Source organism: Scyliorhinus canicula, chromosome 18, assembly GCF_902713615.1.
Source record: "Scyliorhinus canicula chromosome 18, sScyCan1.1, whole genome shotgun sequence".
NCBI lineage: Eukaryota > Metazoa > Chordata > Chondrichthyes > Carcharhiniformes > Scyliorhinidae > Scyliorhinus > Scyliorhinus canicula.
In genome coordinates, this window is record NC_052163.1 from 79,445,139 (window position 1) to 79,517,227 (window position 72,089).

Genomic DNA, 72,089 nt, shown 5'->3' on the forward strand with positions numbered 1-72,089 from the left:
ATGTGGCTTTTCACAGTAACTTAATTGCAGTGTTAATGTAAACCTACTTGTGACAATAAAGATTACTTTACTTTACTTTTACTTTAATAAACTTTAATAAAAGATACAGGTACATTAATGAAAAAAGTAAACTTACAAATTACAAAACATTTTTTACAATGAAATACAAATTCACAGAAATATCAAAAAGCTATTTCAGCAGGTACAATTGGTACAAACAGTGCAAAAATACATGAGACCCAAAGATTCTTAAGTTGGTGGCATCAGAGGAGCCCGTGCTGCAAGCATGGGGCCCATAATCCTGATCTTCAGTGACTTTCGCTTGCCATCAGCGGAGATGCACTATCAATTACGACGAGACGAGAGTAGAGTAATCGAGGTTTTATTAAGCAGAGATGTGTTGCCTCCTGCAGCTGCTACCAGAAATGGGAGCAGCTCGGTGTGCACACACATTTATACTCCGCCTACTGGGTGGAACCAGCAGGCAGGGATCTACCCCCGTACCTGTAGTACAGGAGCCTTACCGTATTACCTCTAATACAAGTATTATACAAACAGTGGTGACTACCACACTCACCCTCTGTTAAAAAAAGAGTCCAGCGGGGATGGTGGAAAACTATTTACAGGTATGTGAGCTTTTAATGTTTACAGTCTGATGAAAATTTACAAATTTAGCCGGTCGGGTGCCTTGGTCCTCCGCTGTGAGCGCCTCGGTCCCAGTGGTGATGCAGGCACTGACTTGGTCGCCTGTGACTCCGGGAGCGTGTTGTCCTCATCTTCATCCCCAGGTGGAACCAATGGGAGGACGGATTATCCTGGGGCGGGGGCTGTAGTGAGGTGCGCTGGGGGGAGGGTGGGTGGCACCGGGGCAATCGGAGGGGGGGCCTCGGGTGGTGTGGGGCCGTGGGTGGGGATCCAGCTGGTGCCAGGTCCCTGAGGGACACTGTGTCCTGGCGGCCATCGGGGTACGCCATGTAGGTGTACTGCGGGTTCGCATGCAGCAGCTGTACCCTTTCGACCAACAGGGTCCGCCTCGTGGAGCCGCATGTGTTTGTGGAGGACGGGTCCTGGAGCTGCCAGCCACGTTGGGAGCGAAACCCCGGTGGTGGACTTCCGTACAGGGGTGGATGAAACTTTCCGTGCTCCCGGAGCCAAGAAGGCAGGGTGTCTTGTGCCTATCGACTTTAACCGTCGTTGTCGCCGTTGCGAGGTTGTGCGGCCGAGACTGGTCGAGCGTGATGTAGGCAAGTTGCGGCTGGTGTTGGTAGGCCTCGGGCTGGTCAGCGGTGGTGACAGGCGATGAGCGGCCAGATAAGGTGCCCGGCGAGCCGAGGTCCTGAGGCGCCATCCTAAATGGCGCCGGAAATGTTCGTGCCCACATGGCACACGTTGCGGGTGGCACTAAAGATGGCGGCACCCACGGGCCGCACGTGTCTGATGGGAGGAAGATGGCGGCGCCCAAGGGCCGCACGTGGGCTGCGGGGCCGAAAATGGCGGCGCCCATGGGGCGCACGTAGGGGGTGCAGGAACAATGGGCCTGGATACAGCGGCGATCGACCGGGTCCGGCACACCGCAGCAAAATGTCCCTTCTTCCCGCAGGCCTTGCAGATTATGCTCCATGCTGGGCAGCGCTGCCGGGGGTGCTTTGTCTGCCCACAGAAATAGCATTTGGGCCCCCCCCGGGTTTGGCTGGCTGCCGCGCGCCGTAGGCTTGGGGTTGGCTGGGGCGGCTGCTGGTGGGGCCCACGATGTCCATGAGGGCGCCGTGCGGTCGGGGGCGTATGACTGTACGTTATGGGAGGCAACAGTCAGTGAGTTTGCGAGCTGCCTGTTTGCCATAAGGTCAAGGGTACCTCCATTTAACAGGCGCTGGCAGATGTACGCTGACCCCATGCCTGTAGTAAAAGGATCCCTGATTAAAAGTTCAGTATGTTCGACTGCCGAAACTGCCTGGCAATCACAGTTCCTCGCCAGGATGTGCAGGGCACGCCAGAAATCGTTTAAAGGCTCACCAGGGAGTTGCTGTCTCGTGGACAGGAGGTGCCTGGCGTACAGTTTGTTGATTGGGCGAATATAATGTCCCTTCAGGAGCTCCATTGCTTCCATCCCGGATAAGAGGAAAACTATCGGAGCTCACCCGTGAGTAAAGGACCTGGAGTTTCTGTTCTTCCAAGGGTTGGTCCATCGCGGATCGGAGGTAGCTCTCGAAACAAGCGAGCCAGTGGTCGAAGGCCGACGCAGCATTGGCTGCTTGCGGGTACAGCTGTAGGACTTGGTGCGTAGTTCCATCGCTGTAATATCTCTGCTTAATAAATTGATGCACTATCAATTACGGTGAGACGAGAGTAGAGAGTAATCGAAGCTTTATTAAGCAGAGATGTGTTGCCTCCTGCAGCTGCTACCAGAAATGGTGCAGTTCAGACTGGTGTCCGTTCGGAAGCCACGTAATGCCTGCTCATTACTGGGTACGGACATGCAATAATTTCATCAGTTTGCTGACATCTGTCCACAGTGGTCCCTTTGAGCCTCCCTTCCTTTTTTACTGCATACGGCAAAGCTCCATCATGTCCTAACCAGATGTCCTCCTGTATGGTCCCTACATTGTCTACCTCGCAATCTCTGAGCCTTACTTGGTCACTGGCGATGATGAGCTGCCCTAAGATCATTCCTAGAGCTTTCCCTGTGGTTCCTCTGCAGTGATCATTGAACCAGACTTCAGTCAACTGTCTCATTTGGCAGCCAGATAACTTTGGATGTTTGTTCCCAGTGAATAGATGCTCCATCTGCTGATCCATGATGGGACCTATCTTCTATGTTCCAAATTTTCCCTCAGCTGTTCTATCATTCACTGCCCATATACACTACACACGGTCCTATTTTGCTGTTAATCATTGTCTTCCAATTTTTCCTTAATAATTTGATTTCTGGTCCTGGTGTAGCCACCCGGGGTGGCCACTGCCCAACACAAAATGGAAGATTACAAAAAATGCAGGGGAAATGGACATGTTGCAAAAGCAAGCAGCTTGCAAAAGCACTTGTGTATTCTGACTACTGCAGAAACCAGACAGCACAGTGAAAGAAAACAAGTTAGCATACTAATGAGGCGATACCGGGTGATTCCCAGGTGCAATGGAAACAAGTTAACTCAAATCGATACATTGAATGGAAGGCCAGACTTCTCGGAGCCAAGAGAAGTCCAAAGCAATAAGTCCCAAGAACCGCCCAGTGATCGAGGGACTGCCCCGTTATTGGGGAATTTAAATCAATCGATTGGGAAGAGACCCAATCGATTGTGAGTGTATAGAGGGTCCGCCAAGGTGGGCGCGAGACTCTGAGAGAGGTATAAGACAGAGACCGCGACCCCAGCTCTCTCTCTCTGCCACCTCTCCTTGACCAGCCAGCCCTCCCAGCAGAACACCGTTGCAGCAGAAGAACCTTGAGGAGGAGAGGTCTGGGCAGTAGCCACCATCACATAAGTGTCATACAATGCACGCAACGAGAGTAGACATTCCTGACCCCCTTTAGTCCATAACTACTGGAAGCCTGCGGACCCAGGACAAAGCTAGAGGCCGTTGTTCCCTGATCCGGCAGTCCCCTTATCCAGATAAGTATTTGGCCTATTAGTGGTAGGATTAGCCTAGTCTTATAGTTTTATATGCATGATTAGTAGATAACTGTATTATAATAAACGTGTCTTGTTTGAACTTACTAACTGGTGTATGGAGTTATTGGTTTGAACTTGAACTTGAAACTTGTGGCGGTATCTTAATGATACCTGGCGACTCCACAGCTAAGGACGAAACAGAGCCAAATTGAGTGTAAAGCACACTCACCCAGAACGAGCAACAGTGGGCGGGGCGTGGTGTGCTGCTTCAAGCATTACGTGGTGCGTGTGGTTGGACTGCGAGGTGTAGGCCTTTAGCTGGTTAATGTGGAACCACGCAGTCTTTCCGTTAAGGTATTTGATTTTGTAGACTGAGGGGCTGACTTTATCCGCAATGGCATACGGACCTGAATACCTTGGGGACAGAAATGGGCTGGGATTGTAGACAGACATCATCACCTGCTGTCCGACCTGAAACTCAGTCACATGTACTCTCCCGTCAAAAAAAGCCTTGCCCTGTTTCTTTTTCGTTCCCAATTTAACGGCCGCTGCTAACTGAGCCGATCTTACGTTTTCTACTAATTGTTTGACCGCTGTCTCGTGTGTGAGGGCTGTCACTTGAGGGCTGGTTAAGTCAAGTCCTAAAAGGAATTCAGAACCTTTCATGGGGTGTCCGGTCATGAGTGTGTGTGGGGTGAAACCTGTTGAAGCTGAAACAGTGTTTCTTAAAAACATAAGCACGAATGGGAGTACCGAATCCCAAGTCGTGTTGTTTTGCTGGACCATCTTTCTCAGGGATGATTTTAGAGTCCGATTCATGCGCTCCACGATACCACTCGACTGAGGGTGGTACACGATGTGGAGGTTTTGTGAAATGCCGAATATGGTTAGGACGTTCTTCATGACCCGTCCTGTGAAATGAGATCCTTGGTCCGACTCAATACTTCTGGGGAGTCCCCATCTAGTAAAGATGTGGTGTGTCATGGTCTTTGCTGTCGTTTTAGCAGTATTAGTTCGAGATGGGAATGCCTCGACCCATTTTGTGAATGTATCAATTAAAACCAAAACGTATTTATAGCCATTCCTGCACGGGGGCAATGGACGTATAAAATCGATCCAGAGGTTAGTCCAGGGGCCATTAAGTGTGGCTGAGCTGTGCCTTCTTTGAATACCTCTCCGGGTTATTCTGAGCACAAATTAGACAATTTTCATTGTAATGCGTTACATCTTCTTTTAAATTTGGCCACCAACAAAGCTATCTCAGGTGGGCTGTGGTGGGGTCTATACCTTGGTGTCCATGACTGTCATGGAATAAGCAAATCATTTGATCCCTGTCCTGTTCAGGAACCACAGAAAAGGTTATCTTTAAGAACCACACCATTATGCGTGGTCAGAGCGTGTTTAAACTTGTCGTACGGGGCCGCAAACTTTCCTTTCAAAATCTCCCTGAGATTGTTGTCCTGTTTTTGGGCATGTACTAAATCCTCAATGTTGGTCTGTGAGACCTGAACTGAACTCACAGAGGCGCTAGCGGGGATGTCCAAAAAATTTTATTTTTTTTTTAATTTAGTGTACCCAATCATTTTTCCAATTAAGGGGCAATTTAGAGTGGCCAATCCACCTAGCTGGCACGTTTTTGGGTTGTGGGGGTGAAACTCACGCAAACACGGGGAGAATGTGCAAACTCCACACGGACAGTGACCCAGAGCCGGGATCGAACCTGGGACCTCAGCGCCGTGAGGCCGCAGTGCTAACCCACTGCGCCACCGTGCTGCCCGGGGATGTCCAAAAATGTCCGTGCGTGGAACCTGCTTTTGCCAGCGCGTCGGCTTTCACATTTCCAGGGGGGATGACCATTGATGACTTCTAACTTTAATGATTCCAAAATTCCTATCCTTTGCTTTCTCTAGGATATGGCGGAGCAATGGGGCTGATGGAAGGGCTTCCCATCTGCAGAAACAAAATCTCTTGTCTTCCACAGGGGTATAAAATCTGTCAAACTGTTGCAGACGTAAAGTCTATCGGAATAGATGTCTGCCGGGCTGGGGAAGGAATCTGGGTGCTCTACAATGTACGCTATGGCCGCAAGCTCTGCTGCCTGCGCGCCTAAGTGTCCTGGTAATTTTAAAGCTATCTCTTCTAGTGCGCATCCCTGCGTGTCCTCTACATAGATACTGCATCCTGTAATGCGCTCACCATTTAAAACAGTAGATGAACCATCCACATAAATCCTCAGGGGTGCACACATGTCTGTGTGCGGGGGGCTTTGGGTTGAATTTCCTATCTTCCTGGGGGGGCGTCTTTGCAACAAAGGGTCCTGTATTGTGGAGTGGGGATATGATCTCTCATTCATGGGGCTTTCCTGGGTATTGGAGGTTATCTGCTAAAAAGGTGTGTGTCTTTGCCCGTTTCACTATGATGTCCCGTCCTTGCAACAGAAGTGTCCATCTAGCTGCTCTGATTTGACTAACTGAACCGTCCTTCAGTCGTCTGTCTAATAGAAGCTCTGTGGGGGGGGGGGGGGGGGGGGGGGGGGGGGGGGGTCGGTCAGAATTGTTATGGGGTCGAGTCCGGTAATGTACGAAAAGTACTGTACTGCCCAGAATACTGCAAGTAGGTGCCTTTCGCAGGCTGAAAATCCTTGCTCGACTGGGTCTAAAAGTCTGGAGGCATAAGCCACTGGTCGTAGCTACTCGTGCCGTTCCTGAAGGAGCACGGCCGAGAGGGTCAGATCTGTGCTTGCTACCTCAATTGCATAGGGGGAAAGCAGGTCTGGAACTTGGAGTGCGGGTGCTGTGCTAAGGGCTGCTTTTAAATTGTCCAAAGTATCTGTATGCTGCGGAAGCCATTCCCAGGGGGCTCCTTTCTTAAGGAGGTCTGAGAGTGGGGCTGCCTTTGTCGTGAAACCGTCAATATGGTTCCGACAATACCCAACCAGTCCTAAAAACGACCGGAGGGCTGAAACATTTTGGGGATGGGGCAATTTGATGATCCAGTCAATTCTTTTGTACTCGATCTCGTGTTTGCCGTGTGTGATGATCGTACCCAAATACATCACTTTACTCTCCAATATTTGGGCCTTTCTGGGGTTCACTTTACATCCAATTGTTTGCAGTAGTTCCAGGAGTTCAGACAGAAGCGTGATGTGCTCTGCCTTGGTGTCTGTCTGCAGTAATCGGCCGTCCACATACTGTACCAGACATTCAGGGCAGGAGAATTTAGACAATCCATTTGCCAGCTGTCGGTGGAAAATGGAGGGGGCGTTGTGGAATCCTTGTGGAAGGCATGTCCACGTGTACTGCTGTCCTTTAAAAGTGAATGCAAATTTGTACTGGCACGCCTTCGCCAATGGGATGGACCAGAAACCGTTGCTAATGTCCACAACCGTAAAGAATTGTGAATTGAGTCCCTGCTTGAGCATGGTCGCGGGACTTGTTGGTACCGTGGGGGCTACTGCGGGGGTGACTTTATTGAGTTCTCGATAATCGATGGTCAGTCGCCATGATCCATCGGGCTTCCTCACTGGCCAAATCGTGACATTATTAGTTGACGCTACTGATCGGAATACGCCCTGCTCTAATAAGCTCTCTATTACTTTCGCGATTTCTCCCTCTGCTTCCTGGGGAAATCTGTATTGTCATTGTGGTCTAGGGTCAGGTCCTGTAATTTGAACTGATCCAGTCATTCTGCCACCGTCGTGCCTGTGACTGGCAAATGCTGATCTGTTGTCTTTCAAAACTGCCCTAACCTGCTGGTCGCTGCGACCACGAATTCCTGGGGTGCATGAGGCGTCCCATTGCCTGCATGGTCATCTCTCCTATCTTAATGCTCTCTCTTCAATTTAGAACAAGGGATGCTAAAGCGGTGTTATAAAATACGGGTACGGCTTTCGCTAATTTCCGAAGTATAAACTCCCAACAGTTTTTTGCAACAAATCTCTCGGTTTTACCTTATAACCCTGTTAGTTACGCATGCAAAAACACACTTCCGAACTATGAGGATTGATGTGAACTACTTGAACGCTTGTGGTTTTTCCTTTTCCCAATTAGCTTTCTGATTGAAATTGCTGGGTTCTCTCGGAGTGGGGGTGCCACTTCTAGTCGAGTCCCGTCAGAGTTCGCCACTAAATGTTGCTTGTTCTGGTGAGTGTGCTTTACACTTAATTGGCTCTGTTTTATTACTTATCTCTAGTCGCCAGGTATCCTTATGGTGCCACCACGAGGTTCAAGTTCAAGTTCAGATCAATGACTCAATACACCAGTTAGTAAGATTCAATCAAACACATTTATTATTTACACAATAAATCGATACTCATGCAACTAATACTAGTGGACTAAACTATTCCTACCACTATGAGCCAATACTTATCTTCGATAAGGGAACCCACTGGATCAGGGAACAATGGCCTCTTGTTCTGTCCTGAGACTGCAGGTTTCCCAGTTGGTACGGGCTAAGGGGTCAGGAGTGTCTATTCTCGTAGCGTGCGTTGGTTGACACTTACTTGTCGGTGTAGCTGTTGGCTAGGCCTCTCCTTCTCACGGTCAAGTTCTTAGAGAGCTGCTGCAAAGGTGTTCTGCTGGGAGGGCCGGATAAGAGAGGGAGCTAAACTTGGGACTTGACTTTTATTGGTCCCAGGGGCTTCGCGCCCTTTTGGGCGGACCCCGATCCTACTGTCCATTGATTGGGTCTCATCCCAATCGATTGGTATGAATCCCCCAATACTGAGGCTGTCCCTCGATCACGGGGCGGTTCTTCCTAACTGGTTTGTTTCCTTTTGTTTCAGACCCCGTTGGCGCCGGGAAGTCTGACCTGCCATAGAATGTCCCAATTGTAGCTAATCGTTGTATCCATTGTTCCCGGGGATCGCTTCATTAATATGCAAACTGCTGGTTTCAGTGCTGTCTGCTTTCTTTGCAGCCAGAATGCACATGAACTTCTGCAAACTGCTTGTCTCTTTCTAATTGTCTAGTTTTCTCTGAAACCTTTGCGTTCTTCCATTTTGTGTGGGGAAGTGGTCAACCCAGGTGGCTACAGCTTCAACAAGGTCAAGGCTGTGCTGTACAAGCAGCAGGTCAGGTTTGGGGTGCACTACTGGCAAAATTACAGGTGACTTTCAGATGCCGGGAGTTTTATTTGGGGACCCCAGAAGCAGCCGAAGACTTCATTGAGGAGCATAAACTGTGGGAGAAGTGAGCGGACAATGCTTGGGAACTAGGGTGCTGGTACCTTGTCATGGTTGGGAGAATGTTGGAAGTGGGGGTAGGGATTGGGAGATGCTTGTCTTTTTTTGGGGAGGGGGTTCGCTGTTTACTGTTAGGATTGTAAGGGGTGAAAACGTTATGTGGAGATGGATGTTCACGTCCTCCCCGCCGCCTCCCAGTTCTATGTTTGTGTTTAACATTTGTTTATTTGCTTTTGGAGAAGCTGCCGGGAGTTCAGGAGAAGTCTTTGTTTGGGTGGGGGAGGGAAGGTCAACAGGGAGCCTTCCTCCTTGAGCTGAGGTGGGGGGGGGGGGGGGAAGGGTAATTGGGAGGTGTCTTTTGGCAGGGGCTGTGCCATCCTAGCACCCAATGCTGGTGAACGGAAGAGAGGTGGTGAGGGAGAAGGCCGAGAGGCGTGGCAGGGGCTGGGGGGGAGGGGGAGGGGGGTTGCGCGGCAGGGGTGGAGAGATGACAAGGTCAGTGCTGGAGAAAGGGGCAATCTGGGATGGGCTCAGAACAGGGTGGAATTAAGGGGGCGGCAGTTAAATGGGGAAGATGACAGATGGTAGAGGGGATTGGAGGCATAAGCCTCCAGTACGGCTGGTAACGTGGAACATCTGGGGACTGAATGGGCCGGTTAAAAGGTTGCAGGTGTTTGTACACCTCAGGAGCTTGAAAGCAGAGGTGGTCTTTCTGCAGGAGACGCACCTCCATGTGAAGGTCCCGGTTAGGTTAAGGAAGCGGTGGGTCGGGCAGGTTTGTTACCCAGGGTTTGGTTCAAAATTAACGTGAGTGGTGATTTTAATGAGCAAAAACATGGGATTTGTGAGTGCGAAGAAGGTGAGGATCCGGGTGGGAGATATTGATTGTGAGTGGGGTATTAGAAGGGGCACTGGTGGTGTTGGTAAATATGTGTGCTCCAAATTGGGATGATTTGGATTGATGAGGGGTTGTTGGCAGCGATCCTGGATTTGGCCATGCACCAGTTGATTATGGGAGGCGATTTTAACTGTGTCCTAGATGGATAGGTCGAGCCTCGGGTCGATGGATAGGGTATGAATGGCAAGGAATACGTGGAGTTGAACCAGAATGTGGAGGTGTCAGCGGCCAGTCTTTGGGAAGCACTGAAGGCAGTGCTCGGGTGGAAATTATTTTTTTTAAGGCTCATGCGGATAGGGAAAGGAGGGAGGAACATGACCGTCTCATGAGAGAGATAGTGGAGGTGGACAGGGAATATTCAAAAGTTGCAGAGGCAGTTTGACAGGCTGACAATGGGAAGGGCGGTAGGGCAACTGCTTGGGCAAGAGGGGTGCAATATGAGTATGGGGAGAAAGTGAGCAGAGGGATGTTGCGTTCATGGAAATATTAAAGATACTGACTGGGGCTGGGGATGTGGGGTTGGAGCCAGGGAAAATAAACAAGGCATTTAGTGAGTACGACCAGGGACTTTACGGGGAAAATCCGGGGGGAGAGGAGGGGGACATGGGGCAGTTTCTGGATGAGCTAGAATTTCCGCAGGTGGAGGAAGCAAAGAGTCAGGCGAAGAGGAGTCTCTGGGGCTGAGGGAGGTGCTGGATAGTATCAGGGGTATGAAGTTGCGGAAGGCCCCTGGTCCGGATGGGTACCTGGCAGAATTTTATAAGAAGTTTGCGGTGGACCTGGCACCACATCTGTTGGCGGTATTTAATCGAGCATTGGAGAAGGGGGAGTTGCCAGAGACAATGATGCAGGCAATATTCACAGTAATCCCAAAAAAGGGGACGAACCCGGTGGAATGTGGGTCCTATCGGCCCATATCACTATTGAACACAGATGTGAAAGTATTGGCTAAATTGTTAGTGGGGGGATGGAGGATTATGTCTCAGGGGTGGTTGCAGAAGATCAAACAGGTTTCATTAAGGGCAGGCAGCTTGTGAGTAATATAAGATGGCTGTTGAATGTGGTGATGAATCCGTCGGGGGCTCTGGTGGTGGTGTCCATGGACACGGAGAAGACATTTGATCGGGTGGAGTGGCGATACTTGTACAATGTTTTGGGAAGGATTGGGTTTGAGCCGTGATTTGTGGCATGGATGTGGTTGCTGCATGTGGCACCAAGGGCAAGTGTGGGGATGAATGATATGAGCTCATGAAGCTTTGACTTAAAGAGGGGTATGAGGCAGGGTGCCCGCTGTCGCCACTGCTGTTTGCGCTGGATATAGAGGCACTCAAGTAGCGAGGGAATGGATGGGACTCCATAATTGGAACTTAACGAAGCTGGTGGAGGGAGCCAGGGAGGATCTTAGAGGTGGGACACAGTGCACTTAATGCTGGCGCAGAGGGTCCAAGTGGTGGAAACAAATATTCTGCCGAGGTATTTGTTTATCTTTCAGGCTCTCCCGTTCTTTATACCAAAGGCCTTTTTTCAGAAAGTGGACACGATCATTTCGAACTTTGTATGGGCGGGGAAGGTGCCGAGGGTGGGGAGGATCCTGCTCCAGAGGCAAAGGCAGCAGGGGGTTGGCGTTGCCGAACTTGCTTCATTATTATTAGGCGGCAAATGTGGGCAAGGTGCAGTGATTGTGGGAAGGAGAGGGGGTAGAGTGCATTAGGATGGAAGAGGAATCTTGTAAGGGGTCTAGTTTGAGGGCTATGGTGACAGCAGCATTGCCAATGGCTCCAAATAAGTATTTAGTAAGCCCGGTGGTGCAGTCCACGGTGAAGATATAGAAACAGTTGAGGAGGCATTTTATGGTGGAAGGGATGTCGGTGCTAATGGCGCTGTGGAGAATCATGTGTTTGAGCCAGGGGTTGGGGGCGGGGTTGGATACTGCATACAGAGGTGGAGGAAAGTGGGCTGCTCAAGGTGAGGGAACTGTATTTGGAGGAAGGGTTCATCAGCATGGAGGAGCTAAGGGAGAGGGTAGAGCTGTCGAGGTGGAGTGAGTTCCGGGATTTGCAGGTTAGGGACTTTGTGCGAAAGGTCTGGAAGGGCATTCCCTCGATTGTTGGGATACACCCTGCTGGAGCATCTGCTGCTTCCATATGTGAAAGAGGAGGGAAGAATTATGGATATATACAAGTGGCTGGGGGAGCAGGGAGGCGAGCGGGTGGTGAAGATCAAGGAGAAATGGGAAGCCGGGTTGGAAGGGGAGATCAATTGGGGAGTATGGAGTGAGGCACTGTGTAGGGTAAACAGGCTGAGCCTGATACAGTTTAAGGTGGTGTACAAGGTGCATATGACTCCGGCGAGAATGAGTTGGTTCTTTCAAGGAGTAGCAGATGAGTGTGAGAGGTGTGGGAGTAGGCCAGTGAATTACGCGGACATGTTTTGGGGGTGCGGAAAAATGGGAAGATTCTGGGCGTGTGTGTTTACGGTCTTAGGCAGGATAGTGGAGGGGGAGGTGGACCCGGACCCTTTGGTGGCGATATTTGGGGTTTCAGAGAAGCCAGAGCACATGGAGAGGAGGAAGGCCGATGTCCTGGCCTCTCTGATTGCACGCCGGCAGATTTTGCTGGAGCGAAGTTCGGCATCGCCACCAGGGGCAGTGGCGACGTTGGGTGACCTGTGCGACTTTCTGTGGTTAGAGAAGATCAAGTGTGAGGTAAGGGGCTCTTCAGTGGGGTTCGAGGAAAGGTGGGGGATGCTACCAAAGCTGCCCCATTGTCAGGACCTTTAAAGAAAAACGCCCCAAGGAATTGGATCCAGCAGCTCACTGCCGTAATGACTGAATTAAAACGTACCTTAGGGTCCGCACTGACTCTGTTTGTCCCTGACCCTGATTTACCTAATGCTACAGAGGCACCTGCCAATACTTTCAACTGCACAATTACAGGAACGACACGGCAGGCTAGGCCCGTGGCATATGCCTCCCGAGTGTTAAATCCCGTGGAGCAAGACTTCTCCGGCTGCCAGCGGCATTTGCTAGCTGTATTCCCGGCCGTACAATATTTTGGATATATTGCTGGACTCAATCCAGTTACCATTCTTACAGAGGACGCTCCAACCCAACTCCTCTTAGACAACAGACTGAAAGAGAGGTCAGTAAGTCAGGTCCGTGTTGCACAATTGGACATTATTACTGCAGGGTAGGGATATTGCGGTAAAACGATCCCCACCTTTCTGGCCGACAATTTGTCGTCCAAGGGAGCGCCACATGAGTGCCAGATCGGAGCGACCGAAACCCCGATAGGTCCGTTTGTTCCCAAACCTCTAGACAAACAGGTGGCCACCCCACACAGCGACCATGCCCTATGAATTTATGTGGATGATTCATCCTCAATAGAGGACTGTACTAAAATAACAGGTTGTGGGGTTTATGTCGGGAACGCACAGGGACGCCCGTTCGAGGAAATAGCCCTCAAACTACGTGGACACCTTGGAGCACAAGCAGCCGAGCTGGCTGCAGTCGCTTATGTTGTTAGCCACCCCGACTCGTTTCCCACTCCAGCCAACATACATTCTGGGAGCATGTATGCCTGTAACAGCCTTAACGAGTTCCTTCCCCTATGGCAATTCCGAGGTTTCACCTCTGCGGACGGCAAACCTCTACCATCAGCCCCATTGTTAAACTATATTTAGCAAGAAGCTGCTGATCGCACAGATGGCATTGTTAAAATCAAGAATCACCACCGTACCACCCCAGCCTGTAACTGCGAGGCTGGTGCCTTCGCCAAAGCAGGTGCCTGCCCCGCACAGTCATCGCCACTGGCACTCTCGCTACATCGCAACAATAATATCGCAACAGTAATATCGAAACACTTCAGCTCGTTCAGGTGTTTTGCAGTTTTCAGCACTGGTGTCTCCTTCCTTATCAGGGCTGAGATCTCTGCGCACCCCACACTCGTATCCGCTACTACAGTAGTACAGCAAATGAGGTGTTCTCCTGTGTCTGCAGTCAGCCCTCAAACCGATCCTGTATTTATTCCTGTACCTGTTGTTCGCACAGCATCGCACGCTGCTCCTATATTTGTTCCTATATTTGTTGGCGACACAGATCCTGTAAATGTTCCTATATTTTCTGTTAACATGGTACCGTCGATTCCACTACCCCGGCACTGAACAGGGGGTGGGTCGGCCCCTGTCCCTCTATTTGCAGGTTACTCGAAACCGGTCCACATTGGTGAACATCTGCATAGTTATTCGAACGTCAGTTGGCCTCGGTTCACAGCCAACCCGATGGAGTTGAGTTCTTGTTTTTGCCAGCGCTACCCTCATGTTCTTGTCCTTGCCGGCTCTATGTAGCTTCTGTCGTCTTTTTGGAGACGTTCCCCACGCTCCTGCAGAGCTACCTTTTGCTGGTTGGCCTGCTTTTTTATGCGGTACCTCATAGCTACCCCACCCAATGGTTTGGTTGTGGCATGAAGACTGTATTTATCCACGGCGCCTTAGGTTTTATTTTCTTTCCCTTCCCCCCCCCCCCCCCCCCTCTTTCCCTGTCTTTTCAGACCAACTCCTATTTCTATTTACTTTCCAAACCGTGTGTGTGCTGCTTAATCACACTGCCCTGTATTTGGCCTGATACAAACCTCCTTGCTCCCAGGACGAAACATAGAAAACTGACCGCCCTAAAATTTGGCCAGTTAAGAAGCTCGCACGCTGATCGCTCCAAGCCTCAACCGCGATCGGTTGTGTTTAAAGATATAAGTGCCTTGTCTCTTTTGTTTTATGAAAAGAAAACAGAGAGGGGGGGGGGGGGGGGGGTTGACGTCCAGTGACAATATAAATGCAGCTATTAAGCATGCGATAACAACAGAAACTATGCTTCATTTCCTCAGCAAGCCACCAGAACCACGACCAGATGTAACCTTACACCTACATCGGTCTACTTTTCATCGGATTCACCGGACACAGCACTCAGGACAGTACAAATCAGATGAACTTTTTATATCCGGGTTATTTATGGTTTGCTCCACCTGACGCGGGGGAATGTGAGGATGGTGTATTATGGATATACGCCAATAAAGCATTATGTTTGGGTCGAATAATCAGAGGCTTAGTTACAAAAAGCCAAACGGAAGCTCAGTCGAATGCTACCTGAGCATTACTATAAAAGGGGATTGGTGGGTCTTACAAATAATGGGTGTGCCACAATTGGATGTTTGGCTAATAGCCCCGAGAAAGGATTGGAACTTGGGCAGAGTTGCCCTGGGACATTGATAGAGGGTAATTTCCCCCTATACGAGATCAGGACAGGACCAAAGCCAACACCAGACACACCACACTCTACTTGTCCTGAAGCCACTCCCGGACCACAACATTGATTAGTCTAAAACACACAGGGAAAATGCTGTATGATAACATCCATGAATTGGTAGTGGACATAGCTACAACCCAACTGCCAGAGTGGTGCTCTCCCCAACTTAAAAGACTTTATCTCCACCCGACCTGCCGGCTGTTAGGAAGGAAGGTAGGAATGGACGAGAGGCAGGACCGAGTTAAAAAGGGGATTAGTGATGATGTAGCACCAGCATACGGAGCAGGAGTATCTACTATTAATCTCCTTGATCTGGCTAATTTGGACAATAAACTTAGACTCCTGACCCAGCAGGTTAAACAGGCTCCAAATTCCATCAGTGAGGACAGCCGACAGGACGCAGAGAGAGAATTAACTGGAAATGCAGCTAACAGACATATAGTAGCTGTGTTAGAAGGATTTGCCAGTGTTGCTCGTTCTGGGTGAGTGTGCTTCACACTCAATTTGGCTCTGTTTCGTTCCTTAGCTGTGGAGTCGCCAGGTATCATTAAGATACCGCCACAAGTTTCAAGTTCAAGTTCAAACCAATAACTCCATACACCAGTTAGTAAATTCAAACAAGACACGTTTATTATAAACAATTATCTACTAATCATGCATATAAAACTATAAGACTAGGCTAATCCTACCACTAATAGGCCAAATACTTATATGGATAAGGGGACTGCCGGATCAGGGAACAACGGCCTCTAGCCTTGTCCTGGGTCCGCAGGCTTCCAGTAGTTATGGACTAAAGGGGTCCAGGAGTGTCTACTCTCGTAGCGTGCATTGTATGACACTTATGTGATGGTGGCTACTGCCCAGACCTCTCCTTCTCAAGGTTCTTCTGCTGCAATGGTGTTCTGCTGGGAGGGCTGGCTGGTCAAGGAGAGACTGGCAGAGAGAGAGAGCTGGGGTCGCGGTCTCTGTCTTATACCTCTCTCAGGGTCTCGCGCCCACCTGGGCGGACCCTCCATACACTTGCAATCGATTGGGTCTCTTCCCAATCGATTGATTTGAATTCCCCAATAACGGGGCAGTCCCTCGATCACTGGGCGGTTCTTGGGACTAATTGATTTGGACTTCTCTTGGCGTCGAGAAGTCTGGCCTTCCATTCAATGTATCAATTTGAGCTAGCTTGTTCCCATTGTACCTGGGAATCACCCGGTATCGCCTCATTAGTATGCTAACTTGTTTTCTTTCACAGTGCTGTCTGGTTTCTGTAGTAGTCAGAATACACAAGTGCTTTTGCAAGCTGCTTGCTTTTGCAACATGTCCATTTTCCCTGCATTCTTTGTAATCTTCCATTTTGTGTTGGGCAGTGGCAGTCCAACCACACACACCACGTCATGCTTGACGCAGCACACCACGCCCCTCCCACAAGAGATGCATTTCCACCCTCCCCCTCACAGACCAGCACCTCCACGGACTCAACCTCGACTCCGCCCATTACCTTTAGACTCCACCCCGACACGCCCACAAGCTGCCACAGCAGAGACAGCAACAGTGACTCTGATGACAGCCACAGGACTCCTCTCTACTGCCCCGAAACCACAGACCACACACACAGCGACTACGACCCCGACTCCAGTGATCTCCTGGAGATCACCTACATTAAAACACCAAACCCACACCCAGACCCACGGCCCAACTATGACGACCCCGACAACGTTCATACCAACTTAGATACCACCATTTGGCACCGAGACAACTCATACAGACTCATCCGGAATGACGAGCTGGACCCACGGTCACACAGTGCAGCCTTATCGAGCCTGATCCATACAAGGGTATGGGAACCGGGAGAAAGAGGATGACATTACGTCTGACTCCCGACACGGCAAACCCTTTGCGACCCTGTTCGCGGAAGATGATGATTGAGGTGTCCAGATGATGTAAAAAGAGGAACCGCTTGAGAGATAAACGGTGTCCTTTTCTGATGGAACCTGCAAGTTTTGTGTTGCATGTTTGTTTGTTTGTGTGTGTTTGTTTGTTTTTTTCATGAACAACAGCTCTGCGGCCAGACACCAAGTTTGTCCGCAGAAACCTAGGAGAATTTCCCAGATGCCTTATCAGCTGAAATGTCTAAGGCCCAGCCAACAGGCATATCCGCCAAAACCTCGGAGAGCTTGCTAGCTCCAGTTTCGTAACTGCTCTTCTGTTTGAAGGATGGAAGAGGCAAACCCCATGATGACTACATTCTTGCCCGTTCGTTTCAGGTCGCTCAGGCAGTGGAGAAACGGCATTGAGGACCCGCCCTGTCTGAGGACCCCCCCCCCCCCCCCTCTGGTCAGCTAAGCTTGGGTACAGCACAGCATGCCCTACCCGGGGATTCCACCCAAATCTTACCCGTCGCGGCCTATACGCAACTCATTTCGAAAGTCTTGGGTCTAAAAGTTTGTTTTGTTTGTTTTATTTTAGGTATCCCTTTGGTTGCCAATTCCACATGCTATTTACATCCAGGAACATTGGGATGGTAAATTGCAAAGCATGCGAGACGGCTCGCAGTGGTACAGTATTTAAGTATATGTCTGTAATCTCATAACGCAACCTACTGCACATCTTTTGGGAGACAAGGGGCAATTTAGCATGGCTAATCCACGTAACCTGCACATCTTTGGACTGTGGGAGGAATCTGGAGCACCCGGAGGAAACCCACACAGAGATGGGGAGAATGAGCAGATTCCACACTAGTCTCCCAAAGCCAGAATTAAATCCGGGTCTCTGGCTCTGTGAAGAAAACACTACTGTGCCATTGTGGGGTCTGTTGTGTTAGTTGTGAAGGCGTGTGGCTGAGTATTTGGGTGTGAAGATAATTTAATGTAGCTTGGGACAGCGTGCCTTCAGGGTTGAAGAATTTAAGGGGGTCTAGTTGTGAAAGGCAGGCAATTGGAGTAAATATAACCAAGTTTGAATCTTCTTTAAGTGAATAAAACAGGAGTAGAAATTAGCATCAGGAGATAAAGAAGATTTGCTTTGTTCAGTTGTTGAATTACAAAGGGGGCAGTGGGGTTTACAGCTTGGAGAATGGCATAAATAAAGAAGGCAAAGTTATTAACGTTTATTTTCCCTAACGTCGTGGCAATCTGGAAAACAAAAGTATTTTATATTCTGGGAAAGGTATATTTCAAGGAAGGGGAAGGACAATGGAATCAAAATGAAAGAAGTTGGAAAGTAATGAAGGAGAGTGACTTCGAGTTTATAGGGCTGGCATGTAGGATGTCCTGGGGTGTGATCAGTGCTTGAAGAGAACTGTGAGAAAGCAAAATGAAGCAGCTTCAGCCAACTCCGAGAAACGTTTGCTATTTCAGAAAGTAAGGATTTGTTTTAAAGTGTCTTAAACTGCCACAGCAGGAATGGAGGGAGATAGAAGCCCTGTGACATACCTCCCCGAGGGGAATCAATGTTTGACTTGTGTTAATATTTCTGAAAGGGGCTGTTGCCTCAAGTGATATTGATATGTGTGTCTAAATAGTTAAGAAATTATTTTGGGGGATGTTCTGCAATGGGCAGAGTCATAGCACAGTGGTTACCACAGTGGCAGGGACACCAGTACATTTCCAGCCTTGGGTGACTATCTCTTCAGATTGCACATTCTCCTCGTGTCTGTGTGGGTTTCCTCTGCATTCCTTGGTTTCTTCCCACAGTCCAAAGATGTGGAGGTTAGATGGGTTTGCATGCTACGACTGCTCCTCAGTGTCGAGGGATTTGCAGGTTAGTTGCAGTTGCGGGGATAGGGTGGGGGACTGGGTCAATTTAGAGTGCTCTTTCAGAGGGTCATTGCAGACTCAATGGGCTGAATGGGTTCCTTCTGCAGTGGAGGGATGCTATGGTCTTAATACTAATATGAACTGTAAATGTAATCTTGTATGTTTAACATTTCTTTTCTTGATAAATGTTTTAGTTCAATATTTACAGTCTCCAAATGGTTGCTACAATATGTGGGTTCCAACTTTATTACACACAACTTCTCGGAGTCAGTATACAAAGGGAAAGTGTTGTGATAGCTTGCCGGGTGTTTGAGACTTGGTTTGCCTGGTATTAATACAGGCAGTGAAATGATCTGAAATAAATACTGTTTTCATTGTTTTATTCGATTGATTAATGAAATATTTTCATATAAATGATGGAGTAAATGATAGTTTAGTTATGTCAACACCAAGAATCATGGTGATTAATTAAAATAAATTCAAGTTTATATTGAGATACACATATTCAGCTTGTCCACACAGTAGGAGATTTTAATGGATATTTTCTCAAAAAATTTCCTGCAGATCTGCAGCACCCCTCGGGGTATCACATCGTGGTTTCGAGGCTGACTTTTACCTGAAAAGAAAATAACTTAATCTTGAGTTGGATAGGCATATGGAGGGCACTAGAATGATTGGGAGTAGGTTGATTTGATCTTAGTTTCAGACTAGTTCGTCACAACATCGTGGGCCGAAGGGCCTGACTGTACTGTGCTGTACAGTTCTATGTTCTATGTGAGTGTGAGGGAAATGTCCGCTGTGGCTCAGATTGCAGCACAATCACCTCTCATTATCCAGGTGCATCTCCCAGCCCAAGGACTGAGTAAAATGATTAAGACTGGCACGCCAGTGTAGTACTGATGAACTGCTACATTGCCAAAAGTGCAGACTCTCACTGCTCCACTGTAAATTTACCGATGGAACTATTTAAACAAACAAATAAGTTCTCAGAGAGATCTCCCCGGTGTTTTAGACGGGAGAGCGATTATACTTAAACAGCCTTCACTCAAGCATCCTGTAAACTACACGGTGGCACAATGGTTAGCGCGACTGCCTCCCAGCACCAGGGATTCGGGACAATTGCGGCCGTGGGTGACTGTGTGCAGTTCGTACGCTCTCCCCATGTCGGCTGGGCTTTCCTCCAGGGTTCCGCTTTCCTCCCATAGTCCAAAAATGTGCCGATCAGGCGGGGTCATGGGGATAGGGTGGGCGAGTGGTCCTAAGTAGGCTGCTTTTTCAGAAGGTCGCTACAGGCTCGATGGACCGAATGGTCTCCTTCTGCACTATAGGAATCCTATGGTTAAGCGAAATTATTCAATTAGCACCTCCCTGTTCGGGGGTTTGCTCTGAAAATATCGGTTGCCTCGTGTCCTGAATGGAAACAGTGACCTCATTGCAAACAGTAAGTTAATGTTTACAAGGTGTCTTCAGGCGTTAGATTGTCGGAAATTGTTGCAAAAGTCACGTCTGTGCCGTGTTTCCTTTTTGTAAAATAATTCTGATAGGCACACAGACAAATCAAAGGGAATCCTATTTCCATTATCCATAATGTTCCCATCTCAAATAACCATTTAACTCACTGGTTAAAAGCACATGTTTTCTGTGTTAAACTTCAGAAACTGAAAACACGCGTACTGTTCACTCTACTCCCCGCATCACAAACATTGCAAAGGTGAATAAAACCTTGCTCTTACCGGGTTGCCGTGAATATTGTCAGAGTTTGAGCCACAATCACTGCCCATCGGTAGCAGAAGCTCAGAGGCTGTGAATGTGTCTCGGTGAACATCCTCATTGTTCCCCGGCTCGGAAGGTAAAGGTAAACTGGGATGCGAGTCTGGGAGCTGGATTCTGCCGGGGGTAACAGATTATAGTTTAATGTTGGGAATGAAATAATAACAACATTTGCATTTCCTTAGCTTTTGTAAGTAATAAAAATGTTCCAAGTTTTGACGAGAGAGTTTTGCACCAAACTTTGACATGGAGCCATATGAGGTGATATTCGGGCAGCTCACCAGCAGCTTGGTCAAAAAGACAAGTTTGAAACCACGTGATAAAGGTGGAAAGGGAGATGGAGAGGCTGAGAGGATTAGGGAAGGAATTCCAGAGTTAGGACCTTAAAAGCTGAAGTTACAGCCGCCAATCATGGAGCGATAAAACTCAGGATGTTGAATAGGGCAGAATTAGAGAGAGAATGTGGGACTGGGAAAGATTACAGAGTTGGCGGGGGATCTGAAAACTATAAGGATTTTAAATCGTGAAGGTGTTTAACTGGGATGCAATGTAGGTCAGGGCAGCTGGGTGAAAGGGACTGGGAAACAGAGCTTTGTTCGACTTCCATTCCTGAAGGTGACAATGTGATTGACCAGCCGGTTGCAGGTTGGAAAAATCACATTTCCACCTTTCAGAGGAACAGCTGAGTTCCAGCAGCGGGTGAGCTGAGCCAGCCGGGGAGACGGATAATGTTACAGGAAAGTCCCCAATGATCCACTGAACTGTTCATCGTCTTCCCAGCAAGCAACAAAACCTCAACAGCTCAAACTTCTGGTCCTTAGACATCAGGTCCGTTATTCTCGCTCTGGGAAGTGTGTGATCCTGTGAAACAGAAGATTGGCAAATCCGCTGTTCACCGATTTTATTTGCTTCCTAAAATGTCGATAAATCGTTCCAATTGCTGATGTCTTTCGTTTAAATAAGTGACGAGAGTCAAGGTGCAATGGACATGAGTGTCGATAAATCGTTCCAATTGCTGATGTCTTTCGTTTAAATAAGTGACGAGAGTCAAGGTGCAATGGACATGAGTGTGTTTCGAATCAAACTTCTTTCTCCAAACTCTTGGAATGAAACTCCTGCCGTGCAGATCCTGCGCAGTGTGGATTTTGTGCCGGAAAAACTATATTTGATCGTGCCGTTCGATTTTCAGTGAATGCGCCATTAACCAGCAATCGACATAGAATTCAGAACTGCTCCAGTACACAGAGGGCTGGTAACTGCGGGAGGGAGTGTCAGTAATTCAACTCACCCAGACTGGACAGATCACCGGAACTTGTCCATGTGAAGGGATCATCAGAACTACTGCCCAGCAGCCAGTGACCACCCTGATTCTCAACGGCTTCAGTCTCAACATCATCATAATCGCCCAGAACCGGACCTGGGAACAAATCGAAATTTTCACAAAAAGCAAATTCTAACACCGAACGCTTAGAAATGATATAATTAATCAATGTTCCTGGATGTTGTCGGTCGGAACACAGATGTATTTTGATGTTTAGGTATAGTGAGATGAGAGGGCGGTTACTGATTGGAGCGTCCCGTGTCCCTGGTAGGTCACCCTCAGTTTTATAATCACAAGCATCTCAGTGAATCTCCCTCCCAAACTGCACCCATATTTCCATTATCCCTGCCATACAGCCCACAGGCATTTCATTGTTTTAGACAACTGGTTGATTATAATAATCGTTATTATTGTTACAAGTAGTCTTACATTAACACTGCAATCAAGTTAGTATGAAAAGCCCCCAGTCGCCACATTCCAGCGCCTGTTGGGATACACCGAGGTAGAATTCAGAATGTCCAATTCACCTAACCCAGGCAGAACGTACAAACGCCGCACAGACAGTAACCCAATCCGGGAATCGACCATGGGATCTTGGCGGTGTTAAACAACAGTGCCAACTAATAATAATCACTTATTGTCACTAGTAGGCTTCAATGAAGTTACTGTGAAAAGCCCCCAGCAGGCAGGGCGTTCCACACCCCTACTACTCTGAGTAAAGAAACTGCCTCTAACATCTGTTCTATATCTACCACCCCTCAATTTAAAGCTATGTCCCCTCGTGTTGGTCATCACCATCCGAGGAAAAAGACTCTCACTGTCCACCCTATCTAACCCTCTGACTATCTTATATGTCTCTATTAAGTCACCTCTCAGCCTTCTCCTCTCTAATGAAAACAACCTCAAGTCCCTGAGCCTTTCCTCGTAAGACCTTCACTCCATACCAGGCTACATCCTAGTAAATCTCCTCTGAACCCTTTCCAAAGCTTCCACATCCTTCCTATAATGTGGTGACCAGAACTGCACGCAGTACTCCAGGTGCGGCCGCACCAGAGTTTTGTACAGCTGCAGCATGACCCGGAGGAAGTAACAGGTGGTCTGATTAGCAAGCTTGCAGATGACACTAAGATGGGCAGAGTAGCAGATAGTGAAGAGTATTGTCAGAGAATACAGCAAAATATAGATAGATTGGAGAGTTGGGCGGAAAAAAGGCAGATGGCGTTCAATCCGGGCAAATGCGAAATCATACATTTTGGAAGATCCAATTCAAGAGCGAACTATACGGTAAATGAGAAAGCCCTGGGGAAAATTGATGAACAGAGAGATCTGGGTGTTGAGGTCCATTGTACCCTGAAGGTGGCTGCGCAGGTCGATAGAGTGGTCTAGAAGGCATACTGGATGTTTTCCTTCATCAGAAGGGTATGGAGTACAAAACTTGGTAGGTCATGTTACGGTTGTATAAGACTTTGGCTCGGCCACATTTGGAATACTGCGTACAGTTCTGATCGCCACATTACAAAAAGGATGTGGATGCTTTGGACAGGGCGCAGAGGAGGTTCACCAGGATGTTCTCTGGTATGGAAGGTGCTAACTATGAGGAGAGATTGAGTAGATTAAGATTATTTTCATTAGAAAGACTGAGGTTGAGGAGGGGGGGGGGGGGGGACCTCATTGCATCTACAAAATCATGAGAGGTATAGACAGGGCGGATAGCAAGACACTTTTTCCCAGAGTAGGGGACTCAATTACTAGGAGTCACGAGTTCAAGGTGAGAGGGGAAAAGTTTAATGCAGATATATGTGGAAGTTCTTTACGCAGAGGGTGGTGGGTGCCTGGAACGCATTGTTCCAGCCACCACACCTTCGGTGAAGGTGGTCGAGACGGGCACGATAGTGTCATTTAAGATAGATCTAGACAGATACATGAATGGGCAGGGAGCAGAGGGATACAGATCCTTAGAAAATAGGCAACAGTTTTAGATAGAGGATCTGGATCGGCGCAGGCTTGGAGGGCCAAAGGGCCAGTTCCTGTGCTGTAATTTTTCTTTGTTCTTTGTTATTGGCTTTACTCTGCATTACAAAACAGCTGTCCAGTCAACTGAGCTGTTTACTGATTCTATCATTGCTGTATATATAAAATGGTCAAACATGATTTGCAGATTAAAATTAAATAACAGATTACAGACTATTCGAATATCCAGTTGGGGATGACCAATCACAGGTCAAGAGTTTTGGAAGGGCTAAACGGCAATCAAATCGCCAGGAGAAATACCATTTGGGATAATGCAGCTGTCGCCTCAGGATAGTTTCATTGGATGAAACAAAATGTTATTGACAGAAATCCACAGGTCACCAAACAAAAAGTAATACAATGGAAGTTAGACAATTATAGAATTGAAGATCATTTCAACTGATTTATTATTCGGTTGAGGCTTGAATGAATATTGGAATTAATTTGGAATGCGCAATACATTGGTTGCTTTCCTTTGCTTCAATTTTTCCTGATTTGATTTTCCATTCTGCTGTTTTATTCTCTTATTTGCCATAATGTTTATTTCCTGAGCTCAGCTAAACATTTCCACCTTTCTAATTATTGATATACATCATTCTTTGCCAATATTGTTGTGTTTTCCAAGTTGTATTCTCAGTCGAAAAAATGTTCTTCTTCACTTTAATCTATTTCCATGGTGCCTAGTCTTCTTCATTCCTATTTTAAAATCTATTATTATATTGAGCTCACTATGTTCCAGATAATGTTATATTTTTGCTCTTGTTCATTCACCATTACTTAATCCAGCAGGGAATCCCGCCGATTAGGATTCTGTCATCCTGGTTAGAAAGGATTCCAGAACACAGTAAGTCTTCATTCCCCTCCGCTCTTTCCCTTCCTCATTAGCCAATTGTTTTCCCGGTTTGCGAAATTCTCGCCTGATTATTTTTCAATGCATTACTCTAAATTATTTATGTATTTATTGCTCAATCTGGCCTCAACTGGTGTATATTCTGTAGGCTCCACCATCAGTGTAATTACATTATTTTACAGTCAATCAATCGATGTCTTTATTATTTACAGGCTGAGATATCTGAAGGAGTCGGTGTGCAGCCGGTGGGAAATGAAACTGGAAACAACCAAACGGTACAAAGAACATTATTTTGGCAACATAGAGCTGTGGGAATGTTCCCAAACCCATCGTTCCTCTCACTACATAGAGACAGACAAATTCAGTGCAACAGGAATCATCTCCATGTGGACAATGAGGGCGATCTGATCCTGTCCATTCAGTTCACAATGATCAATAACACCATCAAACGTAAAACATATACCTGAGCCAAGTGTCTGAGCGGAATCTTGGCCAGGTGGAATATTATCAATCTCTTCATAAATTGCTTGGTACAAACCAGCAAGTGAACCGCTACCGCCCGTGACAGCAGCTATTGAAGCAAGGACGGAGAAATTAACATTTTGTTGCTATCACAGTGAGGCTGTGTGTATTTGAGCCGCAGCATTAAGGAGCACTTCCTGTACCTGCCCACATACAGTGTCAGTGTCAGCCTGTGAATCATTGAAGTGAGAGATGTTTTTGAGCAGCTCTGCTTTCTGTCTCTGAATGATGCTTTTTATGCATCTAACATCTGACAACTCTCTCCCGTACAATTAAGATGGATATTTTTTGCAGCTCGATTTACGATGGAGAATTTAATCCGAGGAAAAGTCTGCAAATTATGAAGTAACTCAATTGAGTTTTCAAAGTTATTCCGGGTTTGAATAAAATATGCCTGATAGTGGCATGTAGATATAGCTTCCCGGTAACCTGCGAAAAACAAATAGTTCAGAAAGAAAACATCACCCAAAGTGGGGCTGAGACTCACTATCCACAAACTGACACAGGCGGCCTTCGGAGGAACTGTGTATCTCTGTGTGTGTGAGTTTGTGTGTGTATGTGTGTGTGTGCACATATACCTGTATATGTGTGTATCTCTATGTGTGCTCATCTCCATTTGACGGAATACTATTGAAATAATGTTGAAAAATCTGGAATGATGTGAAATCAGGAGAAATTAATTCCAAATGATTTTCTGGTTACACGGACAGACGGGGAATTGAGTTGAGGAGAAGCTGGGCTCAGGGACTGATCTCTCTGGACAGCAGCAGTTTGGGAGCTCCGGGACGGGAGGGTCTTTATCGAATCTGGTCAGACTGAGAAGTGACGTAATGGATACATAAACCATGCTTGTTGGGATATGAACGGAAAAGCTGTGTTCAAAAATAGATTAATTCATTAGGACCAAGAGAGTGAACGAGGGTAACGATATCCAGGGGATAAAGGAAGAGGAACTGATCAATAAATCAGTGAATCCAGAGGCCAAATAGTTCAATGACATTTTCTGACCTATTGTGATAACCAATAACTTATCCGGGCGCCTCGTGGGCCGGTTGAACAGGGAATGTGATTGTGGACATTCTAAATAACTCTCCATTTCAAATGGCACCTTTCACTAATTCAAGAAGAACCTCGAACAAAAACAAAATAGAGAAAAACGGGGTAACATTTATTTCCAACAAGGCAAAGCGACCCTGCCTGGAAAAGTGCAACAAACGTGCAGCCTCATCACCACCTGAAGGCTCTCAACCGAGAGCCTTTTCCGAAGAAAAGTCAGAATGGACTCGAAACATTGACTCAGTTTCTCTCTCCAATGATGCTGTGAGACCTGTTGAGTCTTTACAGCTGTAACTGTTTCTCTGTCAGAGGCTCAATGTTAGTTCAGCGGTAAGATTTGTGACTCACCTTTTCTTTTCAACTTGATCCGCATTACCGCCATTAGTGCGATCAACTCGCAGATCAACAGGAATCCGGCCGTTATGCAGAAGGCAACAGGAATGGGAATGGTTTCAATTTCCGGCCCTGAATGATGGAAAGACAGAAAAATGGAACATAGTTGGAGGCAGGAAATATTTTAATTTTAAATGTTTCCATCAATCGTAAACAAATCACTCAGAAATTCACAAGTCCGGGGTAATATCAATAATGTCAGTATCACCAGCAAGAAGACTGAGACTAACAGGGATATTAATCAAGATATTCATTCAGAGTTGCTGCAGGTGTGAACGGTGAAACATCGGCGGCAAATCGAGCCGTGTGGAATATATTGTACAAACATTCATCCACTTCACATTTTGGGATTTGACTTTGACGGAATCACCGAGTCAGCTTCACTGATCAGGATCATTCCGACCCTCCTGCGCGACCCTTACCGGAACAAATCACAGCCGCATCTTGCTTGTGATCACAGTCAGGTCGAGCTGATGATGAGGAAGGACAATCAGAGAGAAAGGATTCGTTCCCGGTGCACTTCACCTCATCCAGCCAGATAACCCCTTCACCCTGGCCAAAAGCGGCCCCTCCGGAGGCGGATAGCGCGGAGCCGCACCCCCGCTGTCTGCAGACAACATTGGCATCGGCCAGATCCCAGAAATCATCACATACCGTCCCCCAGCGGTTATTAGATAATATCTCCACTCTCCCAGAACAGCTGGTGTCACCGCCAACCAGGCGCAAACTTTGTCCCGAGTCTGTCAAAGAGGATCAATTATTGTTATTGACGTAGTTTAAGGCAGGAACAAATCTATTTGATGGGATGTTTAAGATGAGGAAGCACCTGATTGAGGAACGCAGTCCATTGAACTGTGAGGCTGCTCCTTTGTCACCCTGACTTCTGTTATGAAGAGAAACATGTTTATTTAATCAGACCCTCATTTTCCAAATTACACCCCCGCCCCAAGTGATTCCCTGAGTTACCTGAACAAACAACACCTGCATCTTCGTAGTGATGACAGCTGTATTCACCCCACGGCTTTGACGGACACTGCCAAAGTGTCTGCTCATTTAAATTACACTCAATCGCATCGAGCCATATCTGTCCGGAGCCCGGTCCGAAAAACTTAGTGTGATTGAGGGGGCCGCACTGTAACTGTTTGCAGATCACTTCTGTCTCATGTTTATCCAGCGTGGCCGAGCACACTGTTCCCCAGGTCCCATTGTAGAAGACTTCCACTCTCCCCTCACAGCGATGCCTTCCATTCACCAGCCGCATCTCTTTGTGTTCTGTCAATGGAATAAGAAATATCCAGATGCTTCCATTGATAAATCGCTGTCTGACCACATTGCGGGGGAATGGGGCAGAGGGGGTGTGGGGACGAGGCGGGGGTGGAATTGTTTTTGCACTGGTTGTGTCATCTGATTAATAGTTGTCTTTCAGAAAAATCAAGGAGCAACAACAGTCCAACCAATGTACAGGTTAGGTAGGGTTACGGGATTACAGGGATTGGGCGGGGTTGCTCTTTTGTAGGATCGATGGGCCGAATGGCATCCTTCTGCACTGCAGCGGTTTCATGGATTCAATGGAACACCGACAACTAAATTATAATACAGCATAATCAATAAGATTTCAAAAGACGGGCCATATTTCTCAAGCCTTATTCATTATTTGAACAAGTCACAGGAAGTGAAGACAGGAATAATGTAATGGAGGTATTTTGTTTCCTTTCCAAAAGACATTCGAGAAGGTATCACGCAGTTGAAACCTTCCTGAGGACAAGGAACGTGTTGAAAAATGATTAGAAAACTGGCTGTAGAACAGTCCGTGCACAAAGTCATTACCCAGAATGGCAGAAGCTGAGAAGTTATGTTCCAGAGGGATTGCTGCCGGGGCCAATTCCATTTCACAATTACATTGACCATTTCACTTGGGAACGCGAAGTATTTTTTAAAATTTGCTGCTGTTAGCAAAACGAGGAGAATACACACAAGAAAGACTTCTTAAATATACAGGAACGTGTTAATCCACATCAGAATGGGCTTGCCTTTCGCAAATTTATTTTAATACAGGTAGATTTGAGGTGGCGGCGTTTGATCGGCTGTCGAAAGAGGCCACTTAATTCTTGGATAATCAGAGATTAAATAATGTGTCCGAGCAAAAAGATCTCGGGGTACAGAGGTACGAATTTCTTAGAAAGTGGGCAGTTCACAAACTAGGGATCAGAATTCTGAAAATCATGAATAAATCCAATAGGAAATTCAGGAGAATGTTGAATTTGGAAAAAAAAATCGGGGAACAGTAGCGATGCATTTAATGTGAAGCTAAGTATATTTATGAGGGAGAAATGAAAGTAGCATAGGGTTGAATGAAGTAATGCAGAGTGACGCCCGTGTGCACCAGAAGGATTAAACAGCGCACTGTATCAATATAAATTGTTGCACATTCTATATAATGCAGTGTAATATCTTCCATGTGACTCCTCGTGACGTCTGAGGAAAATGAACCCATTAAAATGATATTTACCTGAACACATGATGTTTACATTCTTCCGAGCGCAGTCGTGGTTATTCCAAGATGCTGAAGGACAATCCCAGAGAAAGGATTCATTACCGAAACAGTTTAGTTCTTGCAACCAAACTGGGCCTGAGGCTGGTCCACAAGAAGCAGGAAATGTTCGGTCCAATGCATGTCCACAATCCAGCTGTCTGCAAACCACAGCAGCGTCCAACAGCTCCCAGGAATCAGCACAAACACTACCCCAGATCCCATTGTGATGAACCTCCACTCGGCCAGCGCATCTGCTCCCACCGTCGGACAGCCTTATCTGCTCATGTCCTGTTAGGGAACAATGTAGGAGGATTCTACTTTCAATACGGATTCCCTTTATCACTCAATCCAGTACATCACATACTGGAAAAAATAACTTATGATATGCGATGGTGACGCATGGTGTCCACATGTTTTGCTGAAATTTACACCATGAGAATATTTCAGGCATTCCCACTACATTTGGCTATGGCAATTTATTGTCTCCAGTATTTATATAGTGCCGCTAAATTAATGAACCATCTCAGTGTGCCTTACAGCAGTGATGTCTGACCACAGAAGGTAATCAAAAGCCTGGTCAAGAACAAAGAACAAAGAAAAATTACAGCACAGGAACAGGCCTACGCCAATCCAGATCTTCAATCTAAAACTGTCACCTATTTTCTCAGGATCTGTATCCCTCTGCTTCCTGCCCATTCATGTTAATGCCTAGATACATCTTAAATGATGCTATCGTGCCCGCCTCTACCACCTTCACCGGCAATGCGTTCTAGGCACCCACCACCCTCTGCGTAAAGAACTTTCCACGTATATCTCCCTGAAACTATTCCCCTCTTACCTTGAACTCGTGACCCCTCGTAATTAAGTCCCCCACTTTGGGGAAAAAGCTTCTTGCTATCCACCCTCTCTATACCTCTCATGATTTTGTATACCTCAATGAGGTCCTCCCTCAACCTCCGTCTTTCTAATGAAAATAATCCTAATCTACTCAACCTCTCTTCATAGGTAGCATCCTCCATACCAGGCAACATCCTGGTGAACCTCCTCTGCACCTTCTCCAAAGCATCCACATCTTTCTGGTAATGTGGCGACCAGAACTGCACACAGTATTCCAAGTGTACCGATCCAAAGTCTTATACAACTGTAACATGCCCTGCCAACTCTTGTACTCAATACCCCTTCCGATGAAGGAATGCATGCCGTATGCCTTCTTGACCACTCTATCGACCTGCACAGCCATCTTCAGGGTACAATGGACCTGAACTCCCAGATCTCTCTGTACATCAATTTTCCCCAGGGTTTTTTCATTTACCGCATAGTTCGCTCTTTAATTGGAACTTCCAAAATGCATCACCTCGCATTTTCCCGGGTTGAACTCCAGCTGCCATTTCTCCGCCCAACTCTCCAATCTATCTATATTCTGCTGTATTCTCTGACAGTCCCCTTCACTATCTGCTACTCCACCAATCTTGGTGTCATCTGCAAACTTGCTAATCAGACCACCTATTAATTCCTCCAGATCATTTATGTACATCACAAACAACAGTGGGCCCAGCACGGATCCCTGTGGAACACCACTGGTTACAGTTCTCCATTTTGAGAAACTCCCTTCCACTACTACTCTCTGTCTCCTGTTGCACCGCCAGTTCTTTACCCATCTAGCTAGTACACGCATGACCCCATGAGACTTCACTTTCTCCATCAGCCTACCATGGGGAACCTCATCAAATGCCTTACTGAAGTCCACGTAAATGCCATCTACAGCCCTTCCCTCAACAATCAACTTTGTCACTTCCTCAAAGAATTCTATTAAGTTGGTAAGACATGACCTTCCCTGCACAAAACCATGTTGCCTATCACTGATAAGCCCATTTTCTTCCAAATGGGAATAGATCCTATCCCTCAGTATCTTCTCCAGCAGCTTCCCCTCTGACGTCAGACTTACCGGTCTATAATTACCTAGATTATCCCAGCTACCCTTCTTAAACAAGGGGACAACATTAGCAATTCTCCAGTCCTCCGGTACCTCACCCGTGTTCAAGGATGCTCCAAAGATATCTGTTAAGGGCCCAGTTATTTCATCTCTCACTTCCGTCAGTAACCTGGGATAGATCCCATCTAGACCTGGGGACTTGTCCACCTTAATGCCTTTTAGAATACCCAACACATCCTCCCTCCTTCTGCCGATTTGACCTAGAGTAATCAAACATCTATCCCTAACCTCAACATCCATCATGTCCCTCTCCTTGGTGAATACCGACGCAAAGTAGTCGTTAAGAATCTCACCCATTTTCTCAACTCCATGCATAGCTTTCCTCCTTTGTCCCCGACTGGGCCAACCCTTTCTCTAGTTACCCTCTTGCTCCTTATATATGTAACTAAAAGGCTTTGGGATTTTCCTTAACCCTGTTTGCTAAAGATATTTCATGACCCCTTTTAGCCCTCATGATTCCTCGTTTCAGATTGATCCTACATTGCCAACATTGTTCCAAATCTTTGTCTGTCTTCAGTCACCGTGACCTTATGTGTGCTTCCTTTTCCATGTCAGCTTGTCTCACAATTTCACCTGTCATCCATGGTTCCCTAATCTTGCCATCTAGTAATCTTGTGATCTATCCCTCTTTTTCACAGGGACATGCCTGTCCTGCACTTTAATCAACCTCTCTATAAAAGCCTCCCACATATCAAATGTGGATTTACCTTCAAACAGCTGCTCCCAATCCACATTCCCCAGCTCCTGCCGAATTTTGGTACAGATGGTCTTCCCCCAATTGAGCACTCTTCCTTTAGGACCACTCTCGTCTTTGTCCACGAGTATTCTAAAACTTACGGAATTGTGATCACTATTCCCAAAGTAATCCCGACTGAAACTTCAACCACCTGGCCGGGCTCATTCCTCAACACCAGGTCAAGTATGGCTCCTTCCTGAGTTGGACTATTTACATACTGCTCTAGAAAACACTCCTGGATGCTCCTTACAAATTTTGCTCCACCTAGACCTTGAACACTAAGTGTATCCCAGTCAATGTTGGGAAAATTAAAATCTCCTATCACCACCACCCTGTTGCTCCTACATCTTTCCACAATCTGTTCACATATTTGTACCTCTATCCCATGCTCGCTGTTGGAAGGTCTGTAGTACAGCCACAACATTGTTACCACACCCTTCTTATTTCTGAGTTCTGCCCATATCACCTCACTGCTCGAGTGCTCCATAGTGCTCTCCTTCAGCACAGCTGTAATATCCTCTCTGACCAATAATGCAACTCCTCCACCCCTTTTACCTCCTCTCTATCCTGCCTGAAGCATCGATATCCTGGGATATTTAGTTGCCAATCATGCCCTTCCCTCAACCAAGTCTCAGTAATAGCAATAACATCGTACTCCTGGGTACTAATCCAAACCCTAAATTCATATGACTTACCTATTACACTTCTTGCATTATAACAAATACACCTCAGACCATCAGTCCCTATGCGTTCATCATCTGCTCCCTGCCTACTCTTCCCCTTAGTCATGCTAACTTCATGATCTAGTTCCTTACAGGCTTTAGTTGCTACCTCCTTACTGTCCACTAACCTCCTCATTTGGTACCCATCCCCCTGCCACACGAGTTTAAACCCTCCCCAGCAGCATTAGTAAAAGCACCCCCAAGGACATTGGTTCCAGTCCAGCCCGGGCGTAGACTGTCCTATTTGCAGCACTCCCACCTCCTCCAGAACTGGTCCCAATGTCCCAAAAATCTGAACCCCTTCCTTTGCACCATCTCTCAAGCCACGCATTCATCCTACCTATTCTTTCATTTCTATTCGGACTACCACATGGCTGGTAGCAATCCTGAGATTACTACCTCTGAGGTCTGACTTTGGCAGCTAACTCCCTAAATTCTGCTTGTAGGACCTCATCCCGTTTTTTACCTATGTCATTGGTGCCTATATGCACCACGACAACTGGATGATCACCCTCCCCCTTCAGAATGTTCTGCAGCCTATCTGAGACATCCCTGACCCGTGCACCTGGGAGGCAACATACCATTCAGGAGTCTCGTTTTTGACCACAGAACCACCTATCAACTCCCCTTTCAATTGAGTCCCCTATGACTATAGCCATTCCACTATTTTTCTGCCCTTCTGTACAGCAGAGCCAGCCATGGTGCCATGAACCTGGCTACTGCTGCCTTCTTCTGGTGAGCCATCTCCGCCAACAGTATCCAAAACGGTATACCTGTTTTGGAGGCAGATCGCCGCAGGGGTCACCTGCACTGCCTTCCTGCTTTTTCGCTGCCTTTTGGTCACCTATTCCCTTTCTCCCTCAGCAATCCTAATCTGCGGTGTGACCAATTCGCTAAACATGCTATCCACGACCTCCTCAGCATCGGGGATCCTCCAAAGTGAGTCCATTCACAGCTCCAAAACTTTAATGTGGTCTAACAAGAGCTGCAGCTGGACACACGTCCCACACGTGAAGGTGTCAGGGACATCAGCCACGCCCCCGAGCTCCCACATTGAGCAAGAGGAACATAACACGGGTGCGAGATCTCCTGCCATTTTTAATCTTAAACTTAACTTAATCAAACTATAACATCAAATAATAGATAAATGAAAAGGAAAAAAAGAAGAAAAATTGTTACCAATCACATGATAAAAAGAAATAGAAATAGAAAAAATCTTATCAACACACCACAATCTTGTTTTTTGGTTAGAGGAGGAGGGCGGGTGGGAAACACTACACGTGCCGTGTAGTGTAGGTCAGACTGGAAGGTTTTGTGTGACGTGTCAAATGAAGAAAGAGACTTTTAGAGGCTCCTGGTTCAGGAGGAAATTTGTGATCTTGTCGCCTTGGCAACTGGAGGCACCAGTTCAATTTGCCCGAATTGGCAGAGCACATTGGGTGTTGTCAAGCGGAGGAAATTGCCAAGATAGAGCAGTGAGAGCATAAAAGGATTTGAAAACAAGGGGGAGAATTTTATGAATGAGATATTACTGAAATATAATGTAGGCCAGTGAGCTCATCGGAAATGGATGAGTTGCTCTTGGTAGCAGGTACGCCATGGGCTCCTGCCATTTTTAATCTTAAGCTTAACTTAATCAAACTATAACATCAAATAATAGGTAAATGAAAAGGAAAAAAAGAAGAAAAATTGTTACCAATCACATGATAAAAAGAAATAGAAATAGAAAAAATTTTATCAACACACCACTTTTAATGAGCTCAATGGTTAAAAAGGCAAAAATCAGATAAACCGGCTTGGAACTGCAATCATCAATACTACACGTAACGGAGCGAACGATCAGGAGTTCAGCAGCAGATTAGATAAATGTGAGGTCAGGCGATGTTATGGAGGTGGAAACAGACAGTCTTAGGGACGGTATGGATATGTGGAAGGAAATTCCCCTCGGAGTGAAATATCACATCAATGTTGCAAGATATCTGCTTCAAGCTTGGAGAGACCTTCAGTAGAGGAATGGAGTCAGAGACAAGGGAATGAACGTGATGGGGAGAAAGGCCAAAGGGTTTGGTCCCCACAATAATAGGTTGTGGCAATATTCTGCTCAGACATTATTGAATGTCGGATTTAAATTCTGACAGTTTGTAGAGATTGGAGAGGACAAGAGATGTATAGCTGAGGGAGAGTTCGATGCCGTGAGTGTACAGGTAGAAAGTGAGGCGGTGCTTTCGGATGATGTCACTGGAAGGCAGCATATAAATAGGAGGGGGTGAGGCATGGATCCCTGAGCCACACCAGAATGAATAGCGAGCCAGCAGAAAGAGAAACCATTTAATTTGCTGAAGCCATATTTCCCTTGTTATGATTGGATACATGAGAATGAAACTAGATGAGCTCAGTCCCAACCAGCCAAACTGCGGTGGACAGCAGCCGGGTCAGCATTCAATGCTGATCTTTGTCAAAGACTACAAAATGTCGAGAAGGGAGTGTTAACCTTTGTCACAGTCACCTGGATTTCCCATTTGCCGCTTCAGTCACAGCTGCTTTCATATTGTGGTCGTGTTGGAAATGTGATTCAAGCAATTCTAACATACATCGTCCACAAAGATGAGCATTATTTGGGAAGCGCCAACACATTCAAGCACTTTGGAGAGGAGATGTAACTTGATGATGGGTCAGTAATTTGTGAGGAGGGAGGGTGTCAATTGTTATTTGAGGAGGGGGGGGGGGTAGTCAAGCAGATCTGAAGGAGAGGATAGAAACTGGAAAGATCATCGTTGATATTATCAGCTAACTGAGAAGACAGGAAGCGAAGTCGGATGCCGATAGATCAGAGAAAATAGGGTCCAGAGAAAACAAGATCGATCCCATCGACCACATAGAGGTCCACGAGTGCCGGAGTAAGAATTTGCAGAAACTGGAAAGGAAACTGAGAGGATTTGCATATGAGGAGAGACTGAGTCGAGTGGGACTATACACATTGGAATTTAGAACAGTGAGGGGAGATCTTATAGAAACATAGAAAATTATGAAGGGAATACATAACATAGAAGCAGGGAGGTTGCTTCCACTGGTGGGTGAAACTAGAACTAAGTGTCATAGCCTCAAAATAAGGGGGAGCTAATTTAGGATTGAGTTAAGGAGGAACTTCTTCATCCAAAGGGGTGTGAATCTGTAGAATTCGCTGCCCAGTGAAGCAGTTGAGGCTACCTCGTTGAATGTTTTAAGGCAAAGATACGTTTTTGAACAGTAACGGAATTAAGGGTTATTGGAGCAGGCGGGAAAGTGGAGCTGAGTCCATAAAACGATCAGCCATGATTCTGAATGGCATAGCAGGCTCGAGGGGCCACATAGCCTACTTCTGCTCCGCGTTCTTATGAAATACGAATTCTGGGTTTTGACATGCGGATCCACAAAGTAGATGAAGCCAAGTGAGTTATAGTTAGGGAGGAAGGAAGCATGGGAGACTGAATTTGAGATTGAAAACGGTGTCAAGAATTTATGTTACTTATTGCTGGTTCGAGGACGGATGAAGCAGGGTAGAGCAGTTTCCTGGGATGGTTTGTAGTGGAGCTCTCCTCTGATCCCATGTAACTTCACCTTTTGGACCAGTCTACCATAAGATACCTTGTCGAATGCTTTATTGAAGTACTGCCTTTCCCTCATCTATCATCTTTGTCACTTCCTCAAAAAGCTCGATCAAATTAGTGAGGCATGACCTCCCCTTCACAAAACCATGCTGTCCATCACTAATAAGTGCATTTGTTTCCAAGTGTGAGCAAATCCTATCTCTAAGAATCAGTGTCCCTACCACTGACAGAAGGCTCACCATCCTATAATTTCCTGGATTATCCCTGCTGTCTTTCTGAAACAATGGAACAACATCGGCTACTCTCCTGTCCTCTAGAACTTCACCTGGAGCCAATGAGGATAAAAAGATTACTGTCAAGGCCCGAGCAATTTCCTCCCTGGATAGGATTTGAATGGTGGGCAGCTTCAGCGATGGACAAAAAATCCTGATGATGCTTTGGCAGTACGGTAGCACAGTGGATAGCACTGTTGCTACCCAGCTCCAGGGTTCGATTCCTGGCTTGTGTCACTGTCTGTGTGCTGTCTGCACATTCTCCCTGTGTCTGCATGGGTTTCCTCCGGGTGCTCCGGTTTCCTCCTACAAGTCCTGAAAGATGTGCTATTAGGTAATTTGGACATTCTGAATTCTCCCTCTGTGTACCTGAAAAGGCGCCGGAATCTGGCGACTCAGGGCTTTTCACAGTACCTTCAGTGCAATGTTAATGTAAGCCTACTTGTGACAGTAAATATTATTATGTGACCTAGTCTCAAGTTGATATCACAAGAGATTTCATAAGATGTCACTGCCCCTTTCTCATTTCAATACTTCTCCACTTTACGCCTTACTTAGAACAGAGAACATAACAGCGTAGTATAGGCCCTTCGGCCCTCGATGTTGCGCCGTCCTGTGAAACACCTCTAAAGCTCATCTACACTATTCCCTTATCGTCCATATGCCTATCCAATGACATTTGAATGCGTTTAGTGTTGGCGAGTCCACTACTGTTGCAGGCAGGGTATTCCACGCCCTAACCACTTCTGCTTCATAAAACAGAATGTAGACTTACAGGTATTATCCCTGTTCATCTGTATTCCAAAATGCTGTATGTAAACATAGAGCAATCGTCTGGGGTTATATTGACCATAAACTTATAATGGATTAAACAAATGTTCATTGTTTCACTGATCCTTTTCCTGTTGAATGGACTAAATCTGCCTTTGCAGTAATTTGAGTAAATCTGGAAATGTAAGAGCTGTGAAGAAGGCCTATTGTGTGCTAGCGTTCATTAGCAGAGGGATTGAATTTAAGAGCCGTGAGGTGATGATGCAGCTGTACAAAACCTTGGTCAGGCCACATTTGGAGATTTACCAGGATGTTGCCTGGAATGGAGAGTAGGTCATACGAGGAAAGGTTGAGGGTGCTAGGCCTTTTCTCATTAGAACGGAGAAGGATGAGGGGCAACTTGATAGAGGTTTATAAGATTATTAGGGGAATAGATAGAGTAGACAGTCAGAGACTTTTTCCCCGGGTGGAACACACCATTACAAGGGGACATAAATTTAAGATAAATGGTGGAAGATATAGAGGGGATGTCAGAGGTAGGTTCCTTACCCAGAGAGTAGTGGGGGCATGGAATGCACTGCCTGTGGAAGTAGTTGAGTCGGAAACGTTAGGGACCTTCAAGCGGCTATTGGATAGGTACATGGATTAGGGTAGAATAATGGAGTGTAGGTTAACTTCTTAAGGGCAGCACGGTAGCATTGTGGATAGCACAATTGCTTCACAGCTCCAGGGTCCCAAGTTCGATTTTGACTTGGGTCTGTGTGGAGTCTGCACATCCTCCCCGTGACAGCGTGGGTTTCCTCCGGGTACTCCGGTTTCCTCCCACAGTCCAAAGATGTGCAGGTTGGATGGATTGGCCATGAAAAATTGTCCAAAATTCTATGATTAACCTAGGACCAAAGTTCGGCGCAACATCGTGGGCCGAAGGGCCTGTTCTGTGCTGTATTTCTCTATCTATCTATCTATCTATAAACTCCATCTGCCATTTCTCCGCCCAAAACCCCAAACGATCGAAATCCTGCTTTATCCTCTGACAGTCCTCATCGCTATCCGTAATTCCACCAACCTTTGCGTTGTCTGCAAACTTACTAATCAGACCAGTTACATTTTCCTCCAAATCATTTATATATACTACGAGCAGCAAAGGTCCCAGCACTGATCCCTGCGGAACACCACTCGTCACAGCCCTCCAATCAGAAAAGCACCCTTCCATTGCTACTGTCTGCCTTCTATGACCTCGCCAGTTCTTCATCCATCTTGCCAGCTCACCTCTGAACCAGAATATTGTACCAGTCTGCCATGAGAAACCTTGTCAAAGGATTTACTGAAGTCCATTCAGACAACATCCACTGCCCTATCTGCATCAATTATCTTTGTGACGTCCTCAAAAAGCTCTATCAAGTTAGTGAGACACAACGTCCCCTTCACAAAACCATGCCGACTCTTGCTAATATGCCCATTGGCATCCAAATGGGAGCAGATCCTGTCTCGACGAACTCTCTCCAGTAATTTCCCTATCACTGACGTAAGGCTCACCGGCCTGTAGTTCCCTGGATTATCTTTGCCCCCCTTCTTAAACAACGAAACAACATTGGCTATTGTCTGTCCTCCGGGACATCACCTGAAGACATTGAGGATCCAAAGATTTCTGTCAAGGCCTCAGCAATTTCCTCTCTCACCTCCATCAGTATTCTGGGGTAGATCCCGTCAGGCCCTGGGGACTTATCTATCGTAATATTTTTCAAGATGCCCAACACCCCGTCTTTTTGGATCTCAATGTGACCCAGGCTGTCTACACATCCTTCTCCAGACGCAATATCCACCAATCTCTTGTCTTTGGTGAACACTGATGCAAAGTATTCATTTAGTACCTTGCCCATTTCCTCTGGCTCCACACATAGATTCCCTTGCATGTCCTTCAGTGGGCCCACCCTTTCCCTGGATACCCTCTTGCTTTTTATGTACATGTAAAGAGCCTTGGGATTTTCCTTAACCCTATTTGCCAATGACTTCTCGTGACCCCTTTTAGCCCTCCTGACTCCTTCCTACTTTCCTTATATTCCACACAGGCTTTGTCTGTTCCCAGCCTTCTAGCCCTGAATAATGCCTCCTTTTTCTTTTTGACAAGACCTACAATATCTCTCATTATCCAAGGTTCCCGCAATTTGCTGTATTTATCCATCTTCTGCACAGGAACATGCCGGTCCTGAATTCCTTTTAACTGACTTTGAAAGCCTCCCACATGTCAGATGTTGATTTACCCTCAAACATCCACCCCCAATCTATGTTCTTCAGTTCCTGCCTCATATTGTTATACTTATACTACCCCCAATTTCGCACATTCACCCCAGGACCACTCTTATCCTTGTCCACCAGCACTTTCAAACCTACTAAATTGTGATCACTGTTCCCGAAATGCTCCCTACTGAAACCTCTGCCACCAGGCCGGGCTCATTCCCCAATACCAGGTCCAGTATTGCCCCTTCCCTAGTTGGACGATCTACATATTGTTTTAAGAAGCCTTCCTGGATGCTCCTTGCAAACACAGCCCCGACCAAGCCCCCAGCACTAACTGAGTCCCAGTCAATATTGGGGAAGTTAACGTGTCCCATCACAACAACCCTGCTGCTTTTACTCCTTTCCAAAATATGTCTACCTATCTGCTCCTCTATCTCTTGCTGGCTGTTGAGTGTCCTATAGTAAACCACCAACATTGTGACTGCACCCTTCTTATTCCTGATCTCTACCCACATTGCCTCGCTGCCCTCTGAGGTTTCCTCTTGCAGTACAGCTGTGATATTCTCCCCAACCAGTAGCACAACTCCTCCACCCCTACTACATCACCCTCTATCCCACCTGAAACATTTAAATCCTGGAATGTTTAGCTGCCAATCCTGTCGTTCCCTCAACCCGGTCTCTGTAATGGCAGAAACATCATAGTTCCAAGTACGAATCCAAGCTCTAAGTTCATCTTCCTTACCTGTTATACTTCTTGCATTAATACATATGCACTTCAGGCCACCAATCCTGCTGTTTTCAGCAACATATCTCTGTCTGCTCTTCCTCAGAGCCATACTGGCCCTATTCCCTAGTTCTCCCTCAATTTTTTCACCTTCTGACCTATTGCTCCGGTATCCACCCCCTGCCATACTAGTTTAAACCCTCCTCTGAGACACATGCAAACCTCGTGGCCATGATATTTATGATTCTCCAGTTTAGGTCCTTATGCGGACCACACCTGCCCCGGAAGATCTCCCAGTGGTCCAGATAATGGAAACCCTACCTCCTACACCAGCTGTTTAGCCACATATTTAGCTGCTCGATCTTCCTATTTCTAGTCTCACTGGCACATGGCACAGGGAGTAATCCCGAGATTACAACCCTAGAGGTCCTGTCATTTAACTTTCTGCTGAGCTCCCTGAACTCCTGCTGCAGGACCTCATGCCCCTTCCTGCCTATGGTATTAGTACCAATATGTACAACAACCTCTGCCTGTTTGCCCTCCCCCTTCAGGATGCCCGCTACCCGTTCAGAGACATCCTGGACCCTGGCACCAGGGAGGCAACATAACATCCTGGAGTTTCTTTCACGTCCACAGAAGTGCATATCTGTGCCTCTGACTATAGAGTCCCCTATAACTATTGCTCTTCTGCGCTTTGACCCTCCCCGTTGAACATCAGAGCCAGCCGTGGTGCCATGGCTCTGTCTTCTGCTGTTTTCCCCTGATAGGCTATTCTCCCCAACAGTATCCAAAGCGGTATACCTGCTCGAGAGGGGGACAACCAGAGGGGATTCCTGAACTGACTGCCTGCCCCTTCTGCAGGTCACCCATCTCTCTGCCTACACCTTGGGTGTGACCGCATCTCTATAACACTTATCTATGATGCTTTCCGCCACCTGCATGCTCCTAAGTGCATACAATTGCTGCTCCAACTGAATCACGCACTCTGTGAGGAGCTGCCATTGGGTACACTTACTGCAGATGTAGTCGACCGGAACACTGGAAGTGTCACAGATCTGCCACATCTCACAGTTGGAGCACTGCACCCCGCTGAGAGTTATTTAAGCACTAGAACATAGAACATAGAGAAATACAGCACAAAACAGGCCCTTCAGCCCACGATGTTGTGCCGAACTTTTGTCCTAGGTTAATCATAGAATTTTGGCCACTAAGGGCAATTTATCATGGCCAATCCACCCAACCTGCACATCTTTGGACTGTGGGAGGAAACCAGAGCACCCGGAGGAAACCCACGTACACACGGGGAGGATGTGCAAACTCCGCACAGACAGTGACCCAAGCTGAAATCGAACCTGGGACCCTGGAGCTGTGAAGCAATTGTGCTATCCACAATGCTGCCGTGCTGCCGTTAAGAACAAATTAATCTACACTCCATTATTGTACCATAATCTAGTTAATTAATTTCAAATAAACACTTGAATTATTGTAAGATTGAGTTGCAATTAACTAGATGGCCCTGACGCTAGATGATTATTACTGTAAAATTATACTAAATACCGAATGTGCAATAGAAAGTCGCTGTTGCCCCATTCTACTCGTGCCCTCTTTCTCTGCACTCACTCCCAGTTAAAAAGCCAGTCTGAGGAACCAGTGACCAAGATTCTACCATTTCTCAGCAGATTAGTAATTTCTGTTATGTTTCTGTGAAAGTGAAATGTTTAATCACCTGAACACAAAACCCCCACGGCGGTGCTGTCAGTGAGGGTTGAGTTGAATGTGAATGAGTTGCAGTTGTAGAGATGCGATTCATTTCCTTTACACTGGACTTCATTCACCCACACTGGCCCTTCACCCTCTCCGTACTTTGAGGAGTTAGAAGCTGCTATCGCGGAGCCGCAGTCCAGCTGTCTGCAGACCACGTCAGCATCATTCAGGTCCCAGAGGCTGTCCTGCACTCTGCCCCAGCTGCCCTTCTTAATCTCCACTCGCCCATCACACCGACTTTCCCCATTCGTCAATCTTAGCGGCCAACTTCCATCTGCAAAAAGAAACGAATTGAAAACAATTGTGAATTTGAAGTAAAACAGTAAACTGCAATTTAATAACTCCCCGACAATGATTAATTTCAATGATGAAAGATGCTGTGATAGTTGGCAAAAAGTCTCTGGGAAATTCCCTCCAGCATTTATTGTTCAGTAATTTACACTTATGAAAGATATTTGCGGACATTTGTTATAAATATTGGGCAGAGTAAAATCTGTCGGGAAATAAATAAACCCGTATCCACCACTGACCATATCCGTCATTTCCGCAAATCACCCCTTCAAAATAGTTCTAAAAACAATCAGGCTCACTGTTGCAGTTGTCTGATAACTCAAACAAGACGACTTATATTGTTTTCCATTTCTTTCCGAACTTGCAATTTAAAACTGTTGTGTGTTTTGTACAAAGAACCTCAGAGATTAATCAGCTACCTTGAAGAAACAGTATCCCAGATTCACCTGAATGGTTCATAGAATCTCTACAGTGCTCTACCTTAATAATCTTTATTGTTACAAGTTTCAATAACACTGCAATGAAATTGCTGTGAAAAGCCCTCATCGCCATATTCCAGCGCCTGCTCGGGTACACAGAGGGAGAATTTGGAATGTCCACTTTGTCTTACAGCACGTCTTTCGGGACTTCGGGAGGACCCAGAGTGCCCGGAGGAAATCCATGCAGACACGGGGAGAACGTGCAGACTCCGCACAGACAGTGACCCAAGCCAGGAGTCAAACCTGGGACCCTGGAGCTGTGAAGCTACTGTGCCGTAACTGCCCCTAACATGTTCATCGTTCGACACTAAGGGAATATTTAGCAAGGTCAATCCACATGTTTGGACTGTGGGAAGAAACCGGAGCACCCGGAGGAAACCCAGGCAGACAAGGAAAGAAAGGGAGAAAGTGCAAATACAGACAGTGAGCCAAAGCCGGAATTGAATTCTGCCGCCTGTCACTGAAAGGGCTAAATTAGAGGAGAATTTGCCTTACAAGGCAGAACAACAAAATCAAAGAAAAATACACTGCAAAAAGAGGCCCTTCAGCCCACTGAATCTGCACTGCCCAAGAATGGCACCTGGCCTGCCTGCCTAATCCCATTTGCCAGCACTTGTTCCATAGCCTCAAATCCAGGTACTTTTTAAAGTGTAAGGGGACCTGCCTCTGCCACCCTCCTAGGCAGTGTGTTCCAGACGTCACTACCCTCTGGTTGAAAAGGTTTCCCTCAAATCCCCAAAACACTGCGCCCCTCACCTTGAACTTGTGTCCCCTCCTAACTGACCCCTCAGCTAAGGAAACAGGTGTTCCCTATTCACCCTGTCCCCTCAAACTTGTAGACATTTGAGTTAAAATGTATTCAGGTTGATTCAAGAAAGGAGTTTAAAATGTTAAAAACAATTAGTAGTGCAAACATAGGAAATATACTCGGAGAATTTCATAACAAGGAGATGGTAATTAATTAATTCTATAGGTGTGACATTGCTGTTGGGTTGCAATGTATTTTCCTCCCCATTTTCCTTTCAGAATTTGAGTGTGGGTCGTCCTCACCGATTGCACCGATGACTTGCTTGAAGCACGTTCTCCTCCAATGCTGTTCGAGTGGGATTTCCAGAGTTTGGAACCGTTGTAAATAACAGACAGACATATCTACTGCCAACTGTACAGGATGGAAAGGATTCCAACGGATTGTCTTGTCCTGAGTCAAAATGAAATTGTTGAGTATTGTTTGCAGCTGCATCCACCGAGGCAAATGGGGATCATTGAAAAATCAGCAGCATCTGACCTGCTCTGTTTGCCAAGGCATTGATGCAACTTGTGAATGTTGAATTTCTGGTCAATAATGACACATGTTTTGATAGTGAACAGAACAAAGGCCAATTCCTGTCAAGAGAAGGTGCTTAAATGTATTAATTTTTAAGGTGGTTATTATTTCATTCTTATTTGGCGTGAACGTAATTAGCACAGTGGGCTAAACAGCTGGCTTGTAATGCACAACAATGCCAGCAGTGCGGGTTCAATTCCTGTACTGGCCTCCCTGAACAGGTGCCGGAATGTAGCAACTAGGGCTTTTTACAGTGACTTCATTGAAGCCTACTTGTGACAACAAGCGATTGTTACAATTTGTCAAGATGATGTTCAGATCTTGCTGCAAGTGGGGGTGGATTATCTTCTTCTCAGAGGAATGGTGAATGGAGCTGAATATTATGCAATCACCAGCAAATATCACCCACCTCTGGTCTTAGGATGGAGGTAGGGCAGATTATGAAACAGCTGAAATATTTGAATTTCGAGCTGTATTTAAGAAGCACCTTGTAACAGAAAGGAAAATGGAAATCTGGAATCTCTACACTTGTTCCCCAAGATAACCGTTTTGTTTAATGAGGTGGAGCGAATCAAAATTTGGTTAATAGATTTTGTCAGATAAAGTTTTCATATGACATGGTTCAAAGACAGACAAACTGAGTTAAGTCTCCATCAAGCCGAATCAAATTGAATAGCTGAATCTTCAATAGCTGTTGGATGCCGTATTCTTGTCAATGTGGACATATTCCACATCATGTCAGATATAAGGAGAACACTGCAGGGATTCAAAATACAGAATTCCAAACTTCTCCTCGGCTGATTGCACCAAAAAAGTGCTGGATTACAGCCATCCCATAATACTCTGGAATCCAGTAATTGTCCTTGGGCAGAAAGGGTCAAAGTCTGTTACATTGTCTGTGGCTGTCAACTTCCCTGGTTATGATTAAACAATCCTAAATATTAAAAAAAGTCTCCACAGATTCTGTATTTGCATTTTCTATTCTATCTCAATGCAACCGTAACCTTTCATGAGTTTGGAACCTTTCATTACCTGAAAGTAAGCGCACAGGAAAAGCAGGCAGTAAAGAAGGCAAGTTATATGTTGGCCTTCATAGCGACAGGATTTGAGTATAAAAACAGAGATGTTTTATTGCGATTGTATAGGGCATTGTGGAGGCTACTCCTGGGGTATTGTGTGCAGTTTTGGTGTCCTTTACTGAGGAAGGATGTTCTTGCTATGGAAGTAGGTCAGTGAAGGTTTACCAGGTGGATTCCTTGGATAGCAGGACTGTCATATGAGGAGAGACTCAGTTGAATAGGATTATATTAATTGCAGTTTAGAAGAGTGGGAGGGGATCTCATAGAAACATATAAAATTCTAACAGGATTAGACAGGGTGGATTCAGAAAGAATGTTCCCGAAAGTGAGGGAGTCCAGAATTAGAGTTTATAGTTTGAGGATAAGGTGAAAATCCTTCAGGACTGAGGTGACAAGAAATTTCTTCACCCGGAGAGTGGGGAATCTATGGAATTCGACTACAGAAAGTACTTGAGGCCAAAATGTTTTGTAATTTCAAGAAGAAATTACATATAGCTCTTGGGGCAAACGGGATCCAGGGATATGGGAGGGGGAGGGGTGATTGGAGTATTGAACTTGATGATCAGCCATGATCATAAAAAGGGCTGAGCAGACTCGAAGGGTTGAATGGACTTCTGTGTTTCGATGTGTCTGCCTGAAAGGTTAAGAAAAACGTCACTGCTGGCTCACAGCGCCAAAGACTCAGGTTTGATTCTGGTCTTGGGTGACTGTCAGTGTGGAGTTTGCACGTTCACTTCGTGACTGCAGGGGTTTCCTACATATGCTCCAGTTTCTTTCTGTGCAGGTTAGGTGGATTGGCCATGCTAAATTGCCCCTTAGTCTCCAAAGCTGTTCAGGCTAGGTGGGGTTGCGGGATAGGGCAGGGGAGTGGGCTGAGGAAGCGTGTTTGTTCAAAGGGTTGACTTGATGGGCCGAATCATCTCCTTCTGCACTGTTGGAATTCTATGTTTCTTTGTATCAGTGAGTCGCGAGGCTTTCAATCGGCCAATTATACCAATATTTGTTTAATCAACATAACCAATTGTTAACGAGTTGGTGTTGAATACATGAATCTCCTGTCCATGAACTGTGTGAATTGGCAACGAGATAGCGCAGGATTATTGAGTTGAGGAAAGGTTGGAGAGTCAGAGGTGACCTGATCAAAACTTTTAAGATCCTGAGGGGTATTGACAGGACGGACGTGGAGAGGATGTTTCCTCTTCTGGGAGAATCTAGAACTAGCGATCTTTGTTTCGAAATAACGGTTCACTCATTTAATTCAGAGATTAGGAGATTTTCTTCTCTCAGAAAGTTGGGAGTCTCTGGAACTCTCTTCTGCAAAGGCAGTTGAAGTAGAATCTTTGATTTTTGTTAAACTGGGCTAGATAGATTCTTGATTAACAAGGAGATGAAATGTTATGTGACAGGCAGTAATGTGGGGTTGAGCTTACAATTAGATCAACCAGGATCTTATTGAATGGCAGAGCAGGCTCGATGGGCCGAGTGGCCTACTACTGCTTCTAACTATTATATGTGTATGTATGTTACATAAATGTTCCAGATAAACTCGTTTTCGGTGTCAGCGATAAAAATGGGTACATTGCTGCATGTTCTACAAGAACATTTCAAGATCAAAATTCATTAATTTACAAATAGTTGTGGATAATCTGCGTTGTTAGACCAGATGTAGAAGAATAATAGTGAAATAGGAGAAATTTAGATCTGGTCATGTTGGGAAGAGAAGCACAATGCTGCTTCCTCCTTCAGTTTTGTTAATATTCAGGAAGAAGCAGGTTTTCTTTCAGTAAGTTATTACTCACTGGAGCAAATCACCCTGACATCACTCCTGCGGATACACCCGTGTTGAGTTACTGCAGAAAGAGGACAATCCATCAGACTTGTCTCGTTGCCTTTACATTCAAACCGATTCCACCGTATAGGCCCAGTGCCCTCTCCAAACTGAACCTCTCGGGTCACGGGCACTGCAACCCCACAGCCAAGCTGGGCACAGACCACGTTGGCGTTATTCAAATCCCAATGACGGTCACACACTGTTTCCCAGTTTCCAGCAGACGGAATCTCCAGTCTGCCTGAACATCGGGACTTCCCACCTTCCAGCCGAGCATTTCTGGGGGCTGAAGAAGAATAAATCATAAGGTGCAAATTATTTATGAATTAATATCCATGATGTGGAGATGCCGGCGTTGGACTGGGGTGAGCACAGTAAGAAGTCTTACAACACCAGGTTAAAGTCCAACAGGTTTGTTTCAAACACGAGCTTTCGGAGCACGGCTCCTTCACCTGAAGAAGGAGCCGTGCTCCGAAAGCTCGTGTTTGAAACAAACCTGTTGGACTTTAACCTGGTGTTGTAAGACTTCTTACTATGAATTAATAGGCATCTGATCATTCATACTTTTCCACGATTAGTCTAAGTTTCACTCGTTTTGAGTTAGATAACAATTATCCACTCCCACTCTACTCCCATTTCTCCGTAAGTAAATGACTAAATGCTCCTGGATAATATCACTTTATTTAAATCATGTTTTCTCGTGGCAGTCAGTGTGACCTAGCGTACACAATTTCTGCCATTTCCCCTAAGCGACACATTGATTCTTCTAAAATGACCAGGGATCTCATGAACGGACAGATCGTTCACATCAGGTCCAAGCAGTTTTCCATATTCACTTCCTGATATGAGCGAGCCCTGTGCAATGTGACTTCACGAGACGATGACCAAAGTAACAATGATAGTGAGATGGAGAAGACCAGCAGGTTGCCCCTCTCTGCACTCTCATTCCCAGTCCTCATCGTGTCATGGCCCAAGTAATCCCGAAACATTTCCACTTCTCCAGAACCCCATAAAAACTTTATCCCTCAGGAGTCCTTTGCCCTTGAAAACTGGAATCGGAGATTCTCCATTTGAACATTGCTGCCCTCCAACTCCAGGGATTATTACCCATTATCAGTGCTGTCCTGAATATTGCTTTGGGGATTATAAAAAGTCATTGACTTCACGTTAACTCTTTCTCTCCACAGCTGCGGCTTGGCCAAATGCATATTCTGTTTGCATGATCAGCAGGTTCCATTTGCTTTCAAATGCCCCACATATCCTGGCTTTCCTGAAACATTGAACCTTAGATTCATCAAATCCTGTTGCTAAACGTTGGGTGTTGCCGGCCTAGATCCAATTGTCCATAAGGTACTCCGCAGAATGTTCTTAATTTCTCACTCACTTCCCTATCCCAATATTATTGACTGAGGCAGTGTTTACTTTCCGTGCAAAAAGCAGATAGTTTACCTTATACCAATACTCGCTTTTCTGACCATTGAGCTCAATGTAAAAGAACTCTGGAGAGTAGATGAAACGTGGCTATTTTTCGTATCGCCCAATGTAAAATAAAGATATGGAAATTATCTAACTGTCTTTCCCTCATTAAAGCTGCGCTTTGAATTCTCCCATTCCATTCGCGGGATGTAATTGTTAATGGTCAGCAGGATGTCCTGTGGTGACTATGTAGAACGGTTCTAATATAATCATGTTCATAGTTATATGTTTCTATGCTGCGGGGATATTGGGTTTAAATTTATCTCCTGGAAATGTATTGCTCACTGCCCTTGTCATTGAAAGAAGGTTTGGGGCCTTTTGCTACCTTGTTATCCTTGAGCTTTAGTTGAGGCCGGTTCACTCGTCCCCATGTGTTAGATTTCGGAGGGAATGGAGAGTTCTGATGCAATTACATCGTGGTGGAAATTATATTGAAGGAGAGAATGGTTACAGCACAGAAGAAGGCCATTCGGCTATTGTGCCCGTCTCTACAGGAACCAGTTAACTCGTCATCAATCCGCCGCCTTTTCTTATCCATGCAACATCTCCTCTTCAATCCCCTATTTTATTGTGTTTTGATGGTCATGAATGAATCTAACTCTCGCACATCCTCAGGTCATGCTTGTGAATATAAAGAGAGTAAATTTAATGGACAGTAAACATGAAGTGTTGGTGTGGAGTAATTGGTTAGATTACAAAACATTGTTCTGTATTTTTCTCACAAATTCCAGTAAATAGTGATAGCTTCATCAACTGGAGATAATATTAGAGATCATTAAGCAGGATATACAAATGGAGTTCGGTTATTCGAGGATTTATTGAGATCTCTCGGTACCGGGTGCAATTGCTCCCCAAACAAAAGATCCCTCAGGGAAGATGCAGCCAATGGCCAGCCCAGTCAGTGTGTGAAACTGACTCTGCTCTGATCAAACTATTTCACTTTGAGAGGAAAGTGAACATTGCGTCTGTCAGTACTGTTTGACCATCCTGTCTGTAATGTAACAGAACTGAAAGGAATTTCCGAATGGGCACCTCAGCCAATGTCAGTACCGAATGGATCATTGACGGGAAATTCTGTATTTTCAACATGAAAGTGATGGAAACACTGTTAGAGCGCCTCCTCTCTTTCAAGGTGGGAATGATTCTAATCTGCCGCTATTTTGAGCCGGTTGGATAATATTTGTCGGTAACCGGTTTGTTTCCAGAATTATTGGATTCTTACCTGAACAGATTACTGCAACGTCCCGCTGGTGTCCGCAGTCCTTTGGACCAATAACAGGTCCCGATCCTTGTCCAAAGTGAGAGTGAAGCGGCGTTTCCATCGCAAAGCCACAGTCCAGCATCTTACAAACCACTTCCGCATTCACTGACGACCAGAACAAGCGATAATTGCAAACTGTGCGGCAGATTCCTTTCCAGCAAATCTCCAGTCTCCCCCCACAGAGACTACTTCCATTCACCAGTTTTGGTTTGGTACTTCCTGGGATATTTCAATAAACAGAGAGGACTTGTCAGTTTCTGTAATGTCACCAGGAATCCGATTTCCCTCACCTTTTGAGATCAGATATCACACGTTAAACAATGAACCATATTGTGGTCCACATATGTGGGAAATTGTTGATTTTATCAACATCAATCTTACCGTCATGTCTCTTGTCCGGAGGATAGTTCCGTTCATTTTCTCGCTGTCAAAGTTGAACATTTAATCGAGAAACGACAACATGATGGGCACCGAGATGGTCAAATGCTGATGAATTTAAATCAAATTGTCACAAGGAGAGGTCGTGTCTATTTGTTATGAGCAAATTATTTGTGTATCTCACGCAATCCCCGAATTCCCAGGGGCGTTTAAAGAGAATCAGGAAATGTGTAGAAATCAGATTTTATCAAACTCAACGGGAAGACGGATAAAAATCGGAAAACATTCGATGGATTATATGAGATTTCCCGGTCCAACAGATATCCAACTTTTCCGGGTCCGAGATATCTGTGTATTTACTGGAAGAGGTTTGTTGTAAATTAGAAAACCGGGAAATTAACCTTCATTCACAAAAACCCATGAAGACTTTTTGTCATCAAACATCAATGTTGGTGCAGCAATGTCCCACTTTAAACAATCTGAGGAAAACACCATTTAATCCGTTGTGATGGTAACTGGAAGAACTATGGGCCAGGATTGCAGAGGAATTAATTTCCCGCTCTTTCTGAAGCACTTCCCTGGGATAATGCGCATTGACTGAAACAGTTTGATGTTTTTCTTCCCGGGATTCAGGTCTTCTTCAGATTCAATAGGAATCAAATTATAAAAGGAATGGGCGATTCAGGCAGTGGTTGGACCTCACTCTGCCCCCCCCCCCCCCCCCCCCCGTGCTGCCCACAGTAAAGGAGGGGCCCCAGTTGGATCTTACTCTGCACCATCCCCCGTGCTGCCCACAGTAACGGCGGGGCCATTCCCCGGGCCCGCCTGGGGCTCAGAAACCTCCCCCCCCCCCCCCCCCCGCCAAGTCTCACATTGACAATCTGTCCAAATGGCAATGCTGAGGGCAAGCGCTGTGCGCAGGCGCATAGCCGGCAGGATGGCGCATGCCCGGCAGCGGCCGCTGGCTTTGTGAATGGAGGTTTGGAATGGTGACGGGGACATTTCCCGCGCTTCAGCTCTATAACTGCGGCTTCAGGAGAAATCACAAAGGAAATTTGTTCTGTCCGGATTGGAAATGTAAAGAGGATGAGAAGAAAGGGAAAGATTTTCACCGGAACAGATAACGCCGGAATCATAGGCGTGTGGGAATATATTAAATGAGCCCGAATAACATTCCCGCAGAGCGCTCTCCTTCCCGGTACACCCAAAATTTCCTCTCTTCTCGAATCCGCTGCCTTCTCCAAAATGAGCCCTGCCCGGTGCAGCGATCGCGGTCCCGCAGCCCCGCTCCCGACAAACAACATCGGCGTCCCGCAGGTCCCAGTTACGATGATGTACAGTCTGCCACTGTCCATCGTAAAGAATCTCCACTCTCCCAGCGCACCGACTGCCCCCATTCACCAGTCTCAGCATCTCCGTCTCTGTAAAATATCAGAAACACCATCAGGAGTTCCGCTGGATGAAACCGGCAGCCTGTCAGCACCTGTCCCAGTTCACAATGCAGGGCAGGACTCAGTGCCAACATTGCACTGTGTCCAGTCTCCCAATACAATCCAGAGGAAACATGAAACATGGTCAAAGTGAATAATTAATAAATGGTGTAAAGGAGCAGGGACCGGGATCAGAGGGGAGTCTCCACTATCACAGCTGCTCCAACTGGATCCTGGCAATTCAGCTCAGAATATATTTGAATTTGCAGAGGTCGGAAAATGAGCTCGGGAACAATGACAAAAGAGAAAATGCTGGAAAATGATCTGGGGAGCACGGTGGCACAGTGGTTGGCACTGCTGCCTCACAGCTTCAGGAATCTGAGTTCAATTCTGACCTCAGATGACTGCCTGTGTAGTTTGCATATTCTTCCCGTCTCTGCGTCTCTGTGCGAGTTTCGTTGGGGTCCTCCCGTTCCTCCCAACAGACCAAAGCTGTGCAGATCAGGTGGATTGGCCTTGCTAAATTGCCCCTTAATTTTCAATTAAGTGGCGTTACGGAGGAAGGATGGGAGATTGGACCTAGATACTGTGCTCTTTCAGAGGGCCGGTGCAGACTGGATGGGCCGAATGGCCTCCTTCTTCTCTGGAGGGTTTCTACGATTCAAGACAGAATGAATCTCTCAAAGAACAAAGAAGAGCAAAGAAACGTACAGCACAGGAACAGGCCCTTCGGCCCTCTCAGCCTGCGCCCACCATGCTGCCCGTCTAAACTAAAATCTTCTACACTTCCAGGGTCCGTACCCCTCTATTTCCATCCTATTCATATTTTGTCAAGATGCTCCTTAAACGTCACTATGGTCCCTACTTCCACCACCTCCTCCTCTATCAGGTCGCCACTCAACCTCCTTCGTTCCAGTGAGAACAAACCAAGTGTTTTCAACCTCCCCTCATAGCTAATGCCCTACATATCAGGCAACATCCTGGTAAATCTCTTCTGCACCCTCTCAAAAGCCTCCATATCGTGCTGGTAGTGTGGCGACCAGAACTGAACACTGTACACCAAGTGTGGTCTAACTAAGGTTCTGTACAGCTGCAACGTGACTTGCCAATTTTTATACTCAATGCCCCGGGCAATGAAGTGGGGTTGCCGGCATTGGACTGGGGTGAGCACAGTAAGAAGTCTTACAACACCAGGTTAAAGTCCAACAGGTTTATTTCAAACACTAGCTTTCGAAGCACTGCTCCTTCCTCAGGTGAATCAAGTCAATGAAGGCAATCATACCATATGCCTTCTTGCCTACCATCTCCACCTGTGTTGCCCCTTTCAGTGACCTGTGGACCTGTACACATAGAGATCTCTGACTATCAATACTCTTGAGGGTTCTATATATTGTATATTCCCTACCTGTATTCGATCTTCCAAAATGCATTACCTGTTAGCTGCATTTAAAGATCTTCAAAACGATTCCAGTCCTAATTGGTAAACCATAATCAAAACCATACTGAGATTTTCGACCAATCACCATAGTTAATGGCTGGAGCAGAGCAGAGAGATAGCAGTCAATATGAAAATGAAGGGCGATGACCTGATGCTAGATTCTGACTGTTCCCAGCTCTGCCTGAAAAGATACGTTGAGAATTAGAGTTCAGCGAAAATAAAAATGAATTAAACTGTCAGAAAAATACGATAATTTCGGAAAGGTGCCAGAATTTATCCAAATTGATTTCACAAACACACACTGCCAACTGGGTAAAGTGTACCGGTGAATCAGTGGTCTTCAGACCCTGTGTACTACCTCGGTGAATTGGCCCTGAGAAGGATTTGGTTATCTTCTCCTTCTTTGAATCGAGCCGCAAATTGTTACCATCTGGTGGAAACCGATAAATTATAAAAACAATAATAAACATTTCCAAGTGGCCAACGCAAAGGAATCGCATGAGAAACTTTAATGTTTTAAGAAGTTTACTGTAACACTGGTTTATGGGGATAGGGTGGGAGTGTGGGCTTGGGTCGGGTGCTCTTTCCAAGAGCCGGTGCAGACTCAATGGGCCGAATGGCCTCCTTCTACATTGTAAATTCTATGATTCTGTGATGAAATCAAATTAACTACGACCAACAACACGCAATCTCCAACCAATACTCTGCAGTACAGAAACAAAATCGTATTAGTGTCTTAAAACCCCACATCCCGGTTCCAGGACATGACCCGTCATTGGTCCATCAGTAGCCTTGTATTAAAAGTCCCCAATGTCTCCAATCGATGCAATAGACTATCTTCTTCCTGTCGCGCCATGGCGAATCTTGCTGTGAATCAATATGTTCCTGGTGTGTGGATTCTCTTGGAACCTGTCCTCACCGACTTCCTTTTATCCCTTTTGATGTTCGATCAATTGTTCTCTCACCAAATGGATAAACTCTGTTGTTTTTGTCCAAATACATTTAGTATGTTGAACTGTCCCCAATCCACCTGATGCTGCTGTGTTGCAGAAACTCCTGGTCTCTTTCTATCCGCTACATTATCCAAAACACACAATGCTGTGTTTAATTGTTGTCGCTCTCTCAGGTGATACTGTTCCTCCCAGTTAACACTGTCTCGTTCTATACTCTAGTGATATAATATTGATAATGGGACATTGATTCCTGTCTTTAGCTGTGTCGTCCTAGAATTGCTGCACAATATCCTATTTCCTGACCACATGTCCCTCTGTCATGTAAATAGAATATGGCTTGTTCGCAGTCTTGAGCCAGCTAATAGTCAGCGCCACAAATGTTCCCATTTTCTTGCAACCCATTGAGAGACCAGAGAGAATAAACTTTCAGTATTTTCCCCCAAACCTTTACAATCTCAACACTTGTTAGGATTCTTGAATCGATCCAGTCTTTTCTCACTCGGCTCCTGCTTATATTTTTCACCCCCTCACCGTACATGTGAATCATTGTTACATTTCCAATATTGCTCCGGTGTTTTTACAATTAATTGAATGTTTCAAGAAAAAAACCATCCACCCTCCCTGTGTGTATAACTGAGGTTGGCCAATTCCTTCCGGAGTGACCAACGCCGCTCACACAAAATTAATGACAAAATCTCCCAACCGAGATTCACATGTTCACCCAATCCTCGGCCTATTCTCTTTTTAACGAATTCATTGTTCGGTCATTATTCTGTCTCTGCCTTTACTCTGTCTTTGTTTTCCCATTGCTCTGCTCTGCTCCTCGTATTTCCATTTCCTTGTATTTCCATATTGTCTTAAATACTTCCTTGTATTTCCGAACCGGTTCTCGTTGTTGTTTTGGACACATTTTCAATCCATTACTTAGTGAACCCTTGTCCAAATCACCACTCTATGTGTGGATATTAAATTTACTGTTGTCAATCTCTGGTGGTCTGTTGTTAACCTCATTAAACTTCAGCTGATTCTAATTCTGCTCCTGGGACCCTGTCCGTCACAGTTTCACTCACTCACAGCGGCTGCTCTCATTGAGCTGCAGGGGTTCCCAATGCCCAATGCCTTAAATGTTCTTCTGCTTGGTGCCAAGATGTAACGTTACTTAAAAAAGTTAGACACCAGCCGAATTGTTTTTGCATTTTGCTGCAACAAAGAGCGAAATAATAAATATCGACAAAACTAAAATGAGTTGAAATAAAATGGAATAAATCAGAGATGCTGCAGCCAGAAATTTAACTTCTGAACGAGGAAGGGGAACTCAAAGTTAAACGCGGGGGTGATTGAGGGATTGCAACATTGTGTCATTCTTACTGTTTGATTCAACTTTTCAAATCCGATTTGAACAACTTATGAAGTTCAATGAGTTCTGGTGGATGTTTCATCTCAACAACATATTCATTCCAGTTTAAAACCAGCGCTAAAATACCGGACAGAACCAATCCAGGCTCTGTGCGGTAATAGGATTATCAGTAACTTGGAATAATGTGTCGCTACCCCCGCAGCTAGTGCCTCAATAAACGTGATCATAGTTAAAGAATAACCAAACTCAAAAATACCGAACACTTGAGAGACCAGGGAAATTGATTTGATCACAATCTGTCAAGACAAATGTGCAAGGGAATTTTAGATTTGTTGCAAATAGTGACCAGAATCTGAAACACGAGAAAGGAGAAAATAGAAAACAAGACAGACCAGCAGGAATAGACCATCCGATCCATCTTGTCTACTGATGTCATTGATATCGATGGTAATATCATAGTTGTTCTACTGCACCAAATCCATACTCATACCGACCTCCTTTTCCTGAAGATTGACTAAAACATTCCCATGTTTTTTTGGAGCGATATAAAGAAAAGTTCAGGATATGTCGAATGAGATTCAGAAACATGTCCGGAAATTAAATATTGCACCAAACGAGTGGATCTTTTGTCTGAGGAAATGATTAATTATCTCAAATGACTGCACATTTAAATGTATAAATAAACCGTTTAATTTAATGGAAAAGGCCAGAATCAGTAACTGACCAAAAAAGATGAAAATACAAATCCACCGTAATCAACAGTTTCATCATTTATCCCCGATTCATTCATGAGATGTGGGTGTCGCTGGCTGGGTCAGCATTGTTGCCCATCCCTAATTATCCTTTAATTTTGCTCACTATGCTCGGCCATTTCAGAGGTTCAGAGGGCAGACAGTTAGGAATCAACCACATTGCTGTAGATCTAGAGCCAGGTAAGGGAGGCAGACTGCCTTTCTTAAAGGGACATTAGTGACTTCTAATTCCAGATGTTGATTCAATATAAATTGCTCCACATGCCGCGATGGGATTTGAACCCAGGTTCCTGGGGCATTAATCTGGGTCTCAGGATTATTAGTGCAGTGATAATTCCACTTCGCCACCATCCCAGGAAACCTGCGTTTGAAATGTGTTGATTGATCTGAACCTTATTACTATTTAACACTCATGAAGCAATGTTGGTTTATCCTGTAGTTTAGGCAATGTTGAATATTGTGGCTCTTTTCGAATGTGAAACGATTAATGTAATTTAGTTAATCCTCTGTCTCACACCGCAATTTAGAAGGAAATTGCGGGGACAGGATTGTGGATATGAGGGGAGTGGGGCAGTCGGTGCGGCTATTTTGTTCTCCAGTTGTGACTCGGTATATTGTGTGTAACATTGACCTCTCTCTACTGCCAGCAGGCTCAGTGCAAATCTCAAGGTGAGAATTTCATCTCCAGTCTGCTTCGTCTGGACTGAGGATTTTAATTTGCAGCAGTTAAAGTCAGATAACACTAAATGTGTATTAAATAATAAACTTACAAATTAAACAAACTCTCTCAAGAACTCTTTTATAGGATCATATATTTGAATAAGCTATGCACGTTTCCTGTAAGTTATTTTTGATCTGAGTTCTATTTGTAGTTCTATTTGTAGAAACGATTCCGGGAGTAATAAACATTTCGGATCACAGAAATCAGAAAACGGTGAGCGGCAAATTACAGCAAATTACGGCAAATCCGAATCGATTACTCCCATCGCTGGCTGCTCAAAATAAATTGATAAAAAACCGAGAATGTTGCAGAAAAATATTATTCTTTGCTCCGCTGTGAAATGAACATTGAAATAGTTTATACAATTCGTAGGATTCATTAAAAATACATCACTCGAGATGTTTGATGTTAATTTTCATCCAAGAAGGGAGTCATTATCCATTACTGTGGCGGTCAGTGAACATTTTTCAATGGAATCTCTTTCACCTGATTAACTCATGTTCTTATTTAGCCGGTGCGAAACTCAGAACTAAACCAAAATTAAACGTAAATATCGGGGCCGTTTGTTTAATTTTGTCCTATGCGGGTTTTGAAAAGACATCGCAGGCATGAACTGAAATTCTAAACACATATCTAAACTCAGCCTGCTCCGGATAAAACGCACTCGCAGCCAGAATCAAAGGTACTTGAGTGTGGACTGATAGTTAACAGACTGTGTGTGGAACGCCAGTCAAATCTACACTTACTGCCAATTGAATACACCCGGGCAATACTTTCTCAGACATTTCTCAATGACACTGCTTCCTCAACCTGTGTGGATATACATAATGGGATTTGAAGAAATTATCTTTAAATGACCCACATCAACCTGATTTCAGCGTCAGAATAGTTAAAGTTCACGGATATGCGATTCGGTAAAAGCATAAACGCAGTGACGGAGGTTTTCCCTGTCAGTAAAACAGTATATGTATCCTGACAGATGAAGAAATCTAATCAAATACACATTGGAAGTAAGAAGGAAGTAAATTGATTCATCGACCGAGAAATTTACCAAGAATATCAAGCCGGTTCGATGGATAATGAGGAATAAGTCTCCATATCTCAGTAAATACTACATTACACTGTGTAAATATATGGATAATATGAAATGAGATTGAGAAATTAATCATTATCACGAATCATCGTGATATATAAATGCACGAAAATGAATAATGAACCACTATTAAAGGTTCTAATTCAGAAGGTGACGGCTAACTAATCAAAAATTTAGAGTAAACTCTCCCCAAATTCAGGAAATTTCACAAGTGTCTACTTGATAAAAATAATGACGTGGAGATGCCGGCGTTGGACTGGGGTGAGCACAGTAAGAAGTCTTACAACACAAGGTTAAAGTCCAACATGTTTCTTTCAAACACTAGCTTTCGGAGCACTGCTCCTTCCTCAGGTGAATTAACAAATGCCTACTTGTTAAAAATATTTTAATAATTCACAATGTAAAAGTAAAATGCTGCCGATGCTGAAAATCTGAAATAAAAACAGAAATAAAAACAGAAAATGCTGGAAAAACTCAGCAGGTTGGGCAGCATCCGAGAGAGAAACAGTTAATGTTTCAAACGCACATCACCCTGATCTAACAAGGATCACTTTCTAATACTGACAGGTTCTGTTTATATAAAGCGATTAGAATTTCATTTCTAGCCTGTTATACCCGGGAAAGAGCCGCAAGGACAAACTCTCTAAACAGCCGCGCCATTTGTGTCCGATTCGTTTTTAAGCCGAAGTTTGACACATCTGCCAATTGGGAAGATAAAACTTTTTAAATTCCATGCAACACTTTCTAAACTGTAACGCCACGGAAATGCTGCTTCTGTCAGCGCTCGCTCACTTTCAGCACACTCGCCCTTGAGTCAACCATTCTGGAGGATTGAGCAGAATATTTAGTCTGACAGCCCAGTGCCGCACTGAAGCTGTGCTGCATTTCACAGATGCTCTCTGTTGGATGAGATGCTGCTCCGCGTATCGCCTGTTCTCCCAGGCAGCCGATTACCTGGCTGGCAGGGTATTGATCCTCGCTGCCTTGGCCAATATCTAACCCGCAAATCATATCACAAGTTCTGATTGCTCTGGTCATTATCACTATTATTTGTAGAACCTGCTGTGCGTTTCCCACATTGGAGAATTTCATTCAAATGTTTAAAAATGTATCTCATTAGCTGCAAAGCTCCGAGGACGGGAAAGGGGCGATATAAATGCAAGCGCTCTTTTCTCTAGAAACTGAATGATTCCCTGTTTACAATTGACAGAAAGTAAACATTAAACAATCCAAAATATGATTCAAATGAAACTACTACAATTTATTTCACTATCCATTTCATACGATCCCACGCAATGTCAAATTTGAATAAAATAATTCCGGTCTCTATAAATTGCTCCCAGGCATCTCCACACCCTGGTCTAACAGTGACCTCGTCCTATTTTAACAGGTTCGGTTCTCATATTCCGATGAGATGTTTAACTCCGGACAGCGCTCTGTCCAATCACCGCGGCGGGGAATGTGACAAACAAGCACCGAAATCTCACAACATAATTCATTTCTAATCAATCAATGTGTTCCGTGGCAAAAACTGCTAATTCCACTAATCCTGCGCACATTTGAAAAATGAAATGAAAATGAAATGAAAATCGCTTCAATGAAGTTACTGTGAAAAGTCCCTAGTCGCCACATTCCGGCGCCTGTCCGGGGAGGCTGGTACGGGAATTTCAGTGAGGATGAGTGAATTAGTAAACAAGCGAACCCGCTCAATAATTCCAAACTCACAGTTCAGAAGCTGCAGTAGAATCAGAGTGGGGAGGGATCGCATCATGTTCTGAACAGCAGTTCCAGCGAGGAGATGAGAACATTCAGAGGACTCTGTTCGCGGACACTGAGAACTTCCTTCAGCCCCTTCTGACACTCCGACTCTTGGACAAGTCAATTCTTTGACAGCAGTTTGTACAGAAAACAGGGTTTGGGGAGAAAGTACACACTCCACACAGACTCAGCCAAGGCCGTTAGCCAAAGCAAACCCGGAGGCAAGCGATTGGCTCCCAATTGGGCAATGGGCAGCACGGTAGCAAAGTGGTTAGCACTGTGGCTTCATAATGCCACGGACCTGGGTTCGATTCCCAACTTGGGTCACTGTACTTGCGGAGCCTGCAAGTTCTCCTCGGGTGCTCCAGTTTCCTCCCCCAAGTGGTTGTTAGGTGAATTGGCCATTCTGTATTCTCCCTCCGTGTAGGGGATTTTCACAGTAATTTAATTGCAGTGTTAATGCATGCCGACTTGTGACAATAAAGATTATTAATGACTTGAATTTAAGGTGATTATTCCGCCCCCTTACTCTGCAGGGGGATGCTCCTCGATAATGTGCAGAATTGCTGGTGTCTCTCCACAAGTGCAGGAGGGGTTTGTACTGAGGACCACCGGTGGAGTTTGGCTGCACAGGGACCCAGAATTGTCTTGAATCAATTTAGCAAGGATCAACCCCGCCATGGTGGACCAATGCCTGCCATTTATCTTGGGAGGTGGTGGGAGAAGGTTTTCACAAGCAGCTTATTAGTGACTCCCCGTATTTCCCATTCACAGCTTCTGCATGGTCTCGCCAATGTACCACACTTCGGGACATCCTTTCCTGCAGCGGATAGGGTACACAACATTGGCCGAGTCGCACGAGTATGTACCACGTACCTGATGGGTGGTGTTCTCACGTGTAATGTTGGTACCGATGTCGATGATCTGGCATGTCGTGCAGAGATTGCTATGGCAGGGTTGTATGGTATCGTGGTCGCTGTTCTGAAGGCTGGGTAGTTTGCTGCGAACAATGGTTTGTTTGAGGTTGCACGGTTGTTTGAAGGCAAGTAGTGGGGGTGTGGAGATGACCTCGGAAAGATGTTCATCTTCATCGATGACGTGTTGAAGGCTGCGAAGAAGATGTCATAGTTTCTAAGCTCTGGCAAAGTACTGGATGACGAAGGGTTCTCTGTCGGTTGTGTCCCATGTTTGTATTTTTTCTGAGGAGGTTGGTGCGTTTTTTTGCTGTGGCGCTGTGGAACTGTCGAACAATATCCCTTTCGTATGAGGGCATCTTTCAGCATCTGCAGCTGTCTGTTACGCTCTTCCTCATGAGCAGATGCTGTGTATGCAGAGGGCTTGGCCAATTGAGATGGCTTCTTTAATGTGTTTAGGATGGAAGCTGGAGAAGTGGAGCATTGTGAGGTTATCCGTGGCCCTGCGGTAAAGTGAAGTGCTCAGGTGACTATCCTTGATGGAGACGCAATTCTGCAACTCATCCGCTTCACTCTTGATCGCAACTTCTTCACCTTCAACAAATTCTTCATCCAAACACACGGAACAGCCACGGGGACCAAATTCACACCTCAATATGCCAACATCTTCATGCACAAGTTTGAACAAGGCCTCCTCACTGCAGAGGACCTGCAACCAACGTTACACACCAGATACATCGATGACATTTTTTCCTTTGGACCCATGGCGAAGAATCATTGAAATGACTACACAATGACGTCAATAAGTTCCATCCCACCATCAGACTCACCATGGACTACTGTCTAAAATCAGTTGCATTCTTAGACACACTCATTTCCATCAAGGACGGTCACCTCAGCACTTCACTTTACTGCAAGCCCACGGATAACCTCACGCTGCTCCACTTCTCCAGCTTCCACCCTAAACACATTAAAGAAGCCATCCCCTATGGACAAGTCCTCTGTATACACAGGATCTGGCCAGACAAGGAGGAGTGTAATAGACATGTACAGACGCTGAAAGATGCCCTCGTACAAATGGGATATGTTGCTCGACTCATCAATCGACATTTCCAATGGGCCACAGCAAAAAACCGCACCGAGTTCCTCAGAAGACAAACATGGGACACAACCGACAGAGTACCCTTCGTCTTCCAGTACTTCCCTGGAGCGTAGAAACTACAACATCTTCTTCGCAACCTTCAACACGTCATCGATGAAGATGAACATCTTGCCAAGGTCATCCCCACACCCCCACTACTTGCCTTTAATCAACCGCACAACCTCAAACAAACCATTGTTCACAGCAAACCATCCAGCCTTCAGAACAACCACAACACAACACAACCCTGCCAGGGCAATCTCTGCAAGACATGCCATTTCATCAACATGGGTACCACCATTACACGTGAGAACACAACCCACCAGGTACGCAGTATATACTCGTGCGACTCGGCCAACGTTGTCTACCTCATACGCTGCAGGAAAGGAAGTCCTAAAGCATGGTACATTGGCGAGGCCATGCAGATGCTGCGACAACAGATGAGCAGATATTGTGCGACAATCGCCAGGTAGGAATGTTCCCTTCCAGTTGGTGAACAGTTCAGCAGTCAAGGGCATTCTGCCCCTGATCTTCGGGTAAGCGTTCTCAGAGGCGCCCTGTGATTCGAAACAAACCTGTTGGACTTTACCTGGTGTTGTAAGACTTCTTACTGTGCTCACCCCAGTCCAACACCGGCATCTCCTCATCATGGCTTCCATTATCAACTCTGGCATCAATAAAGGCAGCACCACCTGTCGAGCGCAGTTTTGCTTTATTGTCCTGCTGCAGAGCGGCAGACTGTTTCTGAGCCGGGCCTCACTGGAGTGCAACAGAACTGCTCTCCATATATGGCCTGTGGAGCGACTGTATTGGCAACCTGCCAAATATCTGAGGAAATTTGGTCGCTCAGTGAGGTGATCGGGGAGAAGTAGACACATTGACACATTCACTGGAGATTAGCAGTTGTGAATTTTCACATTCCTATTCTTGAACCCGAGAGAAGTGATGTGTTCCTTGTAAACAGAGAAATGTCTTTGAGAACGTGATCACTTGGAATCAACACTTTCCTTACCGCCCAATGTATGGAAAGCAGCTCATAGTCTGCAGAACCCAAAGAAGTCAGTTTGTTTTTCTGTTTCTGTTGAACAGGAAGCACCTGGCGTTGTGGGGATTTCAATGTTCTTGTTTTGTTGGCGGCTCCGCTGCAACATTGACATTCTGCCACTTGATGGGTAAACTAACAATGTGAGTGCATAAAATCCAGCAGGGCTGCCTCTCAGGGAAGAGGAGATTGAGGGAAAATCACTGGACATACATGACAGCTGAGTGCTGCAAATACATTTGTCCCTTATCACAGGTACTGAATCCCAGAACAAAATTGCGGCAAGCTGTGAGACATTTGTATTCCACCAAATGTGTAATACAAGTACAATGAGACCATCAGACCATAGGGCAGAGGAGTAGGCCACTCGGCCCATCGATACTATTCTGCCATTCAATGAGATCATGGCGATCTGATAATCCTCAATTCCACTTTCCTGCCTTGTCTCCATAACCCTTAATTTCCCTGATGAATAAACATCTGTCCATCTCAGCCGTGAACATCCTTAAGGACCCAAACTCTATGCCCCTTTGCGCTAAGGAAACCCACAGATTCAGTGCCCTCTGAGAGAATAAAATCTTCATCACCTCTGTCTTAAAACGGCGAACCCTTACTCTGTGATTATGTCCTCTAGTCTGAGGCTCTCCCATAAGATGAAACCGCCTCTTGGCATCTACCCTTTCAAGCACCCTGAGAATCCTGTATGTCTCAATAAGGTCTCCTCTCATTCTTCTAAATTCCAATGAGCATAGGTCCAACCAACTCAACCGCTCCACATAACAAAATCCCTCCATATGGGATCAACCTTCTCTGACTGCCTCCAATACCAGTGTGTCTTTCCTCAGATAAGGGGACCAAACTGTTCACTGTATTCTAGCTGGGGTCTAACTAGTGCCCTATGTGGCTTGAGCAGGACTTCCCTATTTTTATATTCTATTTCCTTTGAAATAAAGGTCAACATTCCAATTGCCTTCCCAATTACCTGCTGAATTTGAATGCTGTTTTTTGTGATTTATGCTCAAGGATGCCCAAGTCCCTCTCTGCTGCAGTTTCTGTTGTCTTTCTCCATTTAAATAACATCCAGCTCCTTTATTCTTCCTACCAAACTGCACAACTTCACATTTTCCTACGTTTTCCCTTTCACATTTTTGCAGACCCACCTAACCTGTCTATATCTGTCTGCAGAGTCTCTGTGTCATCCTCACCATTCGCCTTCCCACTAATTTTGTGTCATCTGCAAACTTGTCAATGGTACATTCACTTTACTTGTCCAAGTCATGAATATATATTGTGAATAATTTTGGGTCCAGCACGGATCCCTGTGGCTCTCCACAAGTTACAGGTGTCCATCCTGAAAATGCTCCTCTTATCCTAACTTTATGTCTTCTATCAGTTAGGAAATCATCAATCCATGATAATATCCTAACACCAAAACCATTGGCTCTTATCTTATTAAGTAGCCTCTTGTGCGGTTCCTTATCGGACGCTTTTTGCAAATATATGTATATTGCATGTACCTGTTCCCCTTCATCTATGCAGCTCATTACTACCTCAAAGAATTCTAATAAATTTGTCAGGCATGATTTCCTCTTCAGAAAATATCAACAGGTCAGGATAAAAGACCAAATCAATCGGAGTGTCAGTTACATCAGGAGCAGCAATTCTCTCTGTGGTTTTTACATCAATGGTTATGTCTAAGTCTGTGACATTGGCGGTATGGTTTGATTCGACAAGTGTGACTGTGTCAGGCGATTACTTGACTAGGCTGTGGGACAGTGCTCCCACACTTTCCTCAAGCCCCCTAATGATCGTAAGAAGGATTTTGTCGGTTGGAGAGTCCAGGGTGCGACTTTGCTGTTTCCAGTGACTAAATCAATGCCAGGTATTCGGTCGGGTTTTATCCCATTTTGACTTTGCTGTAGCAATTTGGAGTAACCGAGTGGTTTGTTCTGAAGACATTTCAAACTCAGCCACATTCCTCTGGCTCGGGAGTTATCTCTCGTTAAAATCAGGTGAGGGAAGCAAATTATTGCGTCGGTTGATGGGATTTTCATGGTACCGTTACTGAAGTTAGCTTTGACTTCCGGAGATTAATCAATTCAATTGACGTTTAACCAATTGTCGGGGTGGGATTTGACGCTGTGGCTAAGAGGCCAAGGACTTCCCATTGTTCCACCAGTGACAGTTACCACTCTGTCACCGTGTGCGGGAAGTGCTGCTTCGAGAAATGATCCAAAAGTTCCCAACTGCTCCAATCAGCAGTTTTCTTTCCTGACGAATTTCATTTTCCCGCTCCATCCTTCATCATTCCTTCTGCAGTGTCATTGCGGACTACAGTCTTTTTCTTACTCCTTTGAGTGGTGATGCAGAATAGGATCAATTCCCACTTTTCATTTGTCCAGAGTGTTGAGGCTCAGAGAGCAGGAAGATCCCAAGTTGGGAATCGAGGAAGCAACTACATTGTTTGATGTGGGCTGCAGATCGCCAGATGGTGGGGAGATTGTAGAAGAACACATCTGCTTGGAAATGCAGAGAGATGCAAACGTTGTGGAGTAATTATAATTGAGGACAGTCATTAGTTAAGTGTAGACTGGGACAGTGGTCATGGAATGGACCAAGAGGGGCAAACGTTCCAATATTGTGTTTCGGAATTTTTTCTCCACCAGTTATGTGTCCAATCCAAGAAGAAAGGATGTCCTGGTGTTTGAAAATGAGTTGGCCCAGTGGGGGAGCATTGAGGAGGCAGCGACCTAGGATTATCATAGGAAAGGATAATTGGTAACCAGAATATGAATGATTAACTGGGGAGAGCCCATTTCACAGGGCAGCTCTGGCTCAAAGGCATTGGTTTGAGCTCTTTCTACCTGAAAGTGGGGGAGCTCCGGGAGCAGAGTGTAGCAGAAGGTGTGGAGGAAATGTTCCCCCGTGAAGAGCATGTCTACTGGTTACCAGAACCGGCAAAAAACAGTTAAAGACCTGGCCAAGGAATCTGTGGCGCAGCAACAATTGCAAAGATGGTGTCCGGGGAAGGGTCATCACCACTTGGAAAGCATTTATCTGAGAGGAGTTTCACCAGTAAATAAGAGAGATATATGGGGACTGGTCAAAGGCCACTGAGGGAGCATTAGCACCCCTGAGATGTTCAAAGGAATATGTGGTAGAGTGCCTCGAGGCACAAGGGTCGCAGACACGGGAGATGGAGAAGATGGTGTCCAATCAAAGTGATCGGTTTGTGACCTTGGAGGTGGGGATCCTGGGGGACCTTTGTCAGTTGCTGAGGGCAATGGTAGAGGATCAGGGGAACAGGTCCAGGAGGCAAAACCTACGAATTGTCAGCCTGCCAGAGGGTACAAGCTTCATGAATTATGTTTCAAGGATGCTGGCAGGGCTGGTGGTGGAGGGAGTGCTGCACAAGGCCCCAGAGGTGGACAGTGTGCACAGATCCCTACAACAGAAGCCAAGAGTGGGGGACCCGCCATGGACGGTGATTGTGAGGCTGCACAACTTTGTGGAGAAGGAAAAGATCCTGCCATGGACCAGGGACAAGCGGAACTACGAATGGGAGGGGAGCCGGGTCCGAATTTCCCAAGACATTGGCGCAGCACGGACAGTGACTGTGCCATCGCCCTCTGAGACTGGGCCACCTCCCTCTGTGTCTGCACCACGTCGACCAGCGCCAATGCCATGCCGCCAATGCTCTCAGCCATGACCCACTGTGACTGGGCCATGCTCAGGAGCACCAGTGCAATATCCATGGGGCTCTGGCATGGCTGTTGTGGAAATCATAATAAAGACAAATTCCTCGAGGTTCGATTTAAGGAAATTTATTTACACAAATATATTTGCGGAGAGAGTGTTGCAGCTGCAAAAGCCAGTGCACTGCACTCTGAGATTCGGTTGAAGGAAGCATATTTTTTATAGTCTGAAATAACAGTTTGAAGTAAACAGCCATGTTTATATAAAATAGACCTTGGAAAGTACGTAAGCTGAAATACATAGGATGTATGTTCTTGCCCTTGGCTAAAAAAAACTCGAGTATACATTTTGTTATCTTTCGGAGGACAATGTGTTTTCAGAATAAGGCCGAAACCAGAATATTTCAGCAGTATTTCATTTATGCTACCTGACCTACTTATTTTCGCTAAAAAGCAGTGTTAACTATAGTCAAGCATTTCCCAGCATGCTTCTAAATTGGCAACTCATTAATTTCCCTTCCACGCCGTGAAATGGCAGCCCTGTCCTAGGCCTCAGCCACCCCCTGCACAGAGTGCCCCAGGCCTTGGACATGCTGATCCATGGCCGAAACCCTCACCCCCAAGACGTCCGTGCAGTATTGGCCTGGGTGGCACTCATGGCTGGCACCACCCCCTGCTCCTGCATGCGGTTGGACTCCTCCACCTGCACCTCAGCAACAACCTGTGATGGCTCTACGACTGCGTCTCCACGACCAATGGGACTGTACATTCCAGGGGCCCGAAACCTGTTTGGACAGCATCTAGTCCCTGGGGTCGGCCCACGCTCCACCCTCTTGGATGTTCCTACCTCAACCTGTTGTACCACAGCAGGTGTGCACCAGAGAGTGCTGGACACTTTTCACTAAAGTGTCCAGCTGAGGTGAGTGTCTCTGCGATGGTGGACGGTGTTGGAAACAGCTGCGGCGGGAAGTCAGTGTCATCCTCGGACTCAACTCCGGGGTCTCCTGGGTCTCGTGTCTACGATACGCATCCGTGTCAGTATCATTGTCGCTGGCTGTGGTTGGGGTTGGGGCCGGATGACACCAGAATAACTCACCCCATCACCAGAAGCTCCTGTAAGACAGGACACATGATTATACTGTGGGCGGGGGGAGGGAGGGCGGGAAGGGGGGTTGACACGTTGGGTGTGCGTTTGAGAGGTGGGAGTACGGGAGAAGGGGTGGTGTTGCTGGTGGTGGAGCGGGGGGGGGGGTGGAATTGTATATGGGTGGTGTGGGGAGGTGGTGGTGGTGGGGATAGGGGCGATGGCACACGTCGTGCAATGGTGAACCGCAACTCAGTGGGCCTCCTCCCCGATGACTGCTCTTTCCTCCATCCCGTCAACCATGCCCAGGGGCCATTGCTTTGCTGGGGTGAGAGGCTGCAGGTTTGGTGGTCCCCTTCCAGTCTTCTCTCACTCCGACTCTTGGACAAGTCAATTCTTTGACAGCAGTTTGTACAGAAAACAGGGTTTCGGGGAGAAAGTACACACTCCACACAGACTCAGCCAAGGCCGTTAGCCAAAGCAAACCCGGAGGCAAGCGATTGGCTCCCAATTGGGCAATGGGCAGTACAGTAGCAAAGTGGTTAGCACTGTGGCTTCATAATGCCACGGACCTGGGTTCGATTCCCAACTTGGGTCACTGTACTTGCGGAGCCTGCAAGTTCTCCTCGGGTGCTCCAGTTTCCTCCCCCAAGTGGTTGTTAGGTGAATTGGCCATTCTGTATTCTCCCTCCGTGTAGGGGATTTTCACAGTAATTTAATTGCAGTGTTGATGCATGCCGACTTGTGACAATAAAGATTATTAATGACTTGAATTTAAGGCGATTATTCCGCTCCCTTACTCTGCAGGGGGATGCTCCTCGATAATGTGCAGAATTGCTGGTGTCTCTCCACAAGTGCAGGAGGGGTTTGTACTGAGGACCACCGGTGGAGTTTGGCTGCACAGGGACCCAGGATTGTCTTGAATCAATTTAGCAAGGATCAACCCCGCCATGGTGGACCAATGCCTGCCATTTATCTTGGGAGGTGGTGGGAGAAGGTTTTCACAAGTAGCTTATTAGTGACTCCCCGTATTTCCCATTCACAGCTTCTACATGGTCTCGCCAATGTACCACACTTCGGGACATCCTTTCCTGCAGCGGATAGGGTACACAACATTGGCCGAGTCGCACGAGTATGTACCACGTACCTGATGGGTGGTGTTCTCACGTGTAATGTTGGTACCGATGTCGATGATCTGGCATATCATGCAGACATTGCTATGGCAGGGTTGTATGGTATCGTGGTCGCTGTTCTGAAGGCTGGGTAGTTTGCTGTGAACAATGGTTTGTTTGAGGTTGCACGGTTGTTTGAAGGCAAGTAGTGGGGGTGTGGAGATGACCTCGGAAAGATGTTCATCTTCATCGATGACGTGTTGAATGCTGCGAAGAAGATGTCATAGTTTCTAAGCTCTGGCAAAGTACTGGATGACGAAGGGTTCTCTGTCGGTTGTGTCCCATGTTTGTTTTCTGAGGAGGTTAGTGCGTTTTTTTGCTGTGGCGCGTTCGAACTGTCGATCAATATCCCTTTCGTATGAGGGCGTCTTTCAGCATCTGCAGCTGTCTGTTACGCTCTTCCTCATGAGCAGATGCTGTGTATGCAGAGGGCTTGGCCAATTGAGATGGCTTCTTTAATGTGTTTAGGACGGAAGCTGGAGAAGTGGAGCATTGTGAGGTTATCCGTTGCCCTGCGGTAAAGTGAAGTGCTCAGGTGACTATCCTTGATGGAGACGCAATTCTGCAACTCATCCGCTTCACTCTTGATCGCAACTTCTTCACCTTCAACAAGTTCTTCATCCAAACACACGGAACAGCCACGGGGACCAAATTCGCACCTCAATATGCCAACACCTTCATGCACAAGTTTGAACAAGGCCTCCTCACCGCAGAGGACCTGCAACCAACGTTACACACCAGATACATCAATGACATTTTTTCCTTTGGACCCACGGCGAAGAATCATTGAAATGACTATACAATGACGTCAATAAGTTCCATCCCACCATCAGACTCACCATGGACTACTGTCTAAAATCAGTTGCATTCTTAGACACACTCATTTCCATCAAGGACGGTCATCTCAGCACTTCACTTTACTGCAAGCCCACGGATAACCTCACGCTGCTCCACTTCTCCAGCTTCCACCCTAAACACATTAAAGAAGCCATCCCCTATGGACAAGTCCTCTGTATACACAGGATCTGGCCAGACAAGGAGGAGTGTAATAGACATGTACAGACGCTGAAAGATGCCCTCGTACAAATGGGATATGTTGCTCGACTCATCAATCGACATTTCTAATGGGCCACAGCAAAAAACCGCACCGAGTTCCTCAGAAGACAAACACGGGACACAACCGACAGAGTACCCTTCGTCTTTCAGTACTTCCCTGGAGCGTAGAAACTACAACATCTTCTTCGCAACCTTCAACACGTCATCGATGAAGATGAACATCTTGCCAAGGTCATCCCCACACCCCCACTACTTGCCTTTAATCAACCGCACAACCTCAAACAAACCATTGTTCACAGCAAACTACCCAGCCTTCAGAACAACCACAACACAACACAACCCTGCCAGGGCAATCTCTGCAAGACATGCCATTTCATCGACATGGGTACCACCATTGCACGTGAGAACACAACCCACCAGGTACGCAGTATATACTCGTGCGACTCAGCCAACGTTGTCTACCTCATACGCTGCAGGAAAGGAAGTCCTAAAGCATGGTACATTGGCGAGGCCATGCAGATGCTGCGACAATGGATGAGCAGATATTGTGCGACAATCGCCAGGTAGGAATGTTCCCTTCCAGTTGGTGAACAGTTCAGCAGTCAAGGGCATTCTGCCCCTGATCTTCGGGTAAGCGTTCTCAGAGGCGCCCTGTGATTTGAAACAAACCTGTTGGACTTTAACCTGGTGTTGTAAGACCTCTTACTGTGCTCACCCCAGTCCAACACCGGCATCTCCTCATCATGGCTTCCATTATCAACTCTGGCATCAATAAAGGCAGCACCACCTGTCGAGCGCAGTTTTGCTTTATTGTCCCGCTGCAGAGCGGCAGACTGTTTCTGAGCCGGGCCTCACTGGAGTGCAACAGACCTGCTCTCCATATATGGCCTGTGGAGCGACTGTATTGGCAACCTGCCAAATATCTGAGGAAATTTGGTCGCTCAGTGAGGTGATCGGGGAGAAGTAGACACATTGACACATTCACTGGAGATTAGCAGTTGTGAATTTTCACATTCCTATTCTTGAACCCGAGAGAAGTGATGTGTTCCTTGTAAACAGAGAAATGTCTTTGAGAACGTGATCACTTGGAATCAACACTTTCCTGAACGTCCAATTGATGGAAAGCAGCTCATAGTCTGCAGAACCCAAAGAAGTCAGTTTGTTTTTCTGTTTCTGTTGAACAGGAAGCACCTGGCGTTGTGGGGATTTCAATGTTCTTGTTTTGTTGGCGGCTCCGCTGCAACATTGACATTCTGCCGCTTGATGGGTAAGCTCACAACGTGACTGCATAAAATCCAGCAGGGCTGCCTCTCAGGGAAGAGGAGATCGAGGGAAAATCACTGGACATACATGACAGCTGAATGCTGCAAATACATTTGTCCCTTATCACAGGTACTGAATCGCAGAACAAAATTGCGGCAAGCTGTGAGACATTTGTATTACACCAAATGTGTAATACAAGTACAATGAGACCATCAGACCATAAGGCAGAGGAGTAGGCCACTCGGCCCATCGAGACTATTCTGCCATTCAATGAGATCATGGCGATCTGATAATCCTCAATTCCACTTTCCTGCCTTGTCTCCATAACCCTTAATTTCCCTGATGAATAAACATCTGTCCATCTCAGCCGTGAACATCCTTAAGGACCCAAACTCTATGCCCCTTTGCGCTAAGGAAACCCACAGATTCAGTGCCCTCTGAGAGAATAAAATCTTCATCACCTCTGTCTTAAAACGGCGAACCCTTACTCTGTGATTATGTCCTCTAGTCTGATATGTCCTCTTATCCCAACTTTATGTCTTCTATCAGTTAGGAAATCATCAATCCATGATAATATCCTAACATCAAAACCATTGGCTCTTATCTTATTAAGTAGCCTCTTGTGCGGTTCCTTATCGGACGCTTTTTGCAAATATATGTATATTGCATGTACTTGTTCCCCTTCATCTATGCAGCTCATTACTACCTCAAAGAATTCTAATGAATTTGTCAGGCATGATTTCCTCTTCAGAAAATATCAACAGGTCAGGATAAAAGACCAAATCAATCGGAGTGTCAGTTACATCAGGAGCAGCAATTCTCTCTGTGGTTTTTACATCAATGGTCATGTCTAAGTCTGTGACATTGGCGGTATGGTTTGATTCGACAAGTGTGACTGTGTCAGGCGATTACTTGACTAGGCTGTGGGACAGTGCTCCCACACTTTCCTCAAGCCCCCTAATGATCGTAAGAAGGATTTTGTCGGTTGGAGAGTCCAGGGTGCGACTTTGCTGTTTCCAGTGACTAAATCAATGCCAGATATTCGGTCGGGTTTTATCCCATTTTGACTTTGCTGTAGCAATTTGGAGTAACTGAGTGGTTTGTTCTGAAGA

General features: G+C 46.0%; 1 protein-coding gene across 1 annotated transcript; it reads right to left on the minus strand.

The window, feature by feature from the left end:
* Window positions 1-19,098: 19,098 nt before the first annotated feature.
* On the minus strand, window positions 19,099-50,171 carry LOC119952924 (deleted in malignant brain tumors 1 protein-like). The gene is made up of 9 exons (XM_038776555.1): window positions 50,112-50,171; window positions 49,930-50,020; window positions 49,692-49,835; window positions 47,061-47,279; window positions 41,955-42,266; window positions 29,162-29,473; window positions 21,789-21,917; window positions 20,464-20,617; window positions 19,099-19,346 (listed from the first exon to the last, which is right to left on the minus strand). The coding sequence occupies exons 1-9, from the start codon at window positions 50,169-50,171 to the stop codon at window positions 19,343-19,345; spliced, it is 1,425 nt and encodes a 474-aa protein (XP_038632483.1). The 3' UTR covers window positions 19,099-19,342.
* Window positions 50,172-72,089: the final 21,918 nt, after the last annotated feature.

Coding starts and splice junctions, on each gene's coding strand:
- LOC119952924 (XM_038776555.1), bottom strand. CDS start 50,171: ATGTTCAACTTTGACAGCGAGAAAATGAACGGAACTATCCTCCGGACA. Junction 50,021..50,111: donor TCCGGACAAGAGACATGACG/GTAAGATTGATG, acceptor TGATCTCAAAAG/GTGAGGGAAATCGGATTCCT. Junction 21,918..29,161: donor TGTAAACATCATGTGTTCAG/GTAAATATCATT, acceptor ATTTGTTCCCAG/GTCCGGTTCTGGGCGATTAT.